At 44.0% G+C, this 67,645-nt stretch overlaps 5 protein-coding genes and 1 long non-coding RNA gene across 11 annotated transcripts in view; 4 read left to right on the top strand and 2 right to left on the bottom strand.

Moving 5' to 3' along the window:
* Positions 1 to 17,302, top strand: part of LOC101175365 (1-phosphatidylinositol 4,5-bisphosphate phosphodiesterase beta-1) — a 40,482-nt gene extending 23,180 nt beyond the window's left edge. The window contains exons 11-32 of the mRNA XM_023963072.2: positions 1 to 77; positions 707 to 789; positions 872 to 956; positions 1,036 to 1,201; positions 1,842 to 1,897; positions 3,332 to 3,428; positions 4,748 to 4,832; positions 5,424 to 5,548; positions 8,465 to 8,619; positions 8,767 to 8,934; positions 8,999 to 9,098; positions 11,403 to 11,507; positions 11,944 to 12,056; positions 12,135 to 12,285; positions 12,377 to 12,430; positions 13,456 to 13,633; positions 13,706 to 13,838; positions 13,913 to 13,989; positions 14,808 to 14,897; positions 14,976 to 15,033; positions 15,133 to 15,219; positions 15,349 to 17,302. The exon at positions 1 to 77 is cut by the window's left edge and continues 81 nt beyond it. Coding sequence (XP_023818840.1) covers positions 1 to 77; positions 707 to 789; positions 872 to 956; positions 1,036 to 1,201; positions 1,842 to 1,897; positions 3,332 to 3,428; positions 4,748 to 4,832; positions 5,424 to 5,548; positions 8,465 to 8,619; positions 8,767 to 8,934; positions 8,999 to 9,098; positions 11,403 to 11,507; positions 11,944 to 12,056; positions 12,135 to 12,285; positions 12,377 to 12,430; positions 13,456 to 13,633; positions 13,706 to 13,838; positions 13,913 to 13,989; positions 14,808 to 14,897; positions 14,976 to 15,033; positions 15,133 to 15,219; positions 15,349 to 15,501 — 2,396 coding nt within the window. The 3' untranslated portion in view covers positions 15,502 to 17,302. The remainder of the gene's footprint in view (positions 78 to 706; positions 790 to 871; positions 957 to 1,035; positions 1,202 to 1,841; positions 1,898 to 3,331; positions 3,429 to 4,747; positions 4,833 to 5,423; positions 5,549 to 8,464; positions 8,620 to 8,766; positions 8,935 to 8,998; positions 9,099 to 11,402; positions 11,508 to 11,943; positions 12,057 to 12,134; positions 12,286 to 12,376; positions 12,431 to 13,455; positions 13,634 to 13,705; positions 13,839 to 13,912; positions 13,990 to 14,807; positions 14,898 to 14,975; positions 15,034 to 15,132; positions 15,220 to 15,348) is intronic.
* Positions 17,303 to 23,636: 6,334 nt separating this feature from the next.
* On the top strand, positions 23,637 to 34,077 carry napba (N-ethylmaleimide-sensitive factor attachment protein, beta a). Its single transcript, XM_023963071.2, has 10 exons — positions 23,637 to 23,851; positions 25,555 to 25,634; positions 27,574 to 27,690; positions 28,957 to 29,003; positions 29,089 to 29,166; positions 29,300 to 29,355; positions 30,088 to 30,172; positions 32,627 to 32,731; positions 33,004 to 33,072; positions 33,231 to 34,077. Exons 1-10 carry the CDS (start codon positions 23,754 to 23,756, stop codon positions 33,381 to 33,383), a joined length of 888 nt encoding a protein of 295 aa, XP_023818839.1. The 5' UTR covers positions 23,637 to 23,753; the 3' UTR covers positions 33,384 to 34,077.
* A 1,431-nt stretch (positions 34,078 to 35,508) lies between these two features.
* cdc5l (CDC5 cell division cycle 5-like (S. pombe)) lies at positions 35,509 to 44,741 on the top strand. Of its 2 annotated transcripts, none has more exons than XM_004084669.5 (19): positions 35,509 to 35,741; positions 37,595 to 37,698; positions 37,797 to 37,958; positions 38,035 to 38,162; positions 38,271 to 38,370; positions 38,450 to 38,576; positions 38,669 to 38,760; positions 38,837 to 38,981; positions 39,055 to 39,246; positions 41,988 to 42,136; positions 42,552 to 42,723; positions 42,800 to 42,964; positions 43,039 to 43,119; positions 43,198 to 43,449; positions 43,515 to 43,622; positions 43,706 to 43,795; positions 43,860 to 43,991; positions 44,208 to 44,288; positions 44,464 to 44,741. In XM_004084669.5, the coding sequence occupies exons 1-19, from the start codon at positions 35,697 to 35,699 to the stop codon at positions 44,575 to 44,577; spliced, it is 2,439 nt and encodes an 812-aa protein (XP_004084717.1). In that variant the 5' UTR covers positions 35,509 to 35,696; the 3' UTR covers positions 44,578 to 44,741. The 2 variants fall into 2 exon arrangements, with proteins under 2 accessions (XP_004084717.1, XP_078787769.1); XM_078931643.1 differs by having other exon boundaries at positions 44,208 to 44,396; positions 44,464 to 44,601.
* Positions 44,742 to 57,959, bottom strand: supt3h (SPT3 homolog, SAGA and STAGA complex component). 4 transcript variants are annotated; one of them, XM_023963067.2, is made up of 13 exons: positions 57,823 to 57,959; positions 57,445 to 57,550; positions 55,806 to 55,892; positions 49,423 to 49,507; positions 47,795 to 47,881; positions 47,628 to 47,724; positions 47,414 to 47,550; positions 47,262 to 47,337; positions 47,071 to 47,183; positions 46,601 to 46,705; positions 45,049 to 45,177; positions 44,899 to 44,988; positions 44,742 to 44,839 (listed from the first exon to the last, which is right to left on the bottom strand). In XM_023963067.2, the coding sequence occupies exons 3-13, from the start codon at positions 55,877 to 55,879 to the stop codon at positions 44,798 to 44,800; spliced, it is 1,035 nt and encodes a 344-aa protein (XP_023818835.1). In that variant the 5' UTR covers positions 55,880 to 55,892; positions 57,445 to 57,550; positions 57,823 to 57,959; the 3' UTR covers positions 44,742 to 44,797. The 4 variants fall into 4 exon arrangements, with proteins under 4 accessions (XP_023818835.1, XP_023818836.1, XP_078787771.1 ...); XM_023963068.2 differs by having other exon boundaries at positions 57,739 to 57,898; XM_078931645.1 differs by lacking the exon at positions 46,601 to 46,705.
* Positions 45,849 to 46,224, bottom strand: LOC144984095 (uncharacterized). The gene is made up of 2 exons (XR_013647751.1): positions 46,138 to 46,224; positions 45,849 to 46,022 (listed from the first exon to the last, which is right to left on the bottom strand). It is a non-coding gene; the product is annotated as an uncharacterized LOC144984095 (long non-coding RNA).
* On the top strand, positions 55,689 to 63,671 carry LOC101167336 (runt-related transcription factor 3-like). Of its 2 annotated transcripts, none has more exons than XM_078931646.1 (6): positions 55,689 to 55,758; positions 59,879 to 60,069; positions 60,207 to 60,366; positions 60,542 to 60,646; positions 60,724 to 60,792; positions 62,218 to 63,671. In XM_078931646.1, exons 1-6 carry the CDS (start codon positions 55,710 to 55,712, stop codon positions 62,583 to 62,585), a joined length of 942 nt encoding a protein of 313 aa, XP_078787772.1. In that variant the 5' UTR covers positions 55,689 to 55,709; the 3' UTR covers positions 62,586 to 63,671. The 2 variants fall into 2 exon arrangements, with proteins under 2 accessions (XP_078787772.1, XP_023818838.1); XM_023963070.2 differs by lacking the exon at positions 55,689 to 55,758 and adding an exon at positions 57,795 to 57,933.
* The last annotated feature ends 3,974 nt before the right edge of the window (positions 63,672 to 67,645 follow it).

Raw genomic sequence — 67,645 nt, 5'->3', positions numbered from 1 at the left:
TGTGGAAAGGACGAACTGCAGAGGAGGAGCCCGTCATAACACACGGCTTCACTATGACGTCTGAAATCTCATTTAAGGTCAGCCAGTAACGTCCAGTCTTACTGTTGTCTGAGTTGGTGAAGTTTTGTTTGTCACTGCTCATGCAGTTTGTTTGTGTTTAGACAGTTACTTGTAGTTGATGTTACAAAAACCTCCACACAGAAAGAACACAGCTGACGTTTGAGTGCTGAGAAGACTCTGGAAAAACCTGTTTCCCTGTTTGGATTGAGGCAGAGATACTTCAGATCTTCATTCTTATCTCCAGTTAGGAGTTTCCAACCTTTTCTGTCATGAAAGCTTCTTTGCTAAACTTTGTGTTCCCCTCCAGGAATAACACGAGATAACAGGATATTCATCGAGGAGAGTTTCAGTGTTTGAATTCTTAGAGAAGAGCACTTTTGACTGAATGCTCTACTGAAGCCTCAGATGAGTCTGCTGTTTTTGGAGAGCTGCTGCCAGACCTACAGACAGTCTCATGTCATTTTCATCAAACTGTTGAGGTTCATCTTTTGCAGCTGAAGAAGACTGTGAGATCACAGTTAGAACATTTAGTATGATTAGCATTGCCTGGTTCGGACAGCCTGTTAGTCATCGTTTTTCCTGGATGGTCCTGGATCCAAGGGTGTAATGCGATCCTTTCAAAGTGACTTAAACTTCTATTTTGTAGGAGGTGATCGAAGCCATTGCAGAGTGCGCCTTCAAGACTTCACTTTTCCCAGTCATCCTCTCCTTTGAAAATCATGTGGACTCGTGAGAACCTCATCATTTGTTTTTGCTTTTTACATTTGTTTGTGTTGAAATGTTCCTCTGATGATGAAATGTTCTGTTTCAGCTTGAAGCAGCAGGCTAAAATGGCTGAGTACTGCCGGTCCATTTTTGGAGATGCTCTGCTGATCGACCCTCTGGACAAATACCCTGTAAGACAAACTGAATGAATCTGCTTGTTCATGGCGTTCAGCGCGGCTCACCTGTCTCCCTTGCTGTGTGTCATGGCAGCTGGAAGCCGGGGTTGCGCTGCCCAGTCCTTTGGAGCTGATGGGAAAAATTCTCATTAAGAACAAGAAATCTCACAAACCCTGCAGCAGCACAGACACCAAGAGACCAATCGACCAACCTGCCAATCAAATTTACGAACCGCTGTCTCCTAGCAACAACACAGGAGGTATAAAACCAGACAAAGGGACCGTTATCACATTCAGCTTTGACAGTCAGATCATAAAATGGTGATTTTTCTGCGTGATGCTGGAAAGATGTCAGTTAGACTTTGAGTTTAAACATTTTTATGGAAAGACTCGTCAGTGATCAAGCTGTCATCTTGCTATGGGCAGACGGTAGAGGCTTGGTGATTAAAAGCCTCCGTGTCCAGATTGACTTCTTCAGCCCTTTGACACCTCAGCAGAAGGCCTCTGTAAATAAGTGAAAGGGCATTTGTGATGAGATCAGAGACCGTGAACAGTCCATGTTTGTTTTCAAGTCTTTGGTTTGTGGACCTTAAAACAGGTCCATGTTCAGAGTGAAAACAAGGCATCCTTCATGATCCTGGAGACCAGCCACTCATGGCTCTCAGAGCAGCTGAAGCACAGCTTCACGCCTCTGAGGCTTTCTGGTTGAAGTCTTTGTCTCACAGAGTCAAAATGACAGCTTCACTAAAGCCTCATGGCCAGTCCTGTCATAGACTGGAGGTAATCTAACTGCAGTGAAGTGTTGATGAATCAATGCAGCTTTAACACAAAGTTAGTCTTTTTTGCTCATGTGGAGAAGACGAGGCGATGAGATGGTGAAGTCCTGTTTGATTTTAACAGACATTGAGGCTGAGAGTGAAGAAGAAGATGATGATGACGATGATGATGGTAAAAAGGTCAGAGCTGACAGAGGCCCCCCCCTCCACTGTGTTATTGTTCACCAGTGTGTCACGGCTTTACAGCTGTCATTGTTGATCCAGTTGTGAACATTTGTGCTTTTGGTTTCATGCTTTTCTGTCGTCACCTCCATTGGTCATCTATACTCTTCCTGTCTGATTTGGCTTGTGGTTTAGAACCTCTTGGGTGGACTCGGCTGGTTTCTCCTGCTGCTTAACCTCAGGTTGAGATGTTTTACAGGTTTTGACACTGATACAGGTAGGGTAACAGGAGAACTCAAACCCATGGAGTTCAAATGCTTGACTGGTGACATGAAATGGTCCCTCAGGTATGAATGTAAGTGTGTTTGGTTATCCGTCTCTGTGTGGTGCTGTGATGGACTGGAGAACTTTCCATGTTGTACCACACCTCCGCCACACAGTCTCTGGGTAAGTTCCAGCATCCCTGTGACCTTGAACTGAACTAAACAGGTTTAGAAGATAAATGGTGTTCAGCAAGAGTATCACATTAAGTTGCTGTTCCAAAAGAACTTGTCAAGGATCTGCTTCTAAAATGAACAAGCAAACAAGGCAAAAGAAGACCAACTTATTACAAATTAACTCAGGTACATCACGCAGACATCTTGAACAAAGCACCACGTTAGAAACAAGAGACAGCTGTGGGTCTGTTTACACAAGTCTATACTGACCTGTACTGGATCCTGATGCCAGTCCGACGGTGAGAAACTAACGGTGAAGGGCTCAAATAGCAGGAGACTAAGCTTACATTCAGGAACTGAAAAACTTCAATAAACATGAACACAAGAAGAAACAATGGGTTGAGAAAGCAGATGACCTGAAAACCAGACTCTTAAATGCACTAAGGATTACTGTCAAATGAAACCAGATGAAACTGCAAGACACTATAGGACCAAGACAACTCTATTTAAAAAAAGCAAAACAAAGGGCACAATCTTCAGACCAGCATCTCCCTAACCAGCACCCACTTCGTCCAGAACCATCAAAGATGACAGAAATAAAGACAAGAGCTGCAGAAACTTGTCACACATGTTCTCCTGATCAAAAATAACACCAGAAACCCAACTTGACTATCGACCACAGTTTATTTTATAAACAATGTATCTGCTGTGTCACTCTAACACCTATTGATAAGCATTCTTCAGAATAAGCCGCTTTGAGCTTCATAATGAAACCTACACAGAGAGAACCTTGGTGGGTCTCCATCTTGAAAACACAAGAAAGTTTACAAGTAAATGAAAAAAGCATGACAAGAACATGGACAAGCAGAAGTTTGCATGTGTATGGGCATGTAGGTGACGTCAGCCGTGTGTTTGTGTTGCAGTAATGGCTTCAGCACATCTTTTCAAGCGTTGGTGTTCGTTGTCCTCCATCCATTCGTTCTGTAAACTCACTCCTATGGTTTTTTGTGCCTAGGGCTCAGCAGAGCGGGAGGCCGTGGCAACAGAAGAAATGTCCACTCTGGTAAACTACGTCCAGCCAACCAAGTTCAACTCTTTTGAGGCATCAAAGAGTAAGAGGAGGAATCTTCTGACCCTACCAGCTGGCATGATTCTATTTGTCTTTGTAGTAATCAAATTTTATTGGCCCTTGAGGGCCACATTGCAGTTTTCGCAGACTGACTGTCTCTGTAGTGTTTACACTAACTTCAGATAAGTTGGTGTGGAGCTTTCCTTTAAACGAGTCTTGTTAGCAGCAAAAAAGAGACTGAGAGCTGCTTAACAGAAAACAATAGACAACCCAACTGCTCTAATAGTTTTCAAGCCGATTTTTATGCAGCCGCACTCAACCTGTGTTCATCTGTGCAGAGCCACACATAGTTCTCAAACTTGACAGGGACTGGTTTAACTGTTCCATCTTCACTTTGAAAACATGACATGAATCTATCACATCTGTACATTTTTTGTCCTGTAGTTTCAGTTCAAACGTAGCTTTTCAGGTTTTTTTTTAAATAATTCCTACTTTTAATAATGACAGTCTCAGATGAGTTCTGCATCATGCAAACATGGAGACGAGAGTTGGCCGACCGGCCCACGTTATCGCTGCAGTCTGCGAATGCATGAAGCTAAAGTCTATCCAAAAGATACACAGAGGCTGACTTCAGGGACGAGGTCAGCTTTCTGTACAAAAATACACAATGACCACATGAATGTTCTGAGGGTAATCCTAATCAGAATTTTACACAACACTTTAGGTAAAAGATATGACCTAACAATAACATTTTTGCTTTTCTAAATAGAATAAAAGACTTTACTCATTTAAAGTCCTGCCATTTACAGACAAGGGGTTTTGTTACGCCAATCATGTTACCATGACAACCTGCCAAGATGGTGCTCTTCTCCATTAAGTCACACATCTGCAGCTCTGTTCCCTCAGATCAACCCAGTTAAAGTTGACCAACTTTCAACACAAATGTGTGTTAGTTAACGTTACCTTGGCAACAGTGTGCGGGGTGTTTGAACATCAGTTAAACAGAGTAGAACAATGCATATTAAACCATTTCTATTTTTACTTCAGATTTTAATACTATTTAAAAAATACTTTAGTAATCCAAAGCCCCATTCACATATTGCCAATGCTGTTACCATGACAACAGAAAGGTTTGTCAAGCTTATTATTACAGTTTTTACAGAAACAATCAAAAATGCTGAAACAAATTTTAGCTTCAAGCTTGAAACCCTTCTATTCTGGATCTGGGTTTTGCTATGTTTCCACAGCAACCGCCAAAACTTCAAGAAAAAAACTCCAAACAAAGCACGGAATTAAAGAGAGGGAAAGTGATTTTTCCTTCAGGGAGGTGACATGCTGGTGTTTTTGTACTTGTGTGTGCAGAGGCCGCCCGCTGTTACCACATGTCGTCTTTTGTGGAGACCAAAGCTTTGGAGCACCTCACAAAGTCACCAGTGGAGTTTGTGGAGTATCCTTGGCAACTGACACTGCTCACCATGGCAACTGCCTCTATACGCAATTTCCTTCAGCTGCTATTTTGTGTCTTCAGAAGTTTGAGCCGTTTCAGAGTCCACAGCTGACATTTAATCAAAAAGTGTGAGATCTAAATAAAAACCACTTTTATGAGGACAAATAAGTCAAAGTCTTTCATCCTCTGAGTTGTCGTTTCAGTTTCATGTATGTTGCCTTTCCAAGAAGGATCTGCTGGTTGCTTCCATTAGTCTTTACCTGCATCACAGTGAAAGAGTGCAGCCTGAAGCAGCCACTGAGAGGCAATCACAGCTTAATGGACTTAGTCAAGGTTGTGCTGATTATTAAATTCATACTTATAGCTTTTCCTTGTTAATTACTTTAATAGACAATTGTAATTCGATATTTGTGAATGTTTTATATCTTTTATCCATCTTTCTTGTTTTTCTTGGTCGTTTTCTTTGTCATTTTAGTTGTAAGATGTTTATGAAACCAGGTGAATGTCATTAATATCACCTGTTTGACCCCAGTAAAAAACAGAAATAAAAAATGTGTGTAAGTCTTTGATCCATAACCTGCAATTATCCAGATATAACAAATCCCAGCTGAGCCGTATTTATCCAAAAGGAACCAGAGTGGATTCATCAAATTTCATGCCTCAGCTTTTCTGGAACGCTGGATGTCAGCTGGTGGCTCTCAACTACCAGACTATTGGTAACAGAAACGCCAACAGCATGACCATATCCAAAGGGGAAGTAATGGCTGACAAATGTTGTTTCATGTTTGGAGGTTTTCTATGCAGCTCTAAGCCTCAGAAGTTTTCTGTGTCCATGGGAGCTCTCCTTTATTGGAAAAGTTTATTTTATTTTTTTTGTCGTGACCCAGAGCTCATGACCATAGGTGATTATCGGAACGAAGATCGACCAGTAAATTAAGAGCTGTTTAATAAAGAGTAACAGCCTCAGCTCTCTTTTCTCCACAACAAACCAATACAGCAGCCGCATAACAGCGGGTGCTGCTCCAATCCACCTGTCTATCTCTCACTCCAATCTTTCCTCACTCGTGCACAAGACCCCAAGATATTTAAACTCCTCCACCTGGGGCAGGAGCACTCCGCCCACCCAAAGAGGGCAAACTAGCTTTTTCCAGTGGTGCTGAGCCTCACGTCAGGCCCTTGACACTCTGCTGCAAACCGCTCCAATGCATGCTGGAGGTCCTGGCTCGATGAAGCCAACAGAACATCATCTGCAAAGAGCAGAGAGGAAATCTTGTGGTTCCCAAACCAGAGCCCCTCCAGCCCCTGCCTGTGCCTAGAAATTCTATCCATAAAGATTATGAACAGAACCAGTGATAAAGGGCATCTCTGCTGGAGTCCAATATGCACCAGGAACAGGTCTGACTTACTACCGGGTATGCGAACCAAGTATCTGCTCCAGTCATTCAGAGACCGGACAGCCCTCCGTAAGGCTCCCAGACCCCATAGTCCCAGTGCACCCAAGACAGGACACCACGGGGATGCAGTCTAATGCCTTCTCCTAATCCATAAAACACATGTGGACTGGATGAGCCAACTCCCACAAACCCTCCCAGTACCCTACAAAGGGTGTAGAACTTTGACTATTGGACAGACATTCCTCTCCAATACCTTGGCATAGATTTTTCCAGAGAGACTGAGGAGTGCGATTCCCCGGTAGGTAGAACATACCCTCTGCTCCCTCTTCTTAAAAAAGGGAACCCCCACCCCTTTCTGCCACTCCAGTGGTACAGTTTCCGACTGCTACGCAATACTGCAGTGACATGTCAGCCAAGACACTCCCACAACATCCAGAGACTTCAGCTTGGGTGATGACAGCCCCATCCCAAAGTTTTCAGCCTCTGAGTCCTCAAGAAAAGGCTTGTCAGCAGAATTGAGGAGATCCTCGAAGTATTCCTTCCACCGCCCGACAATGTCCCCATTTGAAGTCAACAGCTCCCCACCTGCACTAAAACAAACGCTGCCTGCAGGAAACTGCTTTCCTCCCCTCAGGCGTCAGTTTGTCAGAGTCTCTTTATAGTCAAGAAATAGTCCGTCTCCATGGCCTCACTGAATTCCTCCCAGGACTTAGTCTTCCGCTGCCTGTCAGCTGCCTCTGGAGTCCCACAAGCTAGTCAGGCTTGGTAGAACACCTTCTTCAGCTTGACAGCATCCCTCACTTCCAGCAGCCACCGCTGGGTTCAGCCCACAACAAGCACCAAAGACCTTGCGACCACAGCTACGAACGGCAGCCCAGACAAAAGAGGTGGAAAACATGGTCCACTCGACTCAATGTCACCAACCCTCCCCTATAACTGTTTGAAATTCTCCCGTATGTGGGAGTTGAAGACTTCCCTGACGGAGGGCTCACCCAGACGTTCCCAAAAGACCATTACAGTACGTTTAGGTCTGCCAAGTTATTTCGGCCTCCGATCCCACCAGCGAATCCAACTCACCACCAGGTAGTGATCAGTGGGCAGCTCTCCCCTTCTCTTTACTTAAGTGTCCAAGGCCCGAGGCTGAAGGTTGATAAAAGGACTACAAAGTCAATCATCGATATCTTGCCGACGTTGTCCTGATGCCAGGTCTATTTATGGACACCCTTGTGGCACCTCCATGAATAAAAATAACGCCATCCGTACATCACTACCAAATCTGTTGTCCTGATTGGTCAAAGTTCAAATGGTTTAACTTTTGACCAGTGTTCAATGGATGTGTGTTTTGTACGTAGGGCCCAAAAACGGATTTTCAAACTTGCATAGAGACATGTGAATGGAAGAGTTTTGAATGCAGAGCCCAGCCCAAAACATGCATTTACACGTGTTTGTATAGACCTTTCATTGGAAGCAGTTGGGTGAACGTGTGTTGCTGAGGCCGGTGTGATCATAGCATTACCCGTTCATCTGCATCCTCTTCACTCATACCAACCATATCCTCCACCTCTACAAAAATGAACCTCCTTTTTGGTGATCTTCCTTACCTCTTCCCCGGTAGCTCCAACTTCAGTATCCTTTTACCAATATCACCACTGTCCCGCCTTTCAATGTGCCCAAACCATTTCCATTTGCTTTCCTGCAATTATCTCCAGAACATCTACCATGATCTGTTCCTTTGATGTACTCAGTCATCATCCTAAGCATCCTGGTCACTCCCAAAGAGAACCTCAACATCTTCATCTCTGCATCAAAGTCACTGTCTCCAACTAAAGTTTTAAGGAAAAACCCAACAGTTTGGCACCCTCCTCTGGTCTTGTGACAAGTTTGCAAAGTAAAGTTGGTGACCCCACTTACGGCCAAATGTCACCATTGCAGCTCCACATTATATTATCACACAATGAAGTCCCAAAATAGGATTTACTTATCATTTCATGAAGATTGACAAACATTGCTTGAAAAAATCTGAATGAGCACCCTAACAGAAAGCTTCTTTGGTCTCCTCCATTCATCCAATTTCTAAACCCGCAGAATTCCTTTTGGGGTCATGGTGGGGCTGCTGAAGCCAACCCAGTAACTGTTCGACTTTGAACAGGACTTTAGTTGGCTTCATGTAGATAAACTGAAACTAGACATGATTCAAAACCAAAGTCTGAAAGAACTGAGTATGTGTTTGTGTTCCAGATCTGTCCATGCAGCTTAACCTGTTCATGTTTGAGTACAACGGCCGGAGTGGCTACAGGCTGAAGCCAGAGTTCATGAGGCGTCCAGACAAACACTTTGACCCTTTTACTGAGAACACAGTTGACGGCATCGTGGCAAACACTCTGTCTGTGAAGGTACAGGTTCAGGTCGACACTGGATCATATGGATGGGGAGGAATACTATTTTTTACCGTCCTCAGGAGAATGTGGATTCCTACTACACTATTGAGATTCATTTGTTGATGATTATGTCATTTCTTGTGTTTCTTTGGTCTGCTTCAGGTCATTTCAGGACAGTTTCTGACTGAGCGCAGAGTGGGGGTGTATGTGGAGGTGGAGATGTTTGGACTTCCTGCAGACACCAGAAGAAAAGCTCTAAAGACTAAAACCTCTCAGAACAACAATGCCATCAACCCAGTGTGGGACGAGGAGCCGATTGTCTTCAAAAAGGTGAGGAACACCAGTGAAGTAGCCAAGTCAAACATCAGGACTGAGAGGAACTTCTGCTCCACAGGTGATCCTGCCCACACTCGCTTCTCTGAGAATCGCTGCATTTGAGGAGGGAGGGAAATTCATTGGCCATCACATTATTCCGGTGTCTGCCATCAGACCAGGTGTGTTCCCATTTTGCCACAAAGCTTCAGTCCTTTCCTATGAAACCATGGAGGTGTTTGACACATCCGGCATGGTCCTTGCCTGGCAGCCGCACAGTGCTCCTGGCATTTTCTGTCCAGCTTTATGCACCATTATGCCATATTGCATTTGTCACATAATCTCTTCCTGACAAGTCCCAACAGCACATGTGCAGCACACCTGAACAATTAGGAAAGCCCAAGCTAAATTTTAATCCCAAAGAGGTTGATTTATGATTTGGTAAAAACAAGACGGGGTGGCTAGTTAGAGAGATCCCCCCTCCACTCCAGAGGAATAAACTATAGCTGGTTATTTGTTGCAACTTTAATGATCTAGCCACCAAACCAAATAACAGCATAACTTGGCAGCATTCTTCTGAACTTGTGGTATTGTTTGCCCCTTGTGTTTTGGTTTCAGTGTCCTTGTGAGATTTGTTCAGTGCATGTTGGCTGTGACTTCTCCTGGATGCCCTGCCGCCCTGGGTTTACCCGGAGACTGTCACAGCTGAAACGTCGACTCCAGAAAAGTTTGATAAAAAGTTGGTATTTTTTAGGTGGAGATGTAAGAACTGTTGAAAAAATGTTATCTCAGTTTGTGAGAGCCCACCGCTCTCACAAACTGGAGTCAGCATCCCTGACAACTGTAGTTTTTTTTTCTACTTGAGTTAACATAAATTATGAATTATTTCATTCCAGTCGTTCAGTTGCCTTTGTGAATGTACGTCCATAGAAACTAAAGGATACATTCTTCTGTTTCCTGTGTTGAAAGTCCCACTCCGATCATCTTTTGATCTATTTTCAAAGCATTCCCATTGGTTTTTAAATTACAGTTAAGCTGTTTATAGACAAAATCAAAAACCCAGAGCAGCAAGAGTCCATTGACAGTTCACCTCTGAGTTGTGGGCGGGACTATTGGCACAGAACAACCCTGCCCACCCCCCACCATCACTGTGGGTTTTCTGTTCACACTCTCTCCCACTGGCTTGCAGCCCCTCACAACCCCAATCTAACAGTAACGGTGCTACAAAAATGGCAAGCAATATTGGAGCTTTTCATCCGTCCAGTTTAGATCCAGATTCCGGCTCATGGATCTATTTGTCTGCATTTGTCTGGATGAATCAGAATGGAGCAGAGCAGGGAACTTGTGGCCCCCTATTTGTAGCACCTACATAAGTTACAAGTTTTTTCCAACTGCATTTTTTCATCTGCTCCTGATTCACAATAATTTAAATAAAGAAATACTCAAGAATGCATTTTTAATCTCAATATTCTTTTTTTATGTCCTTCATCATCAGTAGCAACTAAATGTTAGTCATTCAAGTTGTGTTACTGTCAAATTCTCGTGAAACAGTCTTGTATGGTATATGAAAAGCCATTTGACTTAAAGTTTTTCTGGATGACTTTAAATGTGACCACTGACCAAAACATTTACATCACTTTGATGGTCACTAATGATGAAACATCACATCTGTTAATTATTAATTAACATTTTCAGATTTCTGTTTAGTACAAGATAATACCAGGACAAGTTAGGATGAAAGGGTTGGTCAGAAGCAAATGTGTGGTCGTGTGTGCCCACAAGGACCTGGATGTTGAGGTTTTTGTTGGAACTGAAAGACTTTATTAGTCATGTTAGCATCGCTCTCACAAGAAAGTGGGGACAGTAAAACTGCATTATGGGGGCTGGTTGGTTTAATTGACAATGTTTATGTTTACGCCTCTACGCTTGTTTGGCTGACACAATTTGATGGTGGAAGTGAGAGCTTTTGGTCTACAGTAAGTGGGGGTGATTGCACATTGTGGCCGTGTCGAGAAAAAGGTAAAGGAATTCAAGGGGTTTGAGGAATTTGCATGATTGCAACACTGTGAAATCTTGGAGAGACAGACATATAGCTTAAAACAATTGTATATGCCTAAGTGACGTCAAAGATGTCATTTTTGAATTCCCCCGACCATTCCTGACATGAACATCTGCCATCATTATAGACAGCAGGGGTTCGTTCAAATGGTCGGCACATGAATTTATGGACTCCAGTTTAAGTCTGTCATTTGAAAGCAGAAACCTGAATGATAGTAAATAATACATGGTCTGTGTTTTGGTGGAAAAAGTGAAAATCCAGCAGTAATCATGGGTTTTAATGGTAAGCCTGAAAATGAGTGGACAAGCAGCTGTCTAACAAACCCTTTTTCCACTTGAATGAAGCTCAGATAATCTGGAGATGTGTGGTGGCAGAACAGTCAAATACATGAGAAGAACAAAGGAATGAAGCACATGTTCCTCTGCAGGGTACCGTTACATCGGCCTAAGGAACGAGAGGAATCAGTCGCTGATGCTGCCGGCCGTGTTCGTCTACATTGAGGTCAAAGATTACGTCCCTGACACTTTTGCAGGTACAGACTGTAAAACCTGTTGTTGCTCTGTCTTTACAATAACTGTGGTGACAGAGAGGAACTTCACATTGATTCATGTTTTCTGACCAGAGCAGCTTCAGCACCCTCTGGATTTGGTTCAGATGCAGGACTTCTGTTCTGTTTTTAGCAGTCTGAATGAATCTGAATTCTTTTTATCGACAGCACAAGAAGCCTTAATGCCATTAATAGTAACTCAAACCTCTTTGTAGTTCCTTAAAGCACGGACAATCGTAACTCATGATTTTCTGTGACATTTTCCCCCCTCTGCAACATAGTTTAAGTGAGTCAAGGGATAACGTTTGAAACTGCTTGAAGCTTTTGTTTTGTCTGTTTTCTTGACAGGGATTTTGAATTTACAGCTTTGCTGAAAGGATGTTTTTCCTCATCCCAGCTTTGTCTTTTCTTTTTCCTGCAGACGTGATTGAAGCGCTCTCAAACCCAATCCGATACGTCAACCTGCTGGAGCAAAGATCTAAACAGCTGGCAGCTTTGACTCTGGAGGATGGCGAGGAGGAGGCACAGACAGAGGTGACTTCTCTTTAAATCTTTTTTGCTTCTTTAAAGTCTCATGGGATCATCTGGAGGTTTGCTTGTGTCGTCCTGCAGGATGAGGCTGACAGCACCACAGAGAAACGAGCCGACCTCAAACCTGCTACGGTGGAAAACGGCCTCAGCCCCACCTCGAGCCAGGCAGGCCACACCCCTGCTGCCACAACTCCTAAAGCCTCCTCAGCCAATCAGCAAGCAGCTGCTGCAGGTCACAAATACACTTCAATGCAAATACAGCACAAAAACTTGTTTCTGAAACATCTGGTTTTTGATGTTTCCTCATCGTTTCTGAATTTTAGATCCAGCAAAAGCGTCAGTGAAGACAGAAGACCTGGTTTTGAGTGTTTTGATAGGTTGGTGTTTCGCTTACTCTGAGCCTTCATCCATAAATTTAAGATAACACCAAAAATCCGATTTTCATTAAATTCCCACATTTATGCACATCGGTTTCCCAGTTTTGGGAGAGGGCGTGTGTAGGTCTGTCAATCTGCTTTGGCAGTCCTATCACAGCTTCTCCTTCTCTTTGTGTGCTTTTGTGATCTAAACGCCATCAGTATAGAAGAAAGATTCAAACTTGTTATATTACTGCCCCCTGCAAAGCTAAAAAAAACTTATCTTAGGAAACGCTCCCTGTTCCCTTTGACGTGATCTCCCGCTCTGTTCCCATGGTGGGGGTCACGGGGGGGGGGGGGGGGGGGGGGTGTGTCCTGGGTGCCTGCCGGTGGACGGCTGCTCTGTCTGCTGTGGCTCTAGGGGGGTATCTGGGGTCAAGTACATATCAGGAAACACACAGCCATTCAATCTACATGCTCATTCCTTCTGGTTAAACACGGATGGAATGGATGTTTTGTTGTTTTTTTGTTGGATGTGTAATCCCGTGTTTTCATGGCTGTGAATCCACTGGAGATGCCGGTCGGAGTGATGTGAGGCAGGAGTCTTCTATAGATACCTGGATTTTGTATTAAGACTTTTAAACAGTTGTATGAATGCCGTGTGATGGTGTGTACGTGTGTGTGAGCATCAACGCATGGAATGGAATTGTAAAAGCAAAGCATGTTCATCACATGAGGCACTCAGCTGCTATCTGTGTTCATCTGCAGGACAGGTAAAAAAAATATCACACATTTATTTTCATTGTAGATGAAAAACTATCATTTTTTCTAGTCTAGTGAACTTTTTTGGAAAAAGAAACACTTATTGCGATCGACGGATGTTTATAGAAAACACTTTTTCCCCCTTTTGATATGCAATGTGAGTAAAGTGTCCCGCGTCTCTGTCTGGAATAGTAGTGGAATAAGTTAGGTGGGGGGTGGGGGGTGGGGTGGGGGGTTACACTATTTTATTTGTGAGTGGGGAAACATCATAACTTGTTCTGCAGAGGTTCCTCCGTGCTTACTGGAACACCTGCAGCAGTCCAAACTTTACTCAAAGGAGCAGAGGCGTCAGTTCAAGGAACTGAAGGAGCTGAGCAGGAGACACCAGAAGAAAACCTCAGAGCTCCTCAGAGAGTTCAACAACAAATACAAGAAGATGGCCCGGCAGTGCAGCAAGAGCCGGTATGTCCCCACTGAGGGTTTGTAGTAAAGATTAGCATTTGATTCAGTGCATGATGGAAACTTTGTGTTCAGAGCTTCGTCCTCAGAAAGTGAGAAAGACGAGCGTCTGCAGCAGCTGAGAGAGGATCAGCATCAGCAACTCCTGGCTCTGCGGCAGGAACAGTTCTACAGCCAGAAGTACCTGCAGAAGGAGCACATAAAAACGGTAGTTCCTTGCTTTCAGACCCCCTCAGCTCCACTGCACACACTTCCTCTGCCTCAATCATCTCCTTTCTTCAGCTGACAGAACGTCTAAGCAGCCTGGCTGAGGAGAGCCACCGGGGGCAGATGAAGAAACTCAAGGACATCTGCGACAAGTAAGAACTGCACCATGCCTCAGAAGATGGACAGAATTACACCACCAAATAAGAACAGAACCAGGCACCCAAGCTAGATTAGAAATCCTCCACCAAGTCAAACAGAGCCATGCCTTCAAATGACAAGACAACCGAGTCCCAAAGTAAGAACAAAACCAAACCCCCCTCAGTCTCTGAGTGAGACCAGATCCCCTTCACCAAGTAAGAACAGCCACATACCCCCAAGTATGACCAAAATGATGCCCTTTAGTAAGAACATTCTCACACCCCAAAACATAATCAAACCCCTGAGAAAGAACAGAAGCTTGCCTCTAAACTAGATCAAAACCACCAAGTAGAAACGGAATCGTGTCCCCGAGGATGAAACGACTATACCGCTAATATGAACAGGGCCGGGCCGCAAAGCTTTACCATTTGATGTTTGAGCAGGGGACTTGGTTCTTCAGAGTCCATTCATGGCTTTAGGGGAATTGTAGCTTTTCTTACCCATGTGTTTAGTGAAATTGCATTGTTTCCTTCAAATGAACAATTATATCTAACTGACAGAGCCATTCCCCCAAGGAAGAACAGAACCCCACCCAGATAAATGTTTAGTTGTTATCATAAACCCCCCACAGCAGTATAAGTCTGCACCAGCATGCTTGGAGTAACCTGGGTTTACTCAAACCATGAGCTTTATCAAAAGCAGGGAGTGGTTCCTCCAGGGAGGAGCCTGATGGATGAGACTCTGCCCTCAAAGCACTACAGTGCAGACTAAGAGAGAAGAACTCTGTTTGGAACAAGATGGTTCATTCAAAGCATCTTTGCTGCCTCTCCAGAGAGAAAAAGGAGTTAAAGAGGCAGATGGATCGAAAGAGAACAGAGAAGATCAACCAGGCCAAGACCAAAGAGAAACATCTGGCTGAGGAGTAAGACTGTAGTTCTTTATTCTGCAGCTTACTAAACGGGCAGAGAAAACTGTTTCACCCAAACTCTTTGTGTTCTAGAGAAAAGATTGAGATCAACAAGTCTTATGTCAATGAAGTGGTCCAGAACATTAAACGGGTGAGGGCCTTGCTTTTCAGAACTGATAGTTTCTGGCTAAAAATGACTCACACTTGTATTTAACTAACCCAAACCCCTTGACGTTTTCTATGTTTGGAGCTGGAGGAGACTCAAGCGAAGCGCCATGATCAGCTGGTGGAGCAGCATGACCAGCTCCTGCAGGAGATCCAGGACCAGAAACTCAAGGTAAGAGCAGGTGGTCACATAAAAATAGACCCTGAGAGGTAAGCATGACGTTGGGTTTAGCCCCGTCAGTCCTGTGTGGTTTCTGCTCCCCCCACCCCCACACCTGAACTGAGTGCTGTGGTCCTGCAGCTTCAGGCAGCCGTGGAGGTGGAGTTTCAGGAGAAGTTCCAGCATTTGCCGGGAGAGATTCAAGACTTCCTGCAGGACAGGAGGATGGATGGCAGAAGCAGCAGCAAATCCCGCCCCTCCACCCCACATGAAACTCTGTCAGAGGTTGACTGAGGGGGGGCTGTGAGAATGATCCAGATTAGTAAGACTGTTACTTTGTGGAAGAATGTTCTTTCCTTTCTAGTTTGAGCATGCACTTTGTGTAACCAGAGGTCATCCTTTATTTTGATGGAGATTTAGTAGTTTGATGTGCATGACATCTATAAACCTATTTCTCATTTTATCTATTTATATTTTTATCTATTCATCTTTAACATTATGCTAGAGGAGAAAACATGCATGCCAGTCCTCACAGCTCCAAGTCTCTGCTGTTTTTACTTGTTTTATCCTAGAACAGACACACACAGAAACATAGACAGACACCAGCTGTTGATGAAAGTCATCAGAAAATTCTCACTTAGTCCTAAAGACACTGCAGAAACGTGTCTGTTTATTCCTAAATGCTGGATGAGCTGAACATGGGTCAAACAGAAGAAGCTGTTTCCTCCACAGAGAGGCTGAAGGCCCTCACAAATGTGAAGGAAGTCTCTGTGATTTACAGACAATGTGATCATGATGAGGCAGAAGGAGCAAATAAACACAAAATTCTAATGTCAAATAGTAGAAAACTTTCAAACAGAAGTTCAGCTTTAAACCTTACATCTTTACATCTCCCAGCCAAGCAGTTTCCCAGATCAGTTCTTCCTCTTTTAACATCAACATGTGCAACATGTGAGGAAAAACTCATAATTCTGAGATAAGAAGAGACTTTTGTCTGTGGGGGAAACTTAGGTCTGGGGTCTTCATATGCAGTTTTATTTTCATCAGCATTTGTTTCTAAAAACATTTGAAGATATCGCTGCGTTTCTGCAGCAAGTTATTTCACTTTATTACAATTAACATGGAGGAGCAGCAGCATCCTCTGCAGTCCCTCCGCCTGCTGCCCGGCCCCTCCCTTATGATGGGGGGTCTCGGTCCTTCTCCACTGCATGACTTACTTTGGTGTGAATTTCTCGTCCTCATTTCCAGCTGTTGTTTGACTGTAGTGAGAACCGCTTATATGTGTTCCCATTTGCTCCTGATCTTCCACACACACCTGCTGGAATGTTTTTAAACCTCATCCAGAGCCAGGGCTGCGTTCAACGACCTTTTTCAGGGCTCTTCTCCTCGCAGTCTCTTATTGGACGCACAGGTTTTGGTCCAGGTTTGGTTTTTGTGGCATTATGCAGAACTTGCAGCTGAGTCTTCTTTCCAAAATACCTCATAGTTGAGCACATCACCTGTTGGATCAGAGGTTTTCCAGGTCAATGTTTTGTTGAACGCAGATCTGCTGCTCTGCATGCTGGGCTTCTCCAGCAGGGACCTGCTCTCTGAACCACGATCACATGTTTTGCAAAGTGAGGATTCATTCTGGAATATCTGTGGAGGCTGGTTCACTTCCCAGAGGGAAAGTTTGCTTTCATTTGAAGTGGTCAAACTCTGAACAGGCTGATCTTGCTTCATGATGTGCCCCCCCCCCCCCCAGCAGAACTTTTCTCCTGGATGCTGTGTGAAGACTCAAAAACTGTACGTTATTTCCACTAAAAGGATGATTTGGAAGACAACAGCACTTTGATGAGGACTTTCACCCACACTTTGTCACAGTTGGTTATTGAACGGTGAACTTTATCAGTACTGATATTTAATAAATAGAGAACTCAGCGGTGTGTTTTCTTTCTGTTGGAGTTTCTTTATGGTCTTACTTTACTTTCCAACACTTCCCAAATGTTTGGATCTGCCAAACGTACCTCTCTAACATCACCTGTCACTCTACTTTGGCATGTTTCATAATTTGCATCCTCTGACATGAAAACAATAAAAAAATTATTTTCTGCAAGTGTTTGTGAAGTTATTAAAGTTTTTTGGACACATTTATATAACTCATGCTGGTACAGTCAAATGCTGAGACTTCTTTTAATTTTTTTTATTTATTTTTTTCTTCAGTAACCTGGGTCAAATCTTAAATGCATCAGAATTATTTGTTAAAATACTAACATCATAAATTGATGACTTCTGGAACCATGGAAGTGTGATGCCAACAACAGAAAATGAACACAATTTAGGTAAAAACATAAGTTTCTATGTAAGTTTTTAAAAATAAAATCCATGTAATTTCACAGTATTAGAGTTGATCATTTATAGTCTGTTTTTCTCCCTCTGGTGGTCATGCAAGGAGGCTGTGGAACATGCTCTAAACATGCTAGTTTAGTGTGCTCAAAGCAGCAGGAAGACACTCAACATTTTGTGTCAAATGTTTCAAACTGATGAGAAATGGTGGAAAAAAGCCTCTTAAATGATTATGACTGCAGCAAAGGTAGCAAGATCTCTGTCCTAAAAACTGAAAAAAAATGACGATGACATTACAAATACAGGATCAACTCTACTTGATCAACTTGTTGTTGATTATTGTAGTGAGATTGAACTCAGGCAAGAGTGTCTGATAACAGCATCTGACACAATGATCTCCATCCGTATGGAGTCATCTGCAGCTGCACCATTCACTGGGTATTTTTGCCACTGATCTTCAAATATGGAAAAATATCTTCCATGATCTCACAATTTTCTAGTTTTATCCCAAAAAATAGCTTTCATTTTGTTCTTTTATCTTGTAATAATGGCCTGAAAAAACATTTGGAGACGTGACTTTTTCTCGTTTTCATAAAGAAAACAACGTGTGTCTGTGTGTTATTATTGTCTGTCAGACGTTAGGTAACTTTTTATATCAGTTATTCAACCAGATAAAGATCCACTGAGATGAAGATTGTATTGTAACAGTAAAATATGTAATACAACACAAGAGGCCTTCAGCTCTCATCTGTCTGCTCAGCTGTTGGACAGGACAAGTTAGAAAAGGTAAAGGTAAAAAAAGGTAAGAAAAAGGTAAAAAAAAGTCAAAAGAAAAGAATAAACAAAAAGAGTAAAACTACAAATACAACTTAAAAAATGTGCATAAATCTGACATTCAATTGTAGAATAGCTAATAAAGACTACAACAGTTGCATAACTGCGATAATGCCAGTGTGAATGTTTTTTGCTGAAGCATTTACTTTAATTGCTTTGGGGGGGGGTTGCTGAAAATGTAACAGCTATTTGCAAACTGATGAATTTGCTAAAAGACTTGAAGTTTCCTTGAAGACCCATGATAGACTGCTGACGTTTGCCTAAAGTTTTAACAATAGTAGGAAGTTTGTGAAAAAAAGTCCTCATAACATTTAAAGTCCTATTATCTGTCCCACACCTAGGTGTGTGAAATTTGTTCTCTGCTTTTGACCCCTCCCCTAGGGGAGCGATGAGCTGCAGACACAGCAGCACTCCGCAATCAACCATTTGGTGGTTTAACCCCCCAATCCAACCCCTTAATGCTGCGTGTCAAGCAGGGAAGCATTGAGTCCCATTTTTAGAGTCTTTGGTATGACTCGGCCTGGGTTTGAACCCACGACCTTCCAGTTACAGGGTGGACAGTACAGCAGGGGTGCTCACACTTTTTTGGCATGTGAGCTACTTTTGAGACCACAATGTCTTGAAGATCTACCTATATACAGGTGCATATATATATATATATATATATATATATATAAACGCCCCTCTCACCCTCCGCGGGTGGTTTTCTCCTCCAAACTCGGGTCCTCTACCAGAGGCCTGGGAGCTTGAGGGTCCTGCAGTATCTTAGCTGTTCCTAGCACTGCGCTTTTCTGGACTGAGAGGTCTGAGGTCTTTCCAGGTATCTGTTGTAGCCACTCCTCCAGCTTGGGGGTTACTGCCCCGAGTGCTCCAATTACCACAGGCACCACTGTCACCTTCACTTTCCAGGCTTTCTCCAGTTCTTCTCTGAGTCCCTGGTATTTCTCCAGTTTCTCATTTTCCTTCTTCCTGATGTTCCCATTGCTTGGCACTGCCACATCCACCACAACGGCTTTCCTCTGTTCTTTATCCACCACTACTGGTTGGTTCGCCATTACCATCTTATCAGTCTGGATCTGGAAGTCCCACAGGATCTTTGCCCTCTCATTCTCTACCACCTTCAGAGGTGTTTCCCATTTTGACCTTGGGGTTTCCAGTTCATATTCTGCACACATGTTCCTGTATATTATTCCAGCCACTTGATTGTGGCACTCCATGTATGCTTTACCTGCCAGCATCTTACATCCTGCAGTTATGTGCTGGATTGTTTCAGGGGCCTCTTTGCACAGCCTACACCTTGGGTCTTGTCTGGTGTGGTAGATCTACACCTTGGGTCTTGTCTGGTGTGGTAGATCTGAGCCTCTATTGCTCTGGTGCTCAGGGCTTGTTCCTGGGCTGCCAGGATGAGCGCTTCGGTACTGTCCTGTAGGCCAGCCCTTTCTAGCCATTGGTAGGACTTCTTGATATCAGCCACTTCAGTTATGGTCCGGTGGTACATCCCATGCAGGGGTTTGTCCTCCCATGAGGATCTGTCTGCCTGCACTGTATCCTCTGCTCTCCATTGTCTGAGACATTCACTGAGCACACTGTCAGTTGGGGCCTTGAGCTTGATGTACTCATGCATCTTGGATGTTTCATCCTGGATAGTGGCTTCTACACTCACTAGTCCTCAGCCTCCTTCCTTGCGGCTAGCATACAGTCTCAGGGTGCTGGATTTGGGATGGAACCCTCCATTCATGGTGAGGAGCTTTCGTGTTTTAACATCCGTGGTCTGTATCTCTTCCTTTGGCCATCTTATTATTCCTGCAGGGTATCTGATAACTGGCAGTGCGTAGCTGTTTATTGCCCGGGTCTTATTTTTGCCATTGAGCTGGCTTCTCAGCACTTGCCTTACTCGTTGGAGGTATTTAGCTGTTGCAGCTTTCCTTGTTGCCTGCTCTAGGTTGCCATTTGCCTGTGGAATTCCAAGGTACTTGTAATTGTCCTCGATGTCTGCTATTGTTCCTTCTGGGAGTGAGACCCCTCCTGTGTGGACTACCTTGCCTCTCTTTGTCACCATCCGGCTGCATTTCTCGAGCCCGAATGACATCCCAATGTCAGTACTGTAGATCCTGGTGGTGTGGATCAGGGAGTCAATGTCACGCTCGCTCTTAGCATATAGCTTGATGTCATCCATGTAGAGGAGGTGACTGATGTTGGCCCCATTTCTGAGTCGGTATCCATAGCCAGTATTGTTGATTATTTGGCTGAGGGGGTTCAGACCTATGCAGAACAGCAGTGGGGACAGAGCATCACCTTGGTATATCCCACATTTGATGGACACTTGTGCAAGTGGCTTCCCATTGGCTTCAAGGGTGGTTTTCCACAGCTTCATTGAGTTTCCTATGAAGGCGCTTAGAGTCCTGTTGATGTTGTACAGCTCCAAGCATTCAGTGATCCATGTGTGTGGCATTGAGTCATAGGCCTTCTTGTAATCAATCCAGGCTGTGTACAGGTTGGTGTGTCGTGACTTGCAGTCTTGGGCGACTGTTCTGTCGACCAGGAGTTGGTGTTTGGCTCCTCTGGAGTCTCTACCAATGCCCTTCTGTGTGTTACTCATGAATTGATCCATGTGCCTGTTTATCTTGGTTGCAATGATGCCTGACATGAGCTTCCATGTTGTGGACAGACAGGTTATTGGTCGGTAGTTGGATGGGATTGCACCCTTTGAGGGATCCTTCTGGATCAGGATCGTTCGCCCTTCCGTTAGTCATTCGGGGTGAGTCCCATCTCTTAGCAGCTGGTTCATTTGTGCTGCCAGGCGCTCGTGGAGTGCGGTAAGCTTCTTTAGCCAGTAGGTATGTATCATGTCAGGGCCCGGTGCTGTCCAGTTCTTCATACCTGAGACTCTTTCTTGGATGTCTGCCACTGTGATGGTTACTGGATTCTGTTCAGGGAGGTTGCTATGTTCTTTTCTCAGAGAGACCAGCCACTGGGCATTGCTGTTATGTGCTGTCTCTTTCTCCCATATACTTTTCCAGTACTGTTCAGTTTCTAGCCTTGGTGGGTCTGCTCGGCTGTTTTGACCCTGCCACTGAGCGAACACTGTTGCAGGTTGAGTTGCGAAGAGCCTGTTTATTCGTCTGGCTTCATTGTCTCTTGTGTACCTCTTTAGGCGGCTGCTCAAGGCTAGGAGCCTTTGTTTGGCAGTTTCCAGTGCTTCAGGTATGGACATCTGGCTGTATCTCTTAGGTACTTGCTTTCTCATTGTACCTCTTTGAGCCTCTGTCAGCTTACTCACATCCTTCCGAGTTGCCTTGATTTTGGCCTCTAACCGTTGCTTCCATGGTGGGTACTGTTTTCTTCCATGGTTGCTCTTATAGCCAAGCATCTCAAGGATCACTGCTGCTGAAGTGTAAACCAGTTCATTGGTTTCTGTGATGGTTGTGGTAGGAATTGCCCTCAATGCTTCATTCACAGTTTCCAGTAGACTTTTAGGCGGTACATCACTTAACCGTTGTAGCTGGTGTCGGGGTTGCCTAGTGTTCATTGTACATTGTCTTTCAGGTCAGTTGCTGCCTTGCTCAGCGTAATTGTGGTTGTTGGGGCTGTGTACCCAATCTCAGGGTGGGAGTGTGGTATAACCTCCTCTCTGACCTGTTGTTCTGGCTCTCCCGTGGCATTGTATTGTATTGCTTCAATCTCAAGTTGTGATAGGAGTTGCCGTTTGTGGATGTTAGAGCACTGGGCTACCAGTTGTTTGGCAGTTAGCCCTGATTGTGGGTTTCGAAGCAACCATTTATTCCACATTCTCTGCATGTAACCCCTCTGGGTGGGATTACTTGAGTAGTAGCATCCTAACAGAACCTTGTTCTCACATCTAGTCCATTTCCGTTTTGTTCCAGTAGCCCACTTTCCATCATCCTCACTGGGTGATGTTAATTGCCCGTCATTGTTATGGTAATTGCCCCATTTCCATTGTCATGGTAATTGCCCCATTTTTCATTGCCATTAATTGTTCATTCCGCCCTGGGAATCGAACCCGGGTTTCCTGCATGACAGTCCTGCACCTTACCAACCGAGCTACCCTGACTTTTTTATATATATATATATATATATATATATATATATATATATATATATATATATATATATATATATATATATATATATATATATATATATATATATATATATATATATATATATATATATATATATATATATATATATATATATATATATATATATATATATATATATATATATATATATATATACACTCTCAGTTCAGAAAAGCGCAGTGCTAGGAACAGCTAAGATACTGCAGGACCCTCAAGCTCCCAGGCCTCTGGAAGAGGACCCGTGCTTTGAGGAGAAACCACCCGCGGAGGGTGAGAGGGGCGTTAAAATATATTTATATAAAAAGTTGATCACATGTCACTTTTGCAGACCTATTTATTTAATTTTAATGTGATTTTTAATGTTCTTTTTGCTGTATTTTTGAATGTCCTGCTTGCTGCTGCAGATAAGTGAATTTCCCCATCATGGGATAAATAAAGTTATCTAATCTAATCTAATCTAATCTATATGCCTGACATGTGTGTTTGTATGCATAAGTACAACAGAGTGTAACAGCGTGTGCCTGGACAGGCCCCGCCCTTTTGACCAACATCTGCATGTGATAGTGATGAAGATAAACATCCAGCAACTTGTTTCTTTGTGATTCTACCCCCCCCCCCCCTCTTTAATCATCCTCCAACTTCAACCCCCCTTTTGTATCTTTACCCCCCATCTCTGACATCCCACTCTCTCCTCTTTTCTCCTTTTTTGTCCATTCCAAAGAAAATATTTAAAAACATGATTGATTTAAACAGTTTAGCCTCAAATACAAAAGTATTTATACAACCTTATGTGTCATAAGATTCCTAACCCTGTGACAGTAAAATATGTCCAAGACGGGAGGCCTTCAGCTTTGATCTGTTCCTGGACAGGGCACGTTTAAAAAAATGAAATTATTTTTTAAAAGTGTTAATTCTTCATTGTGACATTGTTTCCTTTGGATTTCTTGGAGATGTCTAGATGTGTTGAAGAACAGAGAAAAAGAGAGGCTGCTTCCGCGGAAACACTACGTGATGATTTACAGACAGACTTTTATTTTTAAAAGAACTTTAAACTCCTTTTTAAAAAAACAACATTATATTCACCAAGCTTCGACGCAGCTGCCCCCAATCCCCCGCGCCGACCTTTCCTCTTCAGCAGGGGGCGACAGTGAGGCATGAAAATACATTCTCACTACCATCGAGGAAGAGCGTCATCCTCATCATCCTCAGGATCCTCAGCATCAGCACCAACCCGCTCCTCTCCGAACCTCTGCGGCCCGTTTTCTTGCCACCCCCCGGCCCGCCATGGACAACACCGGCAAAGAGAAGGAGGCCATGCAGCTGATGGCGGAAGCGGACAAGAAGGTCAAGGCGTCCGGATCCTTCCTGGGGGGGATGTTTGGGTGAGCGATGCGCTGTCGATCTGTTTACCGTTTGGGGGCGGGGAGAGATGTCTGCGTCCCCTCCATAAATAAATAAAGACATTAATTAATGATAATAATAATAATAAAAAAGGCCTCCTTGCGTGTTTCTCCTTATTATGCGGTAACGTTCACGCTGCAGAAACGCGGACGGCTCTTTTCGGGGACGCGCGCGCGTCCTGACGCTAGAGAGGCTGCAGGGACGCTCAGCTTCTGCGGAGGAGGATTCCGCGCGTGTGCGTGCGCGTGTGCCCAAGCGCCGGGGAGTGGCGTGTGTTTACGGTAAAAACGGGAGCAGATGATTTTTTTTAGTGACGAATGAGCGCTTGAACCGAACCCAGCGGGTTTGGCGAGTGCGCCTCTTCAAAGGGGGTCAGTTCAGCGCCTGGCCGCTAGGGGGCATCGGTTAGTCTCATTCACTTTAAGGGAAAACTGTCCAAAGCCAGCGCGGACGGAGACAAACCTTCAGCCTTGACCCTAAAACGTAGTTCCGCTTTGCAGTGCTGCCAACAAGCATTACTGTAATCCCATTACATTTATATTAATTTTTAGTTACTTGCAGGCCTACTACCAAAGTAGTGATGTTACATGATACAAATGATTTGGTGCAGGGATGAGTTTGTTGCTGTCCAGCCACATGAGTTCAGTGTGATGGATGTAAAGAAATAATCTGGACATAGAATGCTTCATGGTCATCACACAGCAGCACGACAAATGAAGAAATAACCATTAAAATGTAGGGATTTTAGGGTTCTTCATATTGGACGAGTCTGTGTGTGTGAACTCAAAGGCTGAAGATGAGATGTGATGGTTCCATTCTTCCCCAATGACAGAGATCAAAGATTAGTAATGATAGATTTTATTTATAGAAGCTTTTTGAGATGCTGGGTTGTTCACACATTTTCTGTCTCAGGTGCCACACAGACAGTCAGAGCCCCAAAAGGAAAAAACATGCACAGAGGAGCAAACAACAGATGAATTTTTAGTTTTGTCTGAGAGCAAGCATGACCTGGTTTTGTTGGAGGGGGTTGAACTCCATGTGTGTGTTTCCCCATGAGAAGCTGCATGTTTCAGACAACGACTTTAGGATCTAGTACTGCCTCCCTTTGGTCTTTGATCCAGACTGTTATTCTGCTTTCTTTAAGATGGTTGTGCAAATTGTGCAATTAAAATAAAAGTGCTGACCACTCTACACCTCCATGGAGTAAGTGTGTGTGTGTGTGTGTTAGCCTGGGGGCAGTGCTGGTTGCACAGACTCTACTTGGAAGGGGCGGTTCTTCAATTTATGACATCACAATGTGAGAAGCCACTTGTTTTCTTGGATTGGGAGGGGCTGGGGCTCATAGAGCAGGTTTTCAGAAGAAGATGCGTGACTGGATTAAAATACCGCTTTGGTGTTGTTTTTTTGTGAGGAATCAACATTATAATACACTTCAAAGCTCAAAAGGTTGATGTTGCATTATGGGACCTTTGAATAAAGAGTTTTTTTTTGCTTGTCATCAGCTTCTCAGAGGTTTGCTGGGTCTGAGCCTGACTTGGTTTGATCCAGCCTTAGTTTGGTTTCATGTTCAGCCTCTGCAGCTCATCTGCTCATTCACACTCACAGTGACTCAACAGTTTTCATGGGATTGTTAGAAACAGTTTGTAGGTGTGGAAGGAAATTCACGTGTTTGTTTCTTTTGAAGAGGGAACCATAAGGTGGAGGACGCCTGCGAGATATACGCCAGAGCGGCCAACATGTTCAAGATGGCCAAGAACTGGAGCGGTGGGTGACAAAACACACATGTGCACGGCTGTGCATTGACATCTGAGCTTCAGGATTTGGTGGGAGGAGTCAGCAGGGAGTTCTCCTGAGCTCCTGAAGCAGATGTGCCGATGAAAGCCAAGATTAAGCTGCATTCACACCAGACGCAATTCACGCGTCCAATTTGCGTCTGACGCGTGTCAAATTTACTGCTCAACGCCTCGAGAGTGAAAAAACATTAGAGACAGCCCCCGCGGGGGCCCTCCCTATGCCAACTTCCAGAGAGCCAGCACAGCGAGCTCTGCTCCCCGGGGACCGGAAGCCTGGGCAGCGGCGCACGCTAGCTCTGCCGGCCGCTGGCAGCGGAGCTTGCTCTGCTGTCCACCGGGAGGCTGGCTCGATCGCTCCAGCTCCGTTGGCCCTGTGGCAACCTGTCCAGGGTGTATCCTGCCTTTGCCCAACGGCAACCAGGACAGTCTCCGGCAACCCTGCAGGTTAACCCTTGTGCTTTCCTAGGCAGCTTATTGGGAGTTGGGGCATCTAGATCAGTGTTTTTCAACCTTTTTTGAGCCACGGCACACTTTAACCTTGACAAAAATCCCGCGGCACACCAGCATCCAAAAAAAGAAGAAGCAGAAACTCATAGTCTGTATTGACAGCGCCCCCCCACCCACCCCCGCAAAGTCACGTGCATTTTTGTGATAATTGTGGCAGAAAAAGCTGGTTGTTGCAGCTGTTTTTTATAAAGATGAAATAAAAGTTAAGTTAGAAGATTTACAAACTGTTTGATGTGTGTTCGTTGTGGTTTCAAGACCTTTAACAAGGACGACTCATTGTGTGCTGAGTGCTGTCACTTTAACCCAATGCATCATGGTAGATGTAGTGTGAAAACTGCTGCAAAAGGGCAGAAAGACTAGTGTCTCTGAGCTTCAATGTTTTGTTCACTTTTTCCACGGTCTTTAAACGTGGTATAATCCACCGGCTGGAAAATGAGACACTTTCTGATATCGGATTCTGTGGAAAGCTACACCGCTAAAGACGAGCTTTAGCTGGTATTTTTGTTGGAACTGAGAGACTTTATGAGCAGAATCAGAACAAGGAAGTGAAGACTTTAACCACTTCTGATTGGTCAGACTGATGACGTGTGATTAAGCCTTCAAGAATGATTGGCGGAGACAGTTAAAGGGGCGGGACTTTTCCAAAAACAGCTGAAGCTGCGGCTAAATCGTGGTACCATCATTCTTATCAAAATGTCTTTAATAGAATCAAATAAACACAAAGAAAAAAGTATTTTATAATCTTTCATATTCCTAACTACTCAGTGTTTTATCAGGGCCTGTTTGGATGAACACAGAGCTGATATCCTGGAGATGGAAAATGTTTTTAGATCAGTGAATGAGGGTGATTTCCCACGGCACACCTGACCATCTCACACGGCACACTGGTTGAAAAACACTATCTTAGACGACCCCCCCCCCCCCCCCCTTCCATTGAGGTGTTCTCCCTACCATGACAAAGGTGGATAAAGGTGGAAAGATTTCATGTAATTCATGGACACCAGTGAAGATCACAAATCATTGAAGAAAAAAGGTTCAGAGCACTGTCTAGTGGGTCTAGATGACCCATCTCCCAATGTTAAAGTGCCTAGGATAGCACAAGGGTTACGAAAATGGATGGAAGTTCAGGACAAAAATCCTGGCATCGAGTGGCCATTTTGGATTTATTTTTCTTCCCTTTGATCGAGTCACTGACAACGTCGCAGTACCTCAGATCGCGTCTGAACATCGACTTAACATTGAAACCTGACGCACAAATTGCGTGCAGTGTGAATCCAGCATAACAGTTTGATGGAGTTGAATGCTTCAGGGGTTACTTTTTTACATCCACACTCTGTGTGTGTTTGTGTGTGTGTGTGTGTGTGTGTGTGTGTGTGTGTCTGCGTGCATGTATGTGCGAGCAGCTGCAGGGAACGCGTTCTGTCAGGCTGCTCGGCTCCACATGCAGCTCCAGAACAAACTGGACTCGGCCACCAGCTTTGTTGATGCCGGAAATGCCTACAAGAAAGCCGACCCGCAGGGTGAGAGCACAGAGAACATCAGAGCTCATGAGTCTGTCGCCGGGTAAAGTCCAGACATCAAACCACAGCCTATAGTCTGCTGCACAAAACACAATTTCAATTCATTCAGTTAATCTGGATTCGATTACCACAGCAATTTTTTTTCTTGGCTCCTTCATGCTGCAGGAGAAACAACAGGAAGTATTTTCTCAGCTACTAAGCTGCAAACATGAAGCTCCGCCTTTAACCATGGTCAGAACTATGGGAAACACGTTTTTGAATCCCCAGCCCTCAGATGGGTTTACACTTAATGTGAAAGGATGAACTAATCAGGCTAAACAAGTCTGGATTTTTAACTCATTCTGGTTAGTTACACTTTTGTGCTATCCATCATCTGTTCATCCATCCATCCATCCATCCATCCATCCATCCATCCATCCATCCATCCATCCATCCATCCATCCATCCATCCATCCATCCATCCATCCATCCATCCAACACCTGTTTATCCATCCATCCATCCATCGTCCATCCATCCATCCATCCATCCATCCATCGTCCATTATCCATCATCCATCCATCCATCCAACACCTGTTCATCCATCTACCAGCTGTTTATTCATCCATCCACCATCCATCCATCTATCCATCCATCCATCAGCTGTTCATGCACCAATTTCCAAACCCAATTATTGATGCTGTCTATCACTGGAATTTCCTGGAGAACCAGAACACATCATCAGTTTTATTATTTTTTGTAGATTGAAGTCTGACGTTTGTTCCTGCTTCACTTTCCCATCTTGATATTTTCCTCTCGGCTTCAGATTAATCATCCATAACGAGCTCCTATAAAGCAGAGTACAACTTTAAGCGGGGGGAAGGGGGGTAATGGCAACCCCTCCCAATCAGCACTATCACCACACACTATTTTTGTGTTGATCATTTCATGGGAATCCTTCATGTGTCCTGGTGTGGAGGGAACTGGAGGTGCTGTCGGGTCGGTTCTCATCCACTGATTTTGATCAAGCCTGAAAGATTTCAGAGAACAGAGTTCTGATGGGGGGGGGGGGGGGCATTATCAATATCAGCAGATTTTAATGACACAAATGTGGTAACTTTTGTTCTTCGTTGTTTTTTTCTAGAAAACCACACATTTATAAATGAGTAATCTTGCCCCCCTAAACCCGTCCCTCACTGTTTTCATAGTAATGGTGCTTAGAGGGAGGAACCTGAGCAGAATCAGAGGGTTAATGGACTTCTTATAACTTTATCCTTGTATCTTTTCAGAGGCCATTAACTGTCTAAACCAGGCCATTGACATTTACACTGACATGGTAAGCCCCCCCCCAGCCCCAAATCCCTCCCCCGCAACAATTTCCTGTTCAAAGGTTGAACTGAATGTGTCTGCCCTGGTTTCAGGGTCGCTTCACTATCGCGGCCAAACATCACATCACCATCGCAGAGATCTACGAGTCTGAGCTGGTGGACATCGAGAAGGTAAAACCCAGACCACTTTCAGGAAACACTGGCAGATGTTCTGGTTTGATTTTTCCAGCCTTATGTGTGTGCCTGTGTGTGCACGTGTGTGTGCCTGTGTGTGCACGTGTGTGTACCTTTGTGTGCATTTCAGGCTATTGCTCACTACGAGCAGGCAGCAGATTACTACAAAGGAGAAGAATCCAACAGGTATGTTCAAAATTAATTGTTTCTCAAACAAAAAAAACAGGAAATGATTAACAAACAGAATTTAAAAAAAAGTAAATATTGATATTTCTTTTGTCAGATGACAATATTCTCAAATGTATCTTTAGGAACACTAGTACAAGGTCTTCTTGTTGGCGTGTTCAGACACCTTTAATGTTGATGAAGCTCTCCAGGATGGCATGACTCATTATGACTCACAGCTTCAGCAGATTCTGCATCCCAAGTCCTCAGCTGTGTTTCCAAAAGAAACTTTTTATATTAAAAGGAAATCTGGTCTGGCCAGATACTTCTGGTCTAGATCAGAAGTAAACTCTGTTTGGTGAGTTTCTGTGTAAATTCAAGGGATCAAATCTGAGTCAAAAGTGGAAGAAAGGAGGAAAGAAAATATAAAAAAAAAAACAATCCAAGGTTTTTTTCAAGCCACAGATTGTGTGTGTACTTTGGTCCTGCACTAATTTAGTCTCTATTGGAACTTTTTCCCTTTGCTTTTGAGGCTTTTTGTACATTTTTGAGGGATTTTCCTTCAATGTGATTACAAGATGGTCCTTTGCACACTTTGTGTGTGCTTGGGCCATAATTAGTTGATCCAGTACTCAGATTTCCATTGAGACCTCAGAACATGAATTTGAGACCTGATGAAGCCCGTTCTCCAGTCTTTTAGGGGGGCGTATTTGTACTACAGACATGCCAGTTCATGTGCTGCTTCTGTTTCAGTTCAGCCAACAAATGTCTCCTGAAGGTGGGACATTACAGCGCTCAGCTGGAGCAGTACCAGAAGGCTATTGAGATCTACGAACAGGTACTAGCTAATCTGCTAAACAACCTCTGTGCTAAAAGAAGTTTTTTACAGGTACTGCAGCTGCAGTTATGAAGAAAATCTGGTTTTTCATTATTTAAGGCATCTAAAAAAAAGAAAGATGTCAGATCCACCAGAGGATTTATGTAGTCTGTCTGCCAAAGCATCTGAGGAACCAAAGTGTTTGACTCACACAGACATTCCTGCAGCTTTAAAACTCATCAGAGAGATCCATCATCCACACATGGAGGAAACTCATAACTGAGGATAATCTTCAAGTGACCAAAATTAGTCCCAGCGCACAAAGAGGAATCATCCAGGAAGTCATGAAAGAAGCAGAAGAAGGAAGTCAGACCTAACTTGCCTACGTTTGGGTCAGCATTCGTGATCCAACTGTCAGAAAAGGACTTTTGGACAAACGTAGATTCATGAGAGACTTCAAGGAGACAGACAAGAACCCAGAGAAACAGCTGCATTATGCACAAAAACATCTGGACAAATTTTCTGATGAGAGTGTAAAATCATTTTCTGGAAGGAGTGCACCCTCAAACATCTGCACCCAAATCAACACTATCAACTCAAACATGGAGGTGGGTGTGTGGTGGTCTGGTGTTCAGAAGAACTTTAGTTTCTACTGCAGAAAGAAGATCTAAAGACAGTGGCAGGTCCACCTCTCAATAGATCTGTGTTCAAGAGTTTCAGAACCTTAAATCGATGTTCATGCTGGAAAAGCTGAAATGTTTCAGAAGATAGGGAGCATCTTCTTCATCCTCCTCGAAGCTCGGTGGGAATCTTTTAGTAAATATGGAAATGGCAAGGTTACACGAAATGTTTGGAAATTTACTCTAACGTAAAAAATATTTGGGAAGTCTGAAATTTCTTCGTTAAAAAGTCTAAAGCAGGGGTGGGCAATTATTTTAACTGGCGGGCCACAAAGCGTTCTAAAATGAGATAAAGGGGCCGGACAGGAGCAGATGAGTGGAGTGAGAAAGAAATGAGATGGAATCTGGATGAAAACCTTTAGAATGAAAATTATTATATAAAACAGAACATTCTAGAGTTTTTAGCCAATTGCAGCAACGGCTTGATGTAAAACTTAGAGAAACGCTGCAATAATGTGGTGTTTAAATGATCATAAGAATGAAAAACAACCACATTTTCACAACTTTTTCATGTGAGGCCACAATAACTCTTTTTCTTTAAACTTTTTTATCTTTCTTTTATTGTAAAGCCCTATAATAAAGTTGTATTAATTCCTGATCCTTTAATAAAATAAATGACACTATTTATGAAATTTTAAAAATGACTATATAACTGTGATTTTCAAAGACAAAAAGTCAGAAGAAATATACTGATATATTAAAAAGAGAAAGCAATAAATAGTGGATCTTCTCCCGTCATAATTCTAATAAAGACTTAGAGCTGCAGCTCCTCACGTCTCACAGTTTGTGCTAAAACTGAGTCCAGCACGTCTGTTTCTCATCCAGTAAGAAGCACATTTCTATGTCTTCTGCTGCAGCTACGCATATATCTGAGTTACCTTTTCACCAGTACAGAGGTCCCTCAATTATTGGGATTTAAAAATAACCGTGATCTGTGAAATCCACGGAGAATGATTACAGACGTTTTGGCAGTAAAACTCCTCACTGTCACTTTCTACACTTTTCTCAGACAGACATGAACATTTTCACACTTTCCTCATGTTTAAATTCTCAAACCTTACCCCTTGTGCTATCGTAGATGATCCCCCCCTTCCATTGACGTGTTCTCCCTACCATGACAAAGGTGGATAAAGGTGGAAAGATTTCATGTAATCCATGGACACCAGTGAAGATCACAAATCATTGTAGGAAAAAGGTTCAGAGCACTGTCTAGTGGGTCTAGATGACCCAACTCCCAATGTCAAAGTGCCTAGGATAGCACAGGGGTTACTAGAAATTAGGTCCAGGATCTTAAAATAAAAACAAAGATCTGATCGATCACAGATTTCTGCAGATCTGAAGAGCTCCGCGTTTCTGTACAGGAGACACGGAGGAGATTGATTGACAAGGTCTGTTTAAAAAAAGCAGGGATACACAGGGATTGACAGGGATTCTAGAGGGTTCCAGGTTGGAGCACAGACTGCTGAAGGGTGGAAGAAAATGTCACGTTCTATGCAGGTCTTGATCGTATTGTTAGATATAAATAAAAAAGATGGGTCTCTGTTTTTGTTCAGTGGGCCAGACCAAACATGGAGGCTGGCCGGATCCAGCCCGTGGACCGCAGTTTGCCCACCTCTGGTCTAAAGCATTCACACTGTATGAAAAACCATGTCCTGGTGGTTTGTGCAGCTAAAACTGTCAACTTTTTATTTTTTTTGATGAATGGGTGTGAAGAGATGTGAAAGGTACAAGGTCAACGTCTGAGCAACATATATTTACATTTACAAACGGACAACGCCTCTGCTGTGTGTTTCAGGTTGCAATGAGCACCATGGACAACCCTCTGCTGAAGTACAACGCTAAAGAATACTTCTTTAAGGCCTCACTGTGTCACTTCATCGTGGACGAGCTCAATGCCAAGGTGACTAGACAGCAGCAACATGCCTGTGCACCTTTCAGAGAGGTAGACATTCACTCTGGCCGCACCTGGGGGTCAACAGGCTGTTGCTTTGGTGACAGTTGGATGTAGAAATGGCAGTTTTTTTAATTGAAGACATAAAAATGTATCCAAGTCCCTGGAACAAGGAAGACTGAAGACAGCAGGCATCTGTGTGTCTGAGCAGTCACATGACCTGTTGGGGTCTCACCTGTAACCTCTGAAGGCATCAGCTTTGCTGCGTTTGTGTTTTCCAGCTGGCCATTGAGAAGTACGAGGAGATGTTCCCAGCCTTCTCAGACTCCAGAGAGCTCAAACTGCTGAAGGTAATTGTGGATGTCTTTGGACTGAAAATGGTGTTTCTCCCATGTTTGCTCTGCATGAATAGAGCAAAGTACAATTAGCTGCTGCACTAATTCTGCTCAGACTGATGCTTCATCAGCTCTTTTTGTAGAAAACTCATTTTCAAGTTCTATTGCAACAGAAACTGCTGGACGCTCACGAAGAGCAGAACAGCGAGGCGTTCACGGAGGCCGTCAAAGATTTTGACTCCGTGTCTCGCCTGGACCAGTGGCTGACCACCATGCTGCTGCGCATCAAGAAGACCATCCAGGGAGACGCCGGTGACCTGAAGTAGATGAAGGTGGAAGAGGGGAGGATGAAGAAGGTGGAGGATGGGCTTTAAAAGTGTCTTCAGGTGGAACAGAGGGAGTGGGGGTGTAAGGGAGGCTGGCGGGAGTTTACAGTTGTACATATCAGTCTGCATGTGACCCCCCATAAACAAAGCATCACCTTACTGTTAGACGTGTCCCCGTCCAGCAGCTGTCATGGAGAGGAGGGTGTGTGAGAGCACGAGTGAGAGTGGGTGAGTCCACAGCAGGAAAGCTTCTCCTTTGTGATGAGGGAAGCTTCACTTCCAGGAGATCCAGAGATACGTGTTAGGTTACAGACAAGACAAAATGAAGATATTTATTGTCCATTAGGAGAATAATTCTTGTTTATCATGGTGTTCTGTGTTATGATTCATCTTAATTTTAACGTATTTGCCTCTTCTTTGCTTCCTCACTCACTTGTTGTCTTCCTCCGTCTTGTCCCGTTCTTGCCCCCATGCTCCATCAGTCAGTGAAAGCGTCCGTTGTGATTGGCTGATTCTTTGTGAACCTGGTTATGGTCAAGCGGCGCTGGTGCCTGGTTTGTGCATGTCTGATGTCATGTTGATAAGTGTCCCTGTGTTGTGAAGAACATATGAGCAGCCTGGTGTCATTTCTGTGAATTTAATCAAGATGTTCCTCAGATATCCAGTTGAAATAAAAAGATCATCACTCCTAAAACCTGCCTGTTTATTCTGATATCAAACATTAAAGCAGAAAAGGAAACTAGTTATATCCACCAGATCCAACTATTTGATCCATTCATTGATTTATCATGAGTACTGGTACCAGTCTGGTCACTTGGTACCAAGCAGCAGAGAGAAAAAATACATACTTGGCAGTGTTTTTATTTTATTTTTTATCTGATTATGAAGGACGTTTTATTTTGTAAAACTCTGCTTTGCTGATTTATTCTACATTTTTTTTCACACGTTCTTGACATTTTTATTACATGTCCTCTTTTTTCATTTAAAAGGTGATTAAACTAATTAAATTTCATGTTTAGTGTTTGGATCTGACATAAAGCCGCTCTGAAAAAAATGCATGAAAACTCACCAAAACTTGCAGACCGCCAGTACCTGGTAAAAATGAAGTCGATGACAGCATGGCAAGCGAAACCATAAAAAAAATAATAATAAAAAATTAATGAGCCGAAAATCGCTAATGGAGGCACAAAAACAGTCAAAATACACTAAGGAAACCATACAACACATGTCGGGGATATCCAAAGGACGTTTTGAAATTATTGTGGGCCACACAACCCACTGCTTGGCAGCTGGTTTGTGGCAAAATTGTGGCAATTTTCATGTTTTTCCACAATATGAGAAAAGTCGACCTTTAGCCTCGGGAAGAGGTCTTTGAAAAAAACCTGTAGTAGCAGCTACACACGAAAACTACAAGGTATTTTCGTCGATCATCTAACTTCTCGGTCGTCATTGGCAAGCTCCTGTGCAAAGAATTTTGCAACTAGAAGCTCGCTAATTTTTATGGGAATGTCACAAAAATTGAAAAATAGGGCCCCCTTCTACACACAACCCCCCACTTCTTTCACACCTCCGACCCCCCTAACTGATTGGGGAAATACAATGAGAAATAATGAATTGATAAATGAATAGGGCAAATATTTCCTAAGAATCATCGCATTTACCAATCAGGGACTCAGCTTTGGGTATGTGCCGTTTTCAGTGAAACAATCAGCGGGTAGAGAACACATCCAATGCCAGCGCTTCTGTTTTGAACTTCCATCTATTTTGTTGACCTGCTGGGGTCACGGGGTTGCCGGAGCCCATCCCGGTTCCTGTTGGGCGAAGGCAGGACATTATTTAGAGGTTTTATAATTGCACCATTACAAAGTATGTAGTATTCGGTTTATGTATGGAACACTTTTAAAATAAATAACATTGTAATGATTACATCTTTTTAAATTAGATTTCCGTTTTGTCATTTTATCTGGTAAGAAACACATTTTTGGGGACATTTGACTCATTTTTCTCAGCTTTGTTGTTGCTACTAATAGCAAAAGGGTAGGAGGGTTAAGATTTACCCAAAGTAATTATTTTTCCTGCTTCCTAAAATAACATATATACATATGAGACAGTCATGGTATAAGACTACGTTACCCACAGTGCCTTTCGGTGACTACTTGTAAGAATACAGTTTCCGGTGTATCCGTGCATGTCGTTTCTCCTTCGTAGTGTTGCTAGTTTTTAGGGAGAACTGGAAAATCTGCTAGACTGAATAGCGGGTGTTAAAGCAATATTTAATTTTGTTGACGGAGAATTCAAAAACAAGCCATCAAGATGCCTCGTATTATGATAAAAGGAGGGGTTTGGCGTAACACTGAGGTAAGTGTTTACATGGCTAACTGTTAGCATGCTCCTAGGCTAATCCTAAACCAATGGCGGGAGGTTAGCATAAAGCTAAAGGCCGTACTCTCCACAGCACGTTTATGTACACGCTCTTTTGTCCGCGAATTTAACTTTTGATATCGATGTTTTTAGTTGGAAAAGGTGATGAAGGTGGTGAAAGTGCAACATTTGCAGCCGTCTTCCTCTATGCTAGTCCTGAACGTCCGCTGCCTTCTTCACGGGGAGGAGACTTGCTGCTGCTGCTCGCTCTGCAGCCGGGAAACTTTAGGCAGATCAGCATCCATGTCTTTTTTATTTAATTTTTATTTTTATTTATTTATATACACAGTGATGAAAGTCTTCCGGGAATTCCCGGAAATCCGGGTTTTTGAGCAAACCGAACGTACTTTCCGGGAAATAAAGACCTGATCTTTACGGACAAATCGCTTTCCGGATGAAAAAATGGTCTGAAATCGGCGAATTTTAGCTTTATTTTCTATATTTCTCCGCGGATCGCTTCCTATATGGTCGCGGCCATCTCTCGTCTTCCCGGCCTAATTGACCAATGACGGGACGTTTTAGTTGCTTTCGGATGCGTCGACGGGTCTGATTGGCTCTGTCTGCACCACGTGGTCAGCGTGACTTGCTTCCCTAGAGACCAAAACTGGCTGACCCACGCTAAACTTTCACAAACAAATCTAAAGAGTTTGCGATCAAATTTGTGTTAAAATAATGGCAGGCATCGTCATTATTGAGCGTGGTCACGACCTCAGTTGTGAGAAGACGATAAAAAACAAATTGAAGTGGTCTTGGCTGGAAGAAAAATATTTTTAAGGTAGTGTAGGTCAAATACTTTTTTGTGTAAAATAATCTCAAAACCAAATTCAGAAATAATTTCAGTTTTAGTTTTGAGTTTCAGTTTTTATTTTGAATACATTTCTCTATCTAATTTATTTGTATTTCCTAATTACCATGATTTAGTTCAGTATAGTTGACATTAATTATAAGTATTTGATGGTTTGGACCCGCACTCCCTTAAAAAATAATGTTTACAATATTTAATTTAGTTTGTATGTTTGTTTTGATATTTCCCAGATTACTTAGTATTGGTGTTAAAGAATTGATGTATTATGTTATAGAATTATAGTTTAAAGCAGATCCCATATTTTGATGTAATTATAGTTTGAGAAAACAGTGCAAGTGAATGTTGTACATCAGTCATTTCTAAAGCAGAAATAATGTATAAATAACTGAGGTATTTTCATAGAATATCATAGTTACTGGTGTTCTTTTTGCCATTTGGGGCTTTGATGTTACTATATTTTAGCAATTGTATCTTTTGCAGATTTTAGGAAAAGCTTAGATTGTAGGATTGTTATACTTTGAGCAATGATCCAAATTCTTTTTTAGGACCAGGAAGTCCTTAATGTTAAGTCAAACTAGGGGTTTGAATGACAAATGATGATGCTCCAATTAGTCTTAGTTTCTTGATTAAGAAGTGAATAACGAGCTGCCAGAATGCACCAGAATGCATCTAAGACTATGTATTTTTCAAAAATTTCTCTCTGCGCCGCCATATCGCTCAAAGAAAAGTTCAGGGATTTTTTCCTTGCCTGACTTTCATCACTGTATACAAAAGAACACGGGCAGTTAATGGCAACTAATATTAGGAGATAATGTAATGTATTTATGGCCTGCAGGATGGATCTGGGTGGGCAGGGCTCACCTGTTAAATGTAGACAGTATAAGGCGCGTGATTCATTGATTCATAAAATGACAACTGCTAACCAAAGCAGTAAGTCGTTTGTTGTTTAGTGAAGTCTTTGTTGATTATTTGTTTGTTTGTTCAGGATGAGATCCTCAAGGCGGCGGTAATGAAATATGGGAAAAACCAGTGGTCCCGCATCGCCTCCCTGCTGCACCGCAAGTCTGCCAAACAGTGCAAAGCCAGATGGTGAGTTTGATGCCGAAACACATCTTCCATTTTCATAATGGTGGCAGCTTTATAGGCAGATGAACGGATGGATTTTGTTTTACCCTGCATGTCTGCAGGTACGAGTGGTTGGACCCCAGCATTAAGAAAACGGAGTGGTCCAGAGAGGAGGAGGAGAAGCTGCTTCATCTGGCCAAGCTGATGCCGACGCAGTGGAGGACCATCGCTCCCATCATAGGACGTACTGCTGCCCAGTGTCTGGAGCACTACGAGTACCTGCTGTAAGTCTGACTTTCTTCTGGAATGACCATAACCAGGTGGTGGAGTGTGTGTGAAGGGGGTGGGCTTTCTGTTTAGAGACAAAGCTGCACAGAGAGACAATGAGGAAGAGGTGGGAGATGATCCGAGGAAGTTGAAACCAGGAGAGATCGACCCAAATCCTGAGACCAAACCTGCCAGACCGGACCCCGTGGACATGGACGAAGGTACAGAATCTCTACAGCTCTGCAGCTACAGTGAAAACTGCCCTCTCATTCTTTGTGGAACTTTGTGAAGTCTGCCTTTAAGGAGCAGCTGTGCTTCTGTGTTTGCAGACGAGCTGGAGATGCTGTCTGAAGCCAGGGCTCGCCTGGCCAACACACAGGGCAAGAAAGCCAAGAGGAAGGCCAGAGAGAAACAGCTGGAGGAGGCCAGGTCATCCTTCATATGATGAAAACCTCCAAAGCTGTTGTTTCCTGATCAAATAACACGGTATGACTTGGTTCTGCTGCAGGCGTTTGGCTGCCCTGCAGAAACGCAGGGAGCTGAGAGCAGCAGGAATTGCTGTTGCGAGGAAGAGGAAGAAGAAGCGAGGAGTGGACTACAATGCTGAAATCCCGTTTGAAAAGAAGCCCGCTCCGGTACTGTCAGATGAGCTCCAGCTCCCATCAACAACCCATGAACCCACAACAGCAGAGCACAACCTGAAGCTGTGTGCTTGATGTGTTTGAAGGGTTTCTATGACACCAGCATGGAAAATTACGAAGCGCTGGAGCCCAACTTCAAACGGCTGCGACAGCAGCACCTGGATGGAGAACTACGCAAGTCAGTCCCACCTGCACGGTTTGATGCACTGCAAGGCATGAGCCAAAAACACTCAACCTGTGCTGTTTTGATGCAGTGAGCGTGAAGAGAGGGACCGGAAGAAAGACAAACAGAAAATAAAGAAGAAGAAGGAGAGCGACCTGCCATCTGCCATCCTTCAGACCAGCGGCGTGGCAGAGTTCACCAAGAAACGCTCCAAGCTAGTGCTACCTGCACCTCAGGTACCACACTGACCTGCTCACACACACACACACACACACAGACACACACCCTGACTAGACTCCCCTCTTGTAGATCAGTGATGCTGAGCTGGAGGAAGTGGTCAAACTGGGTGTGGCCAGTGAAGTGGCACGCCAGGCTGCCGAGGAGAGTGAAAGTGGAAACTCCGCCTCCTCCGCCCTTTTGTCAGAGTACAACATCACAAACAACATGGCTGCCGGACTGCGGACCCCTCGCACCCCTGCGGCTCAGGACAGGATAATGCAGGTATCTGAAGAAGGCAGAGGTTTTGCCTTGTTTGTGTCATAATCTGAGGTGATTTCTGTTTGATTTGGGGGTGGGGGTTCTGGATGTTCTCTGGTTCTGAAGAACCAGGCCCAGATATGCTGCATTTAGCTTCTTAATGATTGGACTGATTGCTCTGTGGAACAGTGGCTTTCTCTGTTGAAATGTTTATGCAGGGTTCTCTTTGGCGTGGCTCCTCCCACTATCGTCATGGCGTTGGGTTGTGTTTGCATTTCTCAGTTTGCTTTCATGACAACACGGTACAAACAGCAGGGGGAGCATTGACACCACAAAACCCCCTCTGTGGGGGTTATCCTGTGCCAGAGGTGCAATCTTTAACTTGCTGGTGGCTCCCGTCTGTGAGATGAGTCAAAGTCAGCTTATTGGTCAATATGCTGCACACACGTGATAAACAGCACAGAGGAGATTTCTTTCTCTCAGCCCACAGTGAGAGCAGCCTATAAAAATAACAATAAGGATAAAAACAGCAAGTTCATCTTTCCCGGTTTACCTCGTTCTTTTAGAGCGATCATGCTGCTTTCTTTAAACAGCGCACCCCGTTCTGTGTCCTGATTGGCTGGAGACCCTGTCAATCAATCTCCTCCGTGCCGTGTCTCCTGAACAGAAACGCAGAGCTCTTCAGATCAGAAATCTGTGATCGATCAGATCATTGTTTTCCTTTATAAGATCCTGGATCTAATTTCTATGAAGGTTTGAGAAATTAAACAAAAGACAAGGTGAAAATGTTCATGTCTGTCTGAGAAAAGTGTGTTTATGCAGTGGGGAGTTTTACTGCCATAAATCATAAACGTCTATAATCATTCTCTGTGGATTTCATAGATCACGGTTTTTTATTATTTATATTTTTAGAATGTAACTCCTGCAATAAATGAGGATTACTGGATGAGAAACAGACGTGCAGGACACAGCTGCTCAGCTTTAGCACAAACTGTGAGACGTGAGGAGCTGCAGCCTCAAAGTCTTTATTAGAATAATGACGGGAGAAGATCCACTATTTATTGTTGTTTTTGTGTTTTTTTTAAGATCAGTTATTTATTTTGTTAAAAGGATCATGAATGAATGAAACTTTATTCATTCAGCACTTTATAACTCCTTGAAGGTACCAAAGAGCTTCACAAAAAAAAAGGTCTAAAATGGGAACAAAAGTTTTAAACTAAAAACTGTAGAATATTCTGCTTTAGAATATCATTTTCCTTTCAAATTATTTCATCTACATTCCATGTTATTTCATTCTCACTCCACACATCTGCTCCTGGTCCGGCCCTTCTATTGAATTTTAGAACCCAATGTGGCCCCCCAGTTAAAATAATTGCCCCCCCCCCCCCCCCCCACACACACACACACACTTGCTGCAGTGACGGTATATTAGGTTAGTATCTATAAAAATTGTCTAAGTATACCTAAAATTGTATTTTTTAACATTAACAAAAGAAAACAGCAATGTAAATCCATTTTCAACAAATATTATATTTCTTTAGCCACAGAAACTCTGTTAGTCTAAAACAGAAAAGAAGCTTAAAGAGCCTGAAATAAAAAATCTGTCAGTTATTATTTAAACTAGAAACATTTTGATCAACTGAACCATTTGATGCTGAGAAAAAGAATTCAATCAATAATATTAAATGTAAATTGATCTGAAACATTAACACAGCAGCACCAATAGATTTAATGTTTTTAGTCTGAGGAAATAGATAAAAACATTGTTCTGATTTTATTTCTAAATGATGGATAATTTATGATCTGTGACGCTGTTTTCCTGCATTACCTGCTGTCTGCATGTCAAATACTGACACCAACTAAACAACAGGCAGACAAAGAAAACATTGATGGAAAATAAAAACACGTCATCATAATGTCTACAATAGTTCATAAAGAATGACATTATTAGCATGAGCTAAAGGCACGTGATGATCCTTGTGTTGGGCAATAGAGGCAGCTCTCTGTGTGCTGTGTTCCACTTGCAGCCTGAGCCCACTACCCCTCCCCTCTCCTTCTCACACACGCGTGTGACAGGAGACATGAGCAGCTGCAGGGACGGCAGTTCACAGTTTCAGGCTGTTACAAACTCTGATAGAACAGATCAGGAAACCAACAGTGACACAGATTTTTTTTTCAAGCACTGAGCTGCTGTCACCACCGCCCCCCGTTAAATTTGCGCCCCGGACAATTGCCCATATTACCTGTGCCTAAAACCACTACTACTGCGCGCCCCCCCTGGCACCTTAAGAAGCACTGTGTTAGAGTAACAAGCAACCATATGTTGTCTATGCAACTGTAATTGTCCCTTTAAAAAGTAATAATAAATCAATGAATAAATGAGTTATTTAACATTGAGGAGTAGTTACATTTATTTTTCATTACATTTAGTTACATGTAGAAGTTATATCGGGCCCTTTGAGGACAACCACTATGCTGATGTGGCCCTCAGTGAAAATGAGTCGGACACCCCTGGTTTAAAGTGACAACAGTGCTAAGAAACAGACTGAAGTGTCTCTGGGATGGAGGTGAGGGGTCACCTTCAATCCTGATGGCTTTGCGGGTGGTAAATGTCCGAGAGGCCGGTGAGGGGGACACCGAGGATCTTCTCAGCTGTTCCCACGATGTGCTGCAGGGACTTCCGGCAGCCAACAGCGATGCTGTTGGTGATGAACCTGTCTGTACCACAGAGCCGTGTGAAACACATGTTCCTAAATCTGCCTTAGGAAGCCCAGAACCTGATGGCTCTGACCAACATTGACACCCCTCTGAAGGGGGGGCTCAACACGCCTCTGCACGAAAGCGACTTCAGCGGAGTGACGCCCCAGCGGCAGCAGATCCAGACGCCCAACACGGTCCTCAGCACGCCGTTCAGGTAACACGGGGTCAGCTGCACACCCTGTTCAAAATGCAGGATCGGCTTTTGTGTGGGAGTGTGGCCTCAAACAGTCCCTGAGTTGTGTAACATATCACCAAACAGACCCCCACCTCAAATCTGAAGATTTAAACCCAACCTGACTGAAGTGAGCAGACAGGTCATTCTATTGGTTTTTTGCACCTTTTTAACCCAATAATTGTAATTTATATTTTCACAAAGCTTCTTGTTTCTCTGGAAGTTTCCACCAAAATGTGTCAAAAGTCATTCAGTCCTTTAAATTCCTGAATCGTCACTTTCAACATTTTCTTTTGAAAACGCTGTTTGTTGCCATCAGAACTGTCTCTTTGCTTTCTTCATCTTTTCCCTGATTGATTGTTGAAAAGCTGCTGTTCTCTCCTGTGCTCAACGACAGAACCCCCGGACCCGGTCAGACCTCGGATGGCATGACCCCCCAGGCCGGCGGGGCAGTGACCCCGCGAGGGCTGGGTACGCCAGGACTGACTCCGGGGCGCACGCCGCTGAGAGATAAGCTGAACATCAATACAGATGAGCAGGCGACGGATCCCACGTTCGCCAAACACACGGTAACAAGTCTGGAAATGCACAAAAATTCAGAAAAACGTTTCTGCATCAACACGGTTCCACATTTTTGTGTGACAGCAAAAGGAAAGCTTGCAGCAGCTCAGGCAGGGTCTGATGTCACTTCCTGCTCCGAAAAACGACTTTGAGATCGTTCTTCCGGAAAACGCAGAGAAAGAGCTTGAAGAAATGGAGGCGGAGACTGGATTTGTGGAAGACTCGGCGGACATTGAAGCGCGAAAGCAGGTGAGCGTCCCCGGACGTGGCATGTGTTTGCAGGACTCTGACACAGACTCACGCCCTGCTTGATCTGCCATCAGGCTCAGCGAGACGCCCAGAGAGAGAAGGAGCTGAAGCTGCGGCACACGCCCGTTCAGAGGAACCTGCCGAGGCCGTCAGAGGTTGGTCGGAGAAACGCCGCCGGGCGCGCTCCTTTCTGACCGCCGTGCATCACGGAGGACCTTTTTCTGTGGGCGCAGGTCAACGAGTCCGTCCTCCGGCCCGCCTCCATGGAGCCGCCGTCTGACCTACAGATGGCTGAGGAACTGGTCAAACAGGAAATGATCACCATGCTGCATTACGACTGCCTCCATCATCCGACGGCTAACGCAACAAACCCTCTGCAGCGCGGCAAAGCCAAAGGCCCCGCCTCCACCTCAAACAACGCTTCACACATTGCTTACCTGGAAGCACACACCTACAAGCCTGTCAGCCCCGAGGACATGGAACAGGTAAGGAGCAGCAGAAGCTGAGGAGAGCATGCCTGTTACCATGGTTACATGTGATATTTGTCCAGGCGAAGGCCATCCTGGCGGCAGAAATGGAGGTGGTGAAGGCTGGAATGGGTCATGGCGACCTCAGCTTGGAGGCCTACAGCCAGGTGTGGGAGGAATGCTACGGACAGGTGAGGTCCTCTCCCGCAGTGTACGGTTGATCATGCAGTGTGCCTAAGCGACTGAACTGGTGACACGCCCCTCCCCCGCACAGGTGTTGTACCTGCCGGCTCAGAACAGGTACACCAGAGCCAACCTGGCCTCCAAGAAGGATCGCATAGAAAGCCTGGAGAAGAAGCTGGAGGTGAGGAAGTCTCCACACAGACGGAAGTGCTGTTGGCTTTTGCCTCATGTTTCCATCTGTCCAGGTGAACCGCAGTCACATGACGGCAGACGCTCGCAGAGCCGCTAAACTGGAGAAGAAACTGAAAATCCTGCTGGGGGGGTTTCAGTCCAGAGCGCTTGGGCTCCTCAAGCAGCACAATGAATTATGGGAGCAGGTGAGGGAACAGGCTGCTGTTAAGCGTTTTCTTCACATTCTGTTGTAGAGCAGTGGTCCTCAACCTCTTTCAGACCACAGACTGCTTTAATGTCAAACAATATTTCCACAGACTGGTCTGTACCACTACTACTTTGTTGGCTTTAGGGTTTCAGCTGCTGTAAATGATGGAGCTTCAGGCATCATGTTCTCATGTTGTGCTCTTAATGTCCACCAGGTGGAGCAGGCAGCAACTGAACTGCAGACGTTTGCTCAGCTGAAGAAGCAGGAGGACACAGCCATTCCCAGGAGACAAGCGGTAACAGGAAACATTCTGAGGAAAACTGCACCAAGATTTCCACATTTTCTTTCATTTCGCACATGTATGAACAATGAATGATTTCAGACCGTCTGCTCTTTTGTTGAGGTTTGTTTCTCTGAGCTTTGGCTGGGCTGCAGGATTAGCAGAACTGAGGAGGTGGTTTGTGTTGCAGGCTCTGCGGGAGGATGTGGAGCGGCAGATGGAGAGGGAGAAAGAGCTGCAGCAGAGGTACGGCGAGCTGCTGATGGAGAGGGAGGCTCTGCTCAACACCTCCCAGAAGTTCTGATGATGTCATCAGCTCACGACCTGCCACCACCTTTGCACACAGTGTCGATGTGATCATCATAGAGCGCAGCTTCTTGTCTGTGTTTGGTCTCAGTCTGAGCTTTGAGCATGTCTAATGATTCTTGTTTCTCTATTGGTGACCAATAAAGTTTCTTTTCAACCAGATCTGCTAAGAGTTTTTATTAAACAAAGAAAAATCCAAAAAGATGCAGGTGTTGAAGTCAGCAGGTGAGGAAAGCCATCCCATTCCTCCTGTAGGCGCTCTACAAAAGAAAAGCTGTTCAGTCGGGGAGATTTCCAGCAAACTGATGTGCAAACGTACTGTGTGTCTGTAGCTGTATCTCCTGATGGCCTCTCGGATGTGACAGGGCTGGATAGCGCCGCTGGGGGGCTCCACTGAGACGGGGGCACTCTGAAACAGACACACAGATCAGAGGCAGATCCAAAGACAACACAGACACTAGAAACATACCTTTTTGCGTTTCCTTTGCCGTGCTCGGGTGTCTATGCTGCCGTTGCCTTGCAGGAGGGGCTTTGAAGAGTGCAGGGATCCTGGGGTGGAGGGGGGCGTGGCCTCAGGGGAGTCGGGATCCTTCTTCACCTGGAAAGATGAGGATTACTAGCTGAAAGTATGGCCCAAGGCATCCAGGTGTGTGTGCGTGTGTGTGTACCTCAGCATGTGTGTGTACCTCAGTGTGTGTGCTAACCTGTTTTTGTGTGTGTACCTCAGCATGTATGAGGATGACGATATGTAACTCAGTGTGTGTGTACCTTAGCGTGTGTGTGTACCTCAGTGTGTGTACTAACCTGTTTTTGTGTGTGTACCTCAGCGTGTGTGAGGATGACGATATGTAACTCAGTGTGTGTGTGTACCTTGGCATGTGTGTTAACCTGTTTTTGTGTGTGTTTCTCAGAATGTGTGTGTTAACCTGTTTTTGTGTTTACCTCAGCATGTGTGTTAACCTGTTTTTGTGTGTGTTTCTCAGAATGTGTGTGTTTAACCTGTTTTTGTGTATGTACCTCAGCGTGTGTTAACCTGTTTGTGTGTTTACCTCAGCGTGTGTTAACCTGTTTTTGTGTGGGTACCTCAGCGTATGTGTGTACCTCAGTGTGTGTGTACCTCAGCGTGTGTGTGTTTAACCTGTTTTTGTGTGTACCTCAGCGTGTGTGTTTAACCTGTTTTTGTGTGTTTCTCAGAATGTGTGTGTTTAACCTGTTTTTGTGTGTGTACCTCAGAGTGTGTGTTAACCTGTTTGTGTGTGTGTACCTCAGTGTGTGTGTACCTCAACATGTGTGTGCTAACCTGGGCGTGTGTACCTCAGCATGTGTGTGTACCTCAGTGTGTGTGCTAACCTGTTTTTGTGTGTGTACCTCAGCGTGTGTGTTAACCTGTTTTTCTGTGTGTTTCTGAGAATGTGTGTGTTTAACCTGTTTTTGTGTGTGTACCTCAGTGCGTGTGTGTTTAACCTGTTCTTGTGTGTGTGCCTCAGCGTGTTTTAACCTGTTTTTGTGTGTGTACCTCAGCATGTGTGTTAACCTGTTTTTGTGTGTGTGTGTGTACCTCAGCGTGTGTGTGCTAACCTGTGTGTGTGTACCTCAGTGTGTGTGCTAACCTGTTTTTGTGTGTTTACCTCAGCATGTGTGTTTACCTGTTTGTGTGTGTGTGTACCTCAGCGTGTGTGTGCTAACCTGTGTGTGTGTACCTCAGTGTGTGTGCTAACCTGTTTTTGTGTGTTTACCTCAGCATGTGTGTTTAACCTGTTTGTGTGTGTGTACCCCAGCGTGTGTGTTAACCTTTTTTGTGTGTACCCCAGCGTGTGTGTTAACCTGTTTTTGTGTGTGTACCCCAGCGTGTGTGTTAACCTGTTTGTGTGTGTGTACCTCAGCGTGTGTGTTAACCTGTTTTTGTGTGTGTACCCCAGCGTGTGTGTTAACCTTTTTTGTGTGTGTACCCCAGCGTGTGTGTTAACCTGTTTTTGTGTGTGTACCCCAGCGTGTGTGTTAACCTGTTTTTGTGTGTGTACCTCAGCGTGTGTGCTGTAGTGGATATAGCTGGCAGAGATCACATGACTGACAGGATTGGTCTTGCATGTCATTTCTTGCTTCACCAAAAGAGACAAATCCACAATCTGAGGAAAGACAGACATCAATCCGCCGTATGTAAGAAGTCGCACAATTCGGTGGTTTGCACAGCAGCTGTTTGTTCCCCGGTGGATAAACAGGTTTGTTGGTTCCACTTACATTCAATTCTCCAAGTGGAAATGACTGACAGATCAATAACAATCACAGCTTTAATGACATATCTAGTTAAGACAATTATAACTCTGAAAAAAAGCAAACCGGTGGATCACATGACTGCAGGGCTGCTATCTCTCTCCACTGTTTACCCATAAATCTGAGTTGTGTCGCTGAATGAATGGATGGATGGCTCAGCAGGCTGACCATAGTTTCTACCACTTCTGCTTACATCCAGGGAAAAGTGTCATGGTGTTACCTGTGCGACCGTCTCATAAGCCAGGTATGAGAGCACCTCCATGGCGATGCTGTTGGGCTTCAGTTCCAGGCTGCTGCAGTCCAGCCAGTCTCGAAACTTTGAGGCTTTCTTAGCTGAGGTCATTACATTGGAGAAGCAGGTCAGCGGCGCCTTCTTCACCTCAGTCAGAATTCTTTATTGACGAGTCTCACCAAAGCTGAGCTGACGGCTCTCACAGAAATCGGTGTACTGAGCCGGGTCCATGTTCCGAGTCTGACGCTCCAGACGCTGAAGGTACAACGCCACAATTAGAACTACTGAGCCTATAAGCCATGCCAGAAACCTGCAGCATGTGACCCCTGACCTCCATCCTCTCCTGTTTGACCGGGTCTGTTTCTTGCCGCTCCGCTAAAGACAGCAGCTCTCCGGTTTGATCCATCCATGCCAGGAAGTCGTGGGCCAAACGCTGCCTCCTCTGGTTACTGCCGACAGCTGCAGGTCCTGAACTCCAACCAAGCACACACATGCATGGAGGCTTTGTCCTCAGGTGCTGTTTGTACCAAGAGGTTTCTGCATACCTGCATCTTGCAGCAATTCTTCTTCTTCTAAACTTTTCAGCAGCTTGGACTTGTAATCTCGAAACTGAAGATATTTCAGCAATCGAGCCATTTTTCTCTGAACAAGAGAAACCAAAAAATGATAAAGAGGGGGGCGCAGCCCCACATTTCTGGGTGGGGTCCTGTACCTTGTCTCTCCTCATGAGAAACAGGATGTCCTCAGCTGAAATGACCCTGGACCCCCGGAGTGTCGCCCCCTCACACGCCTGATGAAGCTGACAGAACCACACAAACAAAGGGTTTTTTTCAGGTCAAGAAAACAAAAACTCTGAAATCAGTCAGCAAATAAAACAGGGAAGAACCGTGAGATTTGCATATGAAAAAACGAATATTTGCACAGGTTTAAACATGCAAAAAAGTCTGCGGTTCAGCGAGGAACGCTCTGGAAAATCTGCTGCCACGGTCTGATAGAGCGAACAGTGAGAACCAGAGGTAAAAACTGTCCCAGGAGGAGACGGGAAATCCTCCCAGAATGCATCCCAGATCAGGAGAAGAGAGACGACAAGAAACCCAACTTCTTTAAACGGTAAAACTCACAACTAACAGGACAAAAACTATACAACATGAAGGCAAAACTTAAAACTGAGCCAGGCAGGTCCGGGACTCCAGCTCCATCCCAACCTCCAGCAGGTCCCGCTGAGACCCTGACCAGGAGGGGGGGGCTCCCATAGAAGTTGCCAGCAGCCCCTGAGCACATGGAAATGTTCAGAAGCTGAACCCCGAACTGTTTTGGAGGGGATGGAGGACACCCACAGGACACATGAAATCCTGTTCTGGCGGTGAGCCTGAACCCCATCATGAGCACAGACCATGCTGCTGTTGTCCACTCAGGCATGTGTTCTGCAGCCATGACCCTGTGATCACTCACTAACATGGAAATAGCTGCGTCTCCATCACACATGCACAAAAAACATAATCAAAATTCTGGAAATGCCGAAAACACACAATGACACTGTTTCCATTAAATCCTAATTATCCGAATAAACACATCAGTCATTCAGAAACACGGTGACGGATGTGAACACTGATTTACCATTATGTTATATTTATGATTGACAGCAGATACATTCCCATTTCTGCCACGGCGCTAGCGCTCATCATCATCTATCAAGAGGAAACGTCAACATCTAATTCAGGCCATGGAGCGGCGAGCTCCTTACATGTGGGAGGGGCTACAGATTTTGGGAAAAGCTGGTTGGTGATTTTACAGAGGAGCTGTGGATCCAACAATTCCACACGACACGCTCAACTTTTAATGAGCCGTGTGTCGCTGTCTGGTGGCGCCACTGTGCAGTAAGAAAAAGTAGGTAGTAGCCAGAAATGGAGCCCTGAGGGACACCAGTGGTCAGGAGGGCTGCAGCGGAGGAGAGACAGCAAAAAGTCTTTAGGTCAGGCCACTTTTTCTTTGTCAGGGGTTAAAGAAGAAACTTTCAGCTTTCATCTGAGGTTTTCCTCATTTCATAATCGTAAATGTATTTGTAATTTTATCTAAAAGTTGAGTGATTTCTTTGAACTTATCTAATTATTTCAATCATGATATCCTTTGTCTTTATCAATTTACAGGGATTTATTTAATAAAAATCTTTTTTACATTTGTTATAAACCGTTTTAATCCATGAAAATAAACCACAGGTGCTGGAAAAACGAAATATTCATTCATTCAATTTATTTAAATTCATATTTGAGAAGTATGTTTGCTTTTTACGTTTTTTTCTTTCATTTGCAGTGAATCATTGTGAAAACTGCAGCAGGTTACCATGGTAATGAGCTGCGTGTGCACAATATCCTCCACCAGTGCAGCCGTGTCGTGCTGGGGCCGGCGAGCGTCGCCCAGAGCAAACCTGGAAGACAGCAGAGGTCAGTTTGTGCTGATAGGTCATCATCTGGTGACCAAACCTTCATCATCAGCTTCATGGAGGCGTTCATTTACTCAGTGACATTCTGGCACAAATGCTGCACTGATCATTTAGAGGCAAAGATTTGGCTGTTGGATTAGGCAAACGTCTCCTTCAGTCTCAAAGCCCGTCTTCTCAATGCTTCCGTAGGTGTGTGTGTTTGTGGCTGTGTGAATGCCATGTGATGGACTCACAAACCATAAAGGCTGTGGCCACCTTCACCCAAAAGCAGCTGGGATAGGCTCCAGCAACCCTGTGACCCCGACCAAGAACAAGCAGGTCCGGAACACGGATGGATGGCTTTAAAGAGTGTATAGTGAGTGCGTTTATTGTGTGGATGTGTTGTATATGTGTTTAATGTGTGTGTGCAATGTCTGTTCAATATGTGGTTGTACGAAAAGTAATGTGTGTGATGTGTTTTATAAGTAATATGTGTGTGTGTGATATGTAGTGTGTCTACCGTGTGTGTGTATTTGCATGTCATTTGTGTGTAAAATGTTTGTAATTTCTGTTTGTGTGATTTATATAGTGTGCAATCTTTTTTTGGAGTAATATGGAGTGTGTGTGTGTATCATTTTTTCCAGTGTGATATGGTGTGTGTGTATCATTTGTTGGTGTGTGTGTGTATCATTTGTTTGTGTCATTTGTTGGTGTGTGTATCTTTTGTTGGTGTGTGTATGTCATTTGTTGGTGTGTGTGTGTGTGTCATTTGTTGGTGTGTGTGTGTCATTTGTTGGTGTGATATGGTGTGTGTGTCATTTGTTGGTGTGTGTATCATTTGTTGGTGTGTGTGTATCATTTTTTGGTGTGTGTGTGTCATTTGTTGGTGTGTGTGTCATTTGTCGGGTTGTGTGTGTCATTTGTTGGTGTGTGTGTGTGTCATTTGTTGGTGTGTTTATCAGTTGTTGGTGTGTGTGTATCATTTGTTGGTGTGTGTGTCATTTGTTGGTGTGTGTATCATTTGTTGGTGTGTGTGTGTATCATTTGTTGGTGTGTGTGTCATTTGTTGGTGTGTGTGTGTGTCATTTGTTGGTGTGTGTGTGTATCATTTGTTGGTGTGTGTGTATCATTTGTTGGTGTGTTTATCAGTTATTGGTGTGTGTGTATCATTTGTTGGTGTGTGTGTGTATCATTTGTTGGTGTGTGTGTGTCATTTGTTGGTGTGTGTGTTTATCATTTGTTGGTGTGTGTGTTTATCATTTGTTGGTGTGTGTGTGTCATTTGTTGGTCTGTGTGTGTATCATTTGTTGGTGTGTGTGTATCATTTGTTGGTGTGTGTGTGTATCATTTGTTGGTGTGTGTGTCATTTGTTGGTGTGTGTGTTTATCATTTGTTGGTGTGTGTGTCATTTGTTGGTGTGTGTGTCATTTGTTGGTGTGTGTGTCATTTGTTGGTGTGTGTGTTTATCATTTGTTCGTGTGTGTATCTTTTGTTGGTGTGTGTGTTTATCATTTGTTGGTGTGTGTGTCATTTGTTGGTGTGTGTGTCATTTGTTGGTGTGTGTGTGTCATTTGTTGGTGTGTGTGTGTCATTTGTTGGTGTGTGTGTGTCATTTGTTGGTGTGTGTGTTTATCATTTGTTGGTGTGTGTGTTTATCATTTGTTGGTGTGTGTGTTTATCATTTGTTGGTGTGTGTGTTTATCATTTGTTGGTGTGTGTATCTTTTGTTGGTGTGTGTGTATCATTTCGCGAAGGGGGGTCTAAGGGCAGGGATGCCAGTATAGCTTAGTCAGTTTGTTAGTTCATTTTAGTATTTTTCTATTGAACTCTTTGTATTCGTGATCATTCTGATTTCATGTTTTACTTCGAAGCCCATCAAGACGACTGTTGTTGTGATTTTGGGCTATACAAATAAAATTGAATTGAATTGAATTTGTTGGTGTGTGTGTGTCATTTGTTGGTCTGTGTGTGTCATTTGTTGGTCTGTGTGTGTCTATCATTTGTTGGTGTGTGTGTCATTTGTTGGTGTGTGTGTCATTTGTTGGTGTGTGTGTCATTTGTTGGTGTGTGTATCTTTTGTTGGTGTGTGTGTTTATCATTTGTTGGTGTGTGTGTTTATCATTTGCTTGGTGTGTGTGTCATTTGCTTGGTGTGTGTGTCATTTGTTGGTGTGTGTGTCATTTGTTGGTGTGTGTGTGTCATTTGTTGGTGTGTGTGTGTCATTTGTTGGTGTGTGTGTTTATCATTTGTTGGTGTGTGTGTGTCATTTGTTGGTCTGTGTGTGTCATTTGTTGGTCTGTGTGTGTATCATTTGTTGGTGTGTGTGTGTGTCATTTGTTGGTGTGTGTGTGTCATTTGTTGGTGTGTGTGTGTCATTTGTTGGTGTGTGTGTCATTTGTTGGTGTGTGTATCTTGTGTGTGGTGTGTGTGTTTATCATTTGTTGGTGTGTGTATCTTTTGTTGGTGTGTGTGTTTATCATTTGTTGGTGTGTGTGTCATTTGTTGGTGTGTGTGTTTATCATTTGTTGGTGTGTGTGTTTGTCATTTGTTGGTGTGTGTGTTTATCATTTGTTGGTGTGTGTATCTTTTGTTGGTGTGTGTGTTTATCATTTGTTGGTGTGTGTGTTAATTTGTTGGTGTGTGTGTCATTTGTTGGGGTGTGTGTGTCATTTGTTGGTGTGTGTGTTTATCATTTGTTGGTGTGTGTGTGTCATTTGTTGGTGTGTGTGTCTATCATTTGTTGGTGTGTGTGTCATTTGTTGGTGTGTGTGTCATTTGTTGGTGTGTGTGTTTATCATTTGTTGGTGTGTGTGTGTCATTTGTTGGTGTGTGTGTCATTTGTTGGTGTGTGTGTTTATCATTTGTTGGTGTGTGTGTTTATCATTTGTTGGTGTGTGTATCTTTTGTTGGTGTGTGTGTTTATCATTTGTTGGTGTGTGTGTCATTTGTTGGTGTGTGTGTTTATCATTTGTTGGTGTGTGTGTGTCATTTGTTGGTGTGTGTGTTTATCATTTGTTGGTGTGTGTGTCATTTGTTGGTGTGTGTCATTTGTTGGTGTGTGTGTTTATCATTTGTTGGTGTGTGTGTGTCATTTGTTGGTGTGTGTGTCATTTGTTGGTGTGTGTGTCATTTGTTGGTGTGTGTGTCATTTGTTGGTGTGTGTGTTTATCATTTGTTGGTGTGTTTGTTTGTCATTTGTTGGTGTGTGTGTTTATCATTTGTTGGTGTGTGTATCTTTTGTTGGTGTGTGTGTTTATCATTTGTTGGTGTGTGTGTTAATTTGTTGGTGTGTGTGTCATTTGTTGGGGTGTGTGTGTCATTTGTTGGTGTGTGTGTTTATCATTTGTTGGTGTGTGTGTGTCATTTGTTGGTGTGTGTGTTTATCATTTGTTGGTGTGTGTATCTTTTGTTGGTGTGTGTGTTTATCATTTGTTGGTGTGTGTGTCATTTGTTGGTGTGTGTCATTTGTTGGTGTGTGTGTTTATCATTTGTTGGTGTGTGTGTGTCATTTGTTGGTGTGTGTGTTTATCATTTGTTGGTGTGTGTGTGTCATTTGTTGGTCTGTGTGTGTATCATTTGTTGGTGTGTGTGTATCATTTGTTGGTGTGTGTGTGTGTCATTTGTTGGTGTGTGTGTTTATCATTTGTTGGTGTGTGTGTCATTTGTTGGGGTGTGTGTGTCATTTGTTGGTGTGTGTGTTTATCATTTGTTGGTGTGTGTGTGTCATTTGTTGGTGTGTGTGTTTATCATTTGTTGGTGTGTGTATCTTTTGTTGGTGTGTGTGTTTATCATTTGTTGGTGTGTGTGTCATTTGTTGGTGTGTGTCATTTGTTGGTGTGTGTGTTTATCATTTGTTGGTGTGTGTGTGTCATTTGTTGGTGTGTGTGTCATTTGTTGGTGTGTGTGTTTATCATTTGTTGGTGTGTGTGTGTCATTTGTTGGTGTGTGTGTTTATCATTTGTTGGTGTGTGTGTGTCATTTGTTGGTCTGTGTGTGTATCATTTGTTGGTGTGTGTGTGTCATTTGTTGGTGTGTGTGTGTGTCATTTGTTGGTGTGTGTGTCATTTGTTGGTGTGTGTGTTTATCATTTGTTGGTGTGTGTATCTTGTGTGTGGTGTGTGTGTGTATCTTTTGTTGGTGTGTGTGTTTATCATTTGTTGGTGTGTGTATCTTTTGTTGGTGTGTGTGTTTATCATTTGTTGGTGTGTGTGTCATTTGTTGGTGTGTGTGTTTATCATTTGTTGGTGTGTGTGTCATTTGTTGGTGTGTGTGTTTATCATTTGTTGGTGTGTGTATCTTTTGTTGGTGTGTGTGTTTATCATTTGTTGGTCTGTGTGTCTATCATTTGTTGGTGTGTGTGTCATTTGTTGGTGTGTGTGTCATTTGTTGGTGTGTGTGTGTCATTTGTTGGTGTGTGTGTTTATCATTTGTTGGTGTGTGTGTTTATCATTTGTTGGTGTGTGTGTTTATCATTTGTTGGTGTGTGTGTTTATCATTTGTTGGTGTGTGTGTTTATCATTTGTTGGTGTGTGTGTTTATCATTTGTTGGTGTGTGTGTTTATCATTTGTTGGTGTGTGTGTTTATCATTTGTTGGTGTGTGTGTTTATCATTTGTTGGTGTGTGTGTTTATCATTTGTTGGTGTGTGTGTTTATCATTTGTTGGTGTGTGTATCTTTTGTTGGTGTGATATGGTGCGATCATGAACTAACTATTGATAAGAACAGTAAAGTGTCCATGCCGTTGGTTTGCTCGTCTTGGGTGGGGGTAGGGGTCTAACCCCGTCAGCTTGTCCTGGATCTCTCATAGTGTCCCCCCTCCCACATGTGACCAAGGAAAACTGGGAAAATTGTGTCCCTTTCCCAGACAGACTTAGCAGAAATGCTAGATTTCTTTGAAAGGGTTGAGTTCACGGTTCCCCGCCGTCAGAAGCCGTTTGCATACACATTCACATTAAAGACCAATCAGGTGACGGCCTTTGTAGGTCTTCAAATGAACACAAAGTTTGCACATGTGGGCTTGGTCTCTGAGGTGGGGGGCCACTCTGGCTTCGGCCACAGTTTGGTCAAAACTGGATTTGCATCCAGTCAGACCACTTCCACAGTGGCACTCAGAGCTGAAGCCACATCCTGCAGCTCTTCCTCTCCCTCATCTTCTCTCATTCTTCTGTGCTGTTCAAACACCGGACCGCCGCACCTCTTCTGCGCTGGGATTGGTTGTCTGCAGCGGTGGGAGCGGCTCTGGTTTGAGGTTGCGGGCGGGCGGGACAGTCCCAGCACAGGAGGCAGCTTCAGGCTGGTTTCAGGTTTTGGGGTTTACTCTGGTTTGGTTCTCTCTGACCGCTGACATCGACTCTGCAGGTGAGTGCGTGCGTGCACGCCGACTTTCACCAGCAGCTTGGAAAATCTGACTGAAGGAGGATTTTATTTACAGAAGAGCAAATTCAGCAGAAACTCATTTGATGAAGACTAAACTTTGTAAAAGTTGCTTCTATTTATCAAAATGTTGGGACCTGAGAAGAGAGGAAGAGATGTTTGAAAACCTTTCAGTCTGTAGAGCTAAACTCTGAAAACTAATGCAGAGTCATGATTGACTTTGTTGAAGGATGTTTAGGATTCTGCTTTGCAGTATGCAATAACTAACTAACTGACCAACTAACTAGTCCATCAGCTGTGTTTCAGTAAACCTGATCAATGCTGAATTGTCTAAAAATTAGGGATGTAAGGATTCATTCTAACAACGATTCCATTCATGTCCTAATTATCTGATCACTGATGTTTTCCAAACATTCTTAGAACATTCTAGACACTGGATGGTCACATGACTTTATTCAGAGTCTGTCCACACATTGTCTGAATGATGGACTGATGATGTCATCACATGTGTGTTGTTGCTGTGATGGTACTTTTTATGTTATAGTAAAATCAATCTACTGTACCTCAATCCAGATGGTATTTTCCAGAATTGATAATAATTGATTTATTTCATTTTGAAACTTTTTTATAATAGTATACATGGATTTGATTTACAGATCCTCAGACAGATCCATCTGGTTGGATCGTAGGAAAAGAAATGGAATCATTGATTTATTTGATTAAATGTTCCACCCCCACTAAAAATCAGATCAGCTTTACTCCATTTACAGAAAAATAACTGAAGATTATTTCTGTCTGTTCTTTCTTTCAGACTCAAAACTTCATCGGACCAATCATGGCTTCAAACAGTCTGTTCAGCAGCAGCAGCCCCACAATGCACTGGGGTAAGACTGTTAGTGTGTGTGTGTGTGTGTGTGTGTGTGTGTCTCACATCATGCTCTGCAGTTCTGGGATAAAGCTGTTCCTGGATGTTTGACGCTCTTTAGACGTGGAGCTGGCAGCCATGGTTCACAAACAGCTGCAAACAAAAACAGAAGGGTTTTTTTTTTTTTTTTTTTTTTAACTTGTCCTGTCCAACAGCTGGGCAAACAGATGAGAGCTGAAGGCCTCTTGTGTTGGACATATTTTACTTTAACAAGAGGGGTTATTAATCTTCAGACAAACCAAAGGTATGTCTGAATAAACCCCTTTTGGAATTGAGGCCAAACTTTATTGATTTCAAACATGTTTGAAAATCTTTGGTGTTGGACCGGACGGAAAAGGAAAGAAGGGAAGAAGAGAGAGGGACGCTAGAGAGAGGGGGGGAAGGAGGGTGATAGTAGGAGGGGAAGGGGGATAAGACCATGAAGCAGCATAAAGCAACAAGTTTACTGGTTGTTAATCACCATGGTAAGGCTCAAATGCAGTACAAAAAGGGCGGAGCCTGTCCACACACACACCCAAGTGTCAAACACACCTGCTAGCTGCAAAAATGTCCACCTGTCGACATGTACACAAAACAGATAGTGTTCACACGCATACTTATGCCTTAAAACCAACTAGTGTGAAACATTTCAGTCATTCAGTCACGCAAACCGCCAGTGCAAAGGTGAGCCAACACCCGTGCTCAGGTGAGTGCTCATGTTCTTCTAATATGGATGGTGGAACGTGTAAAGAAGGAGGGAGAGCGCCCAGCCATCCCCACCCCAAGACCCCCACCGCAGCAGCAGCGGCAGCCGGAATCCCCCCCACGCCACACGGAAACCGGCAGGGAACAACCGCCGCCCGGGCGACCAAGCCCGCCACCCAGGCCAGGGCCAGCAGGACCGCCGCAAGGCCCCCCAGAGCCAGAGAGCAGGGAGGCACGGAGGGAAAGAGAGCGCCGCCCCAGCCCAACCAGGAGAACAGCCCCCCCCGCCGCGCCGGGAGAACCCAACGCAGGGCCCCACCGGAGAGGGACGCCCACAGCCCCAGACGAGCACCCCACCACCACCCAGGAGTTCTGGGCATCCCCCCGCCCCAACCCCAGGTACGAGCCAGGACCCCCCAAGGGAGACCCGCTCCGCACTCCAGGCAGCCATCCGCCCGGCCCACGGTTGGTCCAGGGAGGAGCAAGGCAGGGGCCCGCCGCCCCCGCCCAGGAGGGGGGAACCAGGGGGAAAAAAGAGGGCCCACAAGGGGTGTTGTAAATATGGCCCGACCAGGCTCGGCCACAGTTGGAAATTTGGCGGGGCCCAGCGCTCAGGAGCAAGGACCAGAACCCACCCCCCAGGGACACCAACACCCCCGGCTCAGATGTAATGTGAACCCCCCCACCGCGCGGAGAGAGCACCGCCGGGCCCAGAAACAGAAGGTTTTGAAGCATCGACTGAATCCAAACCTTCTTAGCAGTTCAGAGTCCGTCAAAGTTTGGTTTTATTCTCTGTTCTGCATTAATGTTTGATCTGCTTTATAGTGACAGCAGCATGGATGTCTGTGAAGTTCTCCAAATACTGTTTCTGACAGCTCAACTTTATGTTAACACATTTTTAATCATGTTCGCTCCACCAACACAAACACACAACTGCAGGCCTCACGGGTCAACAACACACCTGGTGCAGGTAATCAGCAGCAGGATGCCAGTCCTGGAGGTCTGGAGGAGAGTGACACACCTGTTCCACAGGTGTGGAGCTGTTCTTCACCTGGCAGACCAAGTTTCTAATAGACAAGACAAGTTATAGATTTTTGTTTTGGGGGGGCGACTTGTACTTTTCTTAGTTGATCTTTTTCTGTCAAGCACCCCGAACAGAGGGAGGGGTAGGATACTTTCATAAACACACGCGCACAAAGGACCCTCGCGGGCGCGACCGCGGAACCCACCCCACTCCGGCGGGACAAACTCTTACTCAAAGGCGACGGCGGCCCGGAGAAGGAGGGGAGGAGGGGGGGGGGGGCACCCGCAGACGACCCCCACGCATCGAAAAACTAACCTTCACCGAAGTTTCTCTGAAAATCCCGTCAACATCCACCGTTTGCAGTTCGCTTTCAACAATGCCTGCGCGGACTGATGACGTAGATGTCACATGGAGGGTGGAACTCTGGTAGATGTAGTTCTGTCAAATGACAAGCTAAAACGCCGGTTTTGTTTTAAAAGCAATGATCATAGTTTTTGTAATTAGTTATTTGGTTGATATTAGGCAACTACGGTTGCTGCTAAACACACAGAGCTTTGTTTGAAAATGACAGACAGTTTATTTCATTTCAATCTGAGCTTCATTATTACAATATTTTGCCTCAATTATGGCTTTTTTAATAGTAACTTAAAAATGGTCATTAAAGAAGTGATACAGTGAGAATTTAAACCACAATGTTTATTACAGATTAATGTTAATATTTAAACTAACAATTAAAAATGACTGTTAAAAATAATCTAATAGATTCAAAGTCAGACTTGGTGTTTTACTAATTTCCATAGACCTTTTATGATGTTGAAAATGTTCATATACTGTATTTTTTTGTGTTTGTTCATACTTGACAGATGTTTTTTTATTGCAGTAAGTTACCCGTAATATTGACAAATCATGTCTTTAATATGACGTCATAAAAAGAGGTGGGACAAAATATCAGTATAGCGAACTCAACTCAGGAGCGATTACCCTCTCTCCCTTAATCAGATTTTTAAAATAATACCATAGACGTCCACCAGAGGGCGCTTCTCAAGGGCATGATAGTAAAGTGTAGGGATTGCAATTGTTCAATTAAAAAAAAAAAAAAGTGTAGGGATGCTTGGTACCGGTGTGACGACATTAATTTTTACCGGGCCGATAAGTTTTTAACCTTAACAGCAGTGGTGGCTTTTCCTTCGGGCAATGTGGGCGTCCTTGCTGATATAGGGGAGTGTGGAACTCTGGTAGTGTGTGTGGAACTCCGGAGTACGGAGCCCGTGACCTGACATGGGTAAAAGAAAGAAAGAAAAAAAAACATTTGCCAGATTCATAATTTCTTCTTCTATGGTCGTACCGTAATTTGTCCGGACCAATCACTATCGTACACGTCATCAGATCAACGTACAGCCAATCAAATACCGTGACGTCATCATTAGTCACAGGCCCCCGAACACTTATTGCAGGCCGAACAGTTTTGGTGGCTACACCAAAGTTCAAACTCACTAGGTGCCAAATACGACCAAATTTACTGTTGGAGTAAAATTTAAGGAACTGCTCATGCTCTCACATTCTTCCGCTGACACGTGACAACAAAGGCACGAGGATGGCAGAGCGCCCCCCGCGGGAAAATACATCCAAAGTGCGTCTATACTTGTCCAAAGTAGCTGCAGACAGCAGGCTGACTCAAATGAAACAAAAGCGTGACTCGTAAGGCCGGGAACAGCGGTAACCAGTCCAAACCCCGCACTAAAATACACCAGACTCCAGTGGCGAGGTGCACAGCGTTTGACCTTCCAACAGAGACGTCCATCGTGTCAGCAGGTGTGTGTGCTAGAGGTACACACGTGGAGCACCTGACCAAAGTGATGTTTATCAAAGATAAGTGCAGGAAAATGCCAAAGAAATAAAGAGAAGTGACTGTAAAAGCAAGGATCATATGATATTAACAGGCTGAATGCCTATATTGTGCCTTGATTAATAATAAATTACCCAGCATGCAATGTAAAATTAATTGTAATACAACATTGTGCAAAATAAAAGCTTTTTAAAGAAACAGCCCCCCCCATTGCTGTCAGAAAAGGCAGTATGCTGATTTTCCTGCAGAAAAACTGTGTGAGAAGATAATTGTGAATTTTTATTTGCTCTTTATTGTTCTTTGAAGTGAGGCTATTTGATATATTCTGCATTTTAGTTCCTAGTTGGAGCTTTGTTTAATTGTTTCATTAAAGTGTATGTTATTATTACAAAAACAGTTCTTAGTATTTATTGATACATTTATTTTACTGTTGCAAAGGACGATAAACTAACATGTTGGGGGTAGTGGACACGAGTCAAAGACCAAACTGAGACGGATAGTTTGACTCTTTTTCCTCTTTCTCAGAGCCTGCTGGAAAAGGCCAAGTACTGCCATCCCCTGATTTTGGCCAACTGGACAGGCAGGAGGTCGGATCCGTCCTCCAACACAGTGCAGCACCACACAGAGGCTTAGTAGAAACAGACAGTCCCAACTTCCTGTGCAGCAGCCTTCCCCAGCACTGGAGGTGTAACAAGACGCTGCCGGGGGCCTTCACGGTAAGGAGGCCCCTGTCAGTTCCTCTGCTTTTTCCACTCCCAGCAGCTTCTGTTCTGTCTTTTAGGTCCAGCAGTTGACGGACATAAACTTCTCTTTCTCTAAAGGGAAAACCCTCTAAAGTTACAGTTTTTTTCAGGTAGTTGCCCTTGGCAATGACGTGCCAGACGGAGTGGTCGTCATAGTGATGGCGGGCAATGATGACAACTGCAGCGCTGAACTACGCAATGCCACAGCAACCATGAAACAAGGCTCCGCCCACTTCAACGACCTCCGCTTCATCGGCCGCAGCGGCAGAGGTACGAGCAGTTCTCACTTTGAGCTGTGCTGCAGCACACAGCATTCCTACAAGCCAACTGATTACGCGAGTCCCCGCCATCCATTTATGAAGACAGGTCTGACTGCAGGACACCGATTCAAAAAGCTGAAAACAGCTAAACTCTTTTCTTCTTCATCTCCTGTGTGTCTTTCCAGGGAAGAGCTTCTCTCTTTCCATAAATGTGCTGACCTCCCCTCCTCAGATCGCCACTCTTCATCGTGCCATCAAGGTCACTGTAGATGGACCTCGGCTGCCAAGACGTGAGCAAACATGGGTGAGAACGATGAAAGGATTCACTTCAGACACTTCTACCCTCATTGTCCTCTGTGGCTTCCAGGACAGAGACAGAAAGAGCTGAAGTCAGAGGGGTTCAGGCCTTCAAGCAGCAGAAGCTCCACCTTGTCAGGTATGAACAGAGCGCGTCACCTCTACCTGTGACCACCTTTCACCATCTCTAATGGTGATCCAAATGTCTGCCTGATACTAAAATGATCAAGTGGCATGATGGGAATCACTTCAAACTTCTAGTGAAAACCAGTCTCTGTAACTTCATGTGTCACAAAAGCCGCTAATAGAGCAGCATGTGTGGAAAGCAAAGTAGGTTTTTTTCCATTCAGTATTCATATCATCCCTCTTTCCAAAGTCTTCATTCCAGCTTTTGAACATAATTGTTTTTTTTCTGTAAAGACAGTCCCAGAAGTTCATTCCCAACAGTTATTAAACAACACGGAGCCATGTGTCCCAACAGTCTGTCACAGCCTTACAGGGGGCATTGAGTTACATGACGTCTGGTCGAGTTGGGGGCTTTACATCTAATCCCCCTGCCCAGATCTGGTGAAATTCAGCTTTCTGGCTTCCTCTGACACTCTAAAATGACACTTAGTAGGTGAAGAGGTGATCCAAAATGGTCCCTTAGGTGTGAACATGAGTGTGTGGTTGTGCGTCTCCATGTGGCCAAGTGCTGGACTGAAGACCCGTCCAGGATGAACCCCACTGTCAGGGACTGGGACAGGCACAAGCGCCATGGTGACCACGAATGGGTGGTTCAGAAAAAAGATAAAAGGCTTTCTGATAGGTTTATCCCTGCTTCCCTCCCCCACTTTTCTCTAACTAACAGTATTACACCGTCTGACATGAAAAAGCATGAAGGGTTGCCAATCAATAAAACATGCTGAACATCTGCAAATAGCAACCAAGACCAAGAGATTCACTCACCACATTTAAGAGTTTACCATTCAAATCTCTGATGGACCCCTTGACATCAGATTTTATTTCCAGCTATAAACAATCATTTCTAATGTTTGTCTTTTATGTAGATGCTAAATAAAGGTAACTTTGGAGCCAAAGTGGTTTGATGCAAATTTGCATCAATAAAGAATTGAAACGTAGGAATTTATAGCTGTTTTCTTCCTAAATGATTGATTTTTAGTGAAAGAGAATCACATTTTTCCCTCTTGTACTATCGTAGATGACCCCCCCCCCTTCCATTGACGTGTTCTCCCTACCATGACAAAGGTGAATAAAGGTGGAAAGATTTCATGTAATCCATGGACACCAGTGAAGATCACAAATCATTGAAGAAAAAAGGTTCAGAGCTCTGTCTAGTGGGTCTAGATGACCCAACTCCCAATAGTAAAGTGCCTAGGATAGCACAAGAGTTAAAAAGGTTTTCCTGTGAGGTAAGTCCAGTGATTAGCTAAAGCAGAAAACCAAGATCTCAACACTTCTCTAAAATGGGAAATGTCTGTAGGTAAAGGTAAATTACTCAAACGTTTCTTCTATTGAAAGCTTTGAAACTTCTCACAGACTCCGCTTCTCCCTCTCTCCTCAGACTGCAGATCCCTCTCTTCCCTCTGGACAAATGAAATGCCTCTTCTGAGTCACATGACCTCTCTGCCATCATCCTTCACTACGTCTCCCAGAATCCATCACCTGCCCCCCCTGACTTACTGTGCTCCCCCTCCTCCGTACAGTTCCTGCATGACCTCTCCTCCTTCTGCTCCTCCTCCTGTGAGCCACTGCTCCTCCTTCCAGCCGTGCCGCTTCTTCTATGGGTCCAACCAGAACCAGAAGACGGACCAGAACTCATCGCTACAAGGTGCAGCCGAGGACTGCAGATCTGCGTCTGTTTTAACCAACTACATAGATGGGACATTTTTTTCAGTTAGAGGGGAGGAGCTTGTCTGGAGACCCTATTGATACGACCCCACCCCACCCCCACCCCCAGATGACATTGCAATGGGTCTTTAACTCATAGATGTTTACTCACATATACTGTCATAGCAGTCATTTTGTGTCAATGTTTTCACTGATGTTCCAAAAGTCCGCCATGTTGGATGCATGAACCCACAGGAAATGAACCAAACCTTCCAAAAAAAAAGTCCTATTTTAAAACAAACAAAGCAACAGTGCGCTGAGAGCTTGTTGCCCTGGTTACGCCTTTCCTCCCTTTGATTGGACTGACCATTTAAAGGCCCCTCTTTCCCTCCCTGCACCGCGCGAACTCAGACACACACACACTCCTCCCACAACACTCGTTAGCCCAAGCTTTAAGCAGAAACACTAACAGTGTCATTCTTTTTACACTACAAAAACTATTTGAACTGCTGAATGGCAGCCAAATGTGGTCATTTTTATTTTTTTTAAATTAGTTAACAAATTGACAAGACAATTTTTGGATGCAAAAAAACTTGTGATTTTGCCCTTGAGACGATAAAACTCATTTTTTGGTTTTTGATTGGCCGGTGTTTTTGTAGGCATGACTGCATGTCTTGCTAGCAAAAGCAGTGAAGGTAAAAGGGGTGTGTGGATGTTTTTTTTATTTGACAAACGTGCAAAACGTTTGAGGTAAAATAATCTTTTCATGTAGTACAATCCCAGATATTCAGAATGATACAGTTTCAGATAAAAGGAACTTCTCCAGCTCTATCTGACTTGATCAAATCAGTGATGCCCTCCAAGCCACAGAATCTCAGGTTTCCACCAGACGTTTCTTTTGCAAGTCTTTAATCTTTAAATGATATCTTTTTTGAACGGCCTTTTCTTAAACATTCCAGAGTAAACTGTTTCCACATATGTGATAACATATTACCTTTGGCACACTAAGGAAAAAATTATTGATGAAATATGAGTTATTTTCATAAACTCTTTTCATGCCTGGAAGTAAGATAACTCGATCTCTGAGGCTCCGCCTTTCACTCATTGTGGGTGCCGCCCATTTCCAGACGTCAACCTAGAGGCGGACCCGGCAGCGTGTCTGTGTTTCTTCTAGGGCTGGGTTGATAACTCTTTTAAGAAAAATGTTTTTTAAAGTAACCATTTGTGCTCTGAAGCACAATTTTCTGCTTAAATCTTCTGGAATAAAGTTTAATGCTAAGCATGAGCTCCACCTAGTGGCCAAACTGAAACGTCCTCCAGGAGAGAAAGGACATTTATTTTGCAACATGAGAAAGTTTAGAGCCTTTACAATGTTAAAGATCTGGACATTTTTGTTGGAGCTTTTCTGTTTGAGAAACCTTGTAACACTGTATTAACAATCTCATTGGTTTATTACTTCACTAATACATCTGACAATAACTGAACTGTACCAGATTAATATGAATATCTTATATATAGATTAATCATGTTTATCTTCTTCCACTTTCGGCTTCTCCCATCAGGGGTCGCCACAGCGAACAAGTCGCATGGTAAATTTGGCAATGTTTTACGCCGGATGCCCTTCCTGACGCAACCTTCTCATACCGGGCTTGGAACCAGGAAAAGGTAGAGAAGGGAACATGGAGCAGCCCGGAGTTGAACCCAGGTTTCACGGACGGAAGGCGCCGCAAACCAGCACGAGCTAAACTGGCTCCAATCATGTTTATAATATGTCTAAATGTGGAAACAGTGTAAATTCAAAATTGAATCAAAAGAATGGTGAATCGATCCAGGCTGTGGTGAATGGAATTGTATCTTTGGATTTATTGGACTCCTCAGATGAGGTGAAGAGGACCTTGCTGTGTGGAGATTTTTTTCTGGAGGATCCTGTTCCATATTTATGGAGCACATATGAACCTTAAACTAACATTTATCTCATGCTGTAAGCATTGACTCATTTTCTCCTGCCACATACGTTTTCCCCTCATTAATTCTATTTTGTGTTTTAGACTTGCTCAACGTGGGGCTGCAGTAGTTTTCTTTGGAGAGTGGATATCTTCACCTTTTTGTTTTCATTATTACAGATCTTGTATCACTTCCTACTGTGTTCAGACTGTTTTGGGTTGTCCTCACTGTTTCATTACATGGCCAGTCATCACCACTCAGCACAAAACCCATTTGGTTATTGTAGATGGTCCAGTCACTCCACGTTCTTACCTCAGAGAGATCATAGAACCATCATCACCCCCAACCTTCTCTTCATGGATGATAATCCTCCACCACATGCTGCCAGAATTGTCACAGCTGGACTTCAGGAATGGGGAGTGTCAAATATGGTTTGACCAGCAATAATGTCTCCTGACCTGAACCCCATAGAGCACGTCTGGGACCAATTTCAATTTATTTGTTTGAAGGATAAGCCCCTTGAGATGTGTCATCTGGTTGTCAAGGGGGTCCTCAACATACAACAAAACAAGCAAATACCGACAGATACAGTTGAGCAAACTTTACATATGTCAAAACAAAGAAGAACTTAAAATATACAAGGCAACGAGCAGGCACACACCACACACACACACACACACACACGCACACACACACACACACAGACATTTTTTGCACCTATTAGCAGTTAGTTTAAGGTAAGCAAATAAAAAGCAGAAAAATAAATCAAATTAAATCAAAAACAGTTACATGAATGTTGAAGATGTACTAAACCTGCATTTTTAAATGCAAAGAATGAGGTTAAAGAGCGAATGGATGGAGGAAGACTGTTCCAGTCAGAGGGTGCCTTGTAATAAGATGAATATTTTCCAATTTCTTTTTTAACTCTTGGAACAACAAAAAAGCTTTGATCTGCATGACGTAAATTATAAAAAGACTGAAAAGGAATTAGATATTGTTTGAGATATTCTAGGTAACTGAGGTTAATACATGTTACAGATGTACAATAGCCAGTGAAGTTGATGTCAGGAGGATAGGGGAAGCCAGGACAGTTGCTGATACATTAGACAGTGGTGAGTTCTAAACGGACAATGGAGAATAAACCTACACAAGCTGTTATAAATAACATTCAGTGGTCGGAGGTTAGCCAGAGAAGTGTTTTGATATATTATGTCATAATCTAAAGTCGGGATAATCAGTTGTGAGATAATTTTCTTCCTGAATGAGAAACTAAAACAATTGATTGATAGATAAAGTAATTTTAAACGATAAGAAATTTTATGGACAATGGACTGTATATGAGCACTAAAAGAGAGTGAGGAGTCAAGCCACAAACCAAGGTATTTGAATTCTTCTGCTGCTGAAATGGGTGACCATCTGATTCAGAGACTGGATGATGGGACTCAATCTACAATTGACCAGAAAATGTGGTCAAAAGCAGTACTCCACACTGATCAGCAGAGGGCAGAACTGCCTCCCAGAAAATGTAAAGTTTTTCAAAAGTCAAACCTAAACCTAAAGTCAAACCTAAAGACCATCTGGAAGCTGCACAAAAGACAAAAATCTTGTGCTTACTTTAACCAGACTCAAGAATGAATCGGTTAGTTCAAAAGGGGCCCAAGTCCACAATTTTTCAAAATAGAGATATTCTATGTTCTATGGTCTTCAAGGAAAAAGCTATCTGATTATGTGCAAAAACCTCCCAAGTCCGTTGTAATGTATTGACTATGCTTGACATTAAAAATGCATTAAGTGCAAATTCCTGGACTTGGGCCTCTCTTGCATGGGTTTAGCTTTATCCACTAGATGGCAGCACTAGTTATCCAATATAGGAGCGCCCCTGTTTATTCCAAGAAGGGCCCAAGTCCAGAGACTTTAGTTTGCTAGTCCTCTGAAATGATAAAAGTCAGGTGCTTGATATTATAGCATTTGTAAGCTATGAACTGGTGCTAAATCTGGGTAAAGTATTAATCATTTGGTGTAGCCTCCCTTTAAGCTATGCAACTAACCGATTCTTTTTTTATTATTATTTTTTTTTAACATGTCCTGTCCAACAGCTGGGCAGGCAGATGAGGACTGAGGGCCTCTTGTGTTGGACATATTTTACTTTAACAAGAGGGGTTATTAATCTTCAGACAGACCAAAGGTATGTCTGAATAGACCCATATAAAAATAAACCCAATAAACCCAAACCCAATAAATGTCCACATGTCAACATGTACACAATACAGATAGTGTTCAAACATCCATACTTATACCTTCAAACCAACTAGTGTGATATATTTCATTCATTCAATCATGCAAACTATTAGTGCAAAGGTGAGCTAACACCTGTGCTCAGGTGAGTGTTTATGTTCTTCTAAAATGGATGGTGGAATGTGAAAAGAAGGAGGGAGAGTGCCCAGCCATCCCCACACCAAGACCCCCGCCGCAGCAGCAGCGGCAGCTAGAACCCCCCAACGCCACACGGCAGCAGGCAGAGAACAAACGTCCCCCGGGCGACCACATCCGCCACCCAGGCCAGGGCCAGCAGGACCGCCACGAGGCTCCCAGAGCCAGAGAGCAGGGAGGCATGGGGGGAAAGAGAGCGCCACCCCAGCCCAACCAGGGGAGCAGCCCCCGCCGCGCCGGGAGGTCCCAATGCAGGGCCCCACCCGAGAAGGGCGCCCACAGCCCCAGACAAGCACCCCATCACCACCCAGGAGTTCTGGGCATCCCCCTCCCCAACCCCAGGTACGAGCCAGGACACCCCAAGGGAGACCCTCTCCGCACTCCAGGCAGCCACCCACACGGCCCATGGTTGGTCCAGGAAGGAGCAAGGCAGGGGCCAGCCACCCCCACCCCGGAGGGGAGCACCCCGGGGAAAAGGAGGACCCACGAGGGGTGTTGTAAACATGGCTCGACCAGGCTCGGCCACAGTTGGAAATTTGGCGGGGCCCAGCGCTCAGGGGCAAGGACCAGAACCCACCCCACAGGGATACGGACACCCCCGGCTCAGGTGTAATGTGAACCCTCTCCCTGTGCGGCGAGAGCACCGCCAGCCCAGGAAGCCGGCACCCAGGGGACACGGCCACCATTGCCAAGTCCCAGTACCCCCCACCAGGGATAGGGTAGGGGACAGAAGGTCCTAGGTCCCACCTTCCTTGCAAAATGTGTGTGCGTGTCTGTTTGTTTGTGAG

The sequence above is a fragment of the Oryzias latipes genome, chromosome 15 (assembly GCF_053564925.1).
Source record: "Oryzias latipes strain Hd-rR chromosome 15, Olatipes_Hd-rR_3.1".
NCBI classification, from domain to species: domain Eukaryota; kingdom Metazoa; phylum Chordata; class Actinopteri; order Beloniformes; family Adrianichthyidae; genus Oryzias; species Oryzias latipes.
The sequence above is the reverse complement of the archived record's forward strand: the minus strand, read 5'-3'. Positions and strand labels throughout refer to the sequence as shown.

Coding starts and splice junctions, on each gene's coding strand:
- napba (XM_023963071.2), top strand. CDS start 23,754: ATGGACAACACCGGCAAAGAGAAGGAGGCCATGCAGCTGATGGCGGAA. Junction 25,635..27,573: donor GATGGCCAAGAACTGGAGCG/GTGGGTGACAAA, acceptor ATGTGCGAGCAG/CTGCAGGGAACGCGTTCTGT. Junction 29,356..30,087: donor AAAGGAGAAGAATCCAACAG/GTATGTTCAAAA, acceptor CTTCTGTTTCAG/TTCAGCCAACAAATGTCTCC.
- cdc5l (XM_004084669.5), top strand. CDS start 35,697: ATGCCTCGTATTATGATAAAAGGAGGGGTTTGGCGTAACACTGAG. Junction 38,577..38,668: donor TTGAAAAGAAGCCCGCTCCG/GTACTGTCAGAT, acceptor ATGTGTTTGAAG/GGTTTCTATGACACCAGCAT. Junction 38,761..38,836: donor CTGGATGGAGAACTACGCAA/GTCAGTCCCACC, acceptor GTTTTGATGCAG/TGAGCGTGAAGAGAGGGACC.
- LOC101167336 (XM_078931646.1), top strand. CDS start 55,710: ATGGCTTCAAACAGTCTGTTCAGCAGCAGCAGCCCCACAATGCACTGG. Junction 55,759..59,878: donor CAGCCCCACAATGCACTGGG/GTAAGACTGTTA, acceptor CCTCTTTCTCAG/AGCCTGCTGGAAAAGGCCAA. Junction 60,367..60,541: donor CATCGGCCGCAGCGGCAGAG/GTACGAGCAGTT, acceptor GTGTCTTTCCAG/GGAAGAGCTTCTCTCTTTCC.
- supt3h (XM_023963067.2), bottom strand. CDS start 55,879: ATGGCTGCCAGCTCCACGTCTAAAGAGCGTCAAACATCCAGGAACAGC. Junction 47,338..47,413: donor TCAAACAGGAGAGGATGGAG/GTCAGGGGTCAC, acceptor TTGTACCTTCAG/CGTCTGGAGCGTCAGACTCG. Junction 46,706..47,070: donor CTTATGAGACGGTCGCACAG/GTAACACCATGA, acceptor GTCTTTCCTCAG/ATTGTGGATTTGTCTCTTTT.